This window comes from Gymnodraco acuticeps, unplaced genomic scaffold (assembly GCF_902827175.1).
Source record: "Gymnodraco acuticeps unplaced genomic scaffold, fGymAcu1.1, whole genome shotgun sequence".
In the NCBI taxonomy this organism is placed as follows: Eukaryota; Metazoa; Chordata; class Actinopteri; order Perciformes; family Bathydraconidae; genus Gymnodraco; species Gymnodraco acuticeps.
This window is the reverse complement of record NW_022990526.1, coordinates 759870-831958: the sequence shown is the minus strand read 5'-3', so window position 1 is coordinate 831958 and position 72089 is coordinate 759870. Positions and strand designations below refer to the sequence as shown.

General features: G+C 40.1%; 2 protein-coding genes across 4 annotated transcripts; one reads left to right on the top strand and one right to left on the bottom strand.

The window, feature by feature from the left end:
- Positions 1-28960: 28960 nt before the first annotated feature.
- LOC117553365 (carboxypeptidase O-like) lies at positions 28961-45678 on the bottom strand. Of its 3 annotated transcripts, XM_034227255.1 has the most exons (10): positions 45628-45678; positions 39424-39525; positions 38670-38780; positions 38477-38593; positions 31716-31809; positions 31151-31243; positions 30832-30941; positions 30482-30566; positions 29553-29633; positions 28961-29448 (listed from the first exon to the last, which is right to left on the bottom strand). In XM_034227255.1, the coding sequence occupies exons 1-10, from the start codon at positions 45667-45669 to the stop codon at positions 29246-29248; spliced, it is 1038 nt and encodes a 345-aa protein (XP_034083146.1). In that variant the 5' UTR covers positions 45670-45678; the 3' UTR covers positions 28961-29245. The 3 variants fall into 3 exon arrangements, with proteins under 3 accessions (XP_034083146.1, XP_034083145.1, XP_034083147.1); XM_034227254.1 differs by lacking the exon at positions 45628-45678 and having other exon boundaries at positions 39424-39752; XM_034227256.1 differs by lacking the exons at positions 30482-30566; positions 45628-45678 and having other exon boundaries at positions 39424-39752.
- LOC117553366 (melanoregulin-like) lies at positions 40931-52061 on the top strand. The gene is made up of 5 exons (XM_034227257.1): positions 40931-41107; positions 41210-41465; positions 50774-50864; positions 50954-51120; positions 51201-52061. The coding sequence occupies exons 1-5, from the start codon at positions 41031-41033 to the stop codon at positions 51273-51275; spliced, it is 666 nt and encodes a 221-aa protein (XP_034083148.1). The 5' UTR covers positions 40931-41030; the 3' UTR covers positions 51276-52061.
- The last annotated feature ends 20028 nt before the right edge of the window (positions 52062-72089 follow it).

The window sequence follows — 72089 nt, the reverse complement described above, 5'->3', positions numbered from 1 at the left end:
GTAATTCCAACATTACCTCTCCCTGGCCAGTGCACTCAATGATCCTTTCAGCCAACATGGCTTCATACAGCCTGTGACCAAAACCCTAAGACAACATAGACAAGCACATAGACAAACAGGGGAAAGTACTTCCATATGCCCCTCTGTGTGAAGGCGTGTGTGGGGTCTGATAAAATCAACGTATTCACAAACAGTAGAATGAGTGTCAGACCCATAAAAGGCATCTGTCAGATAACTCTACACTGTGCATGGTTTTCTCATATGAGAGAGGGGGGTATCTGTAGTATAAACAGCAGCAGTATCCTGTGACCTATAACTCAGACTCAGTGTTATGTTAACAGTAGCGGATGAGTGAGAGGTGTGTGAGAAGGATCATTTGAATTAACAGTTGTATAAAGAAGAAATCACACTGCCACCCTTTCTTTCATCCATGACATTCCTCTCTATTCCCCTCTATCCAAAACACATAGGCAATGAGATCTTCCATGTGTTCCCAGCCCAGTGTTTTTCACGGTGGCGTGCTAAGATTCAGCACATTTTATATAAAACACATTCAGCATGGCTACTTTACCAAGTAATACCATATCTAACATTTTAATACTAATATTGATCATATTTAAGGCTTTTGTCTACAAAAGAAAGGGAACTCTTATATTGCAAAATTCCTATGGATATGCTTGACTTTCCTTGCACGGCAGAGGGATTGTAACGATATCAGAAGATTACAGGAAAATGGATCTCGGTCCAGCTTCAACAAAGATGCCAAAAACATTACAAGCAGCGCCAATTGTTCTGAGGGACCCAATCTAATGTATTTGATTATTTGCTAACATTAGATATTTACAGTTCATAGCTAGCAAACATAATTAGCATTATGAAAATGTGTTAGCTACGGATATTGTAAATGTATGTTAGCGTTAGCTTCAAAATGTGACAATGTTACCAGATCTCGCAGAAGAGTGTTGCAAAAACAGAAAATGTTCTCCTCGTTTGTAAATTTGAAAAATGCAATTTTTTGTGGGGAAGTTCAAAAGATATGTTGCTTGTGAATAAATGGGTTGAATAGTAACTTTGATGACGATGGTTTGAAAACATTGGTCGTAATCTGAGCTCATGTTCACCTCTCCATTAGAGTAAATAGTCTTGAGACCTGCCAAAGGGTGTCCTAAAGGGGTGTGGCATTGGCTAATCCTACGTAAAAGAAAATTGACTTGAGTGCGCCTTATCCTTTCTACACTGGACCAATCAGAGCACTTCATGCCTGTGAGGAGCCACAGTGTGTGGGGCGACACAGAGAAGTAACTATTTGTTCCAAACAACAATGGCCGCTTCACATGAGATACATTTGCTGTGCTGATGCTATAATAGCATCAGTTATAAAATAACTTGGAAGTATTTTTTTCTTTGAAAGAGCTCCACTGAAGGCTTTTCTCAATGGAAAATATGGCTTTGGTATTCTCTACAATATTTTAAGTGATACAACCACCTGACCTGACAAGTATTTAAAAAAAAGTGCCTTCCTTTTTCTAAACTATTTCAAAGGACTGCTTCTCAGATGGTTTTGTATAAACAAAGCATCTGGCGCTGAAAGATTACATATGACAGATATTCATAAAGCTCCATATTACAATAGATCATCTTCAAAGGCTAGACTCCCTCATGTGTGTTCTTTTCAGCAGCTGTTGTAAAGCTTATGTTAGTTCGTCTGACAAATGATTTATGTTTACACCTTTATAGCACCATTGTTCACACCAAGTAATGTCAATGGAAATGATGGGTTGGATGGGTTGGGTTGGGAAATGGATTCAGATTAGTTCATTCTGAGCTGGGTCGGCGTCATGGGGGGTCATTCGCGGGCCATGCCCCCCCAAATGAGTCACTGTGCCCCCCCAACGCAGGGTGGGCAAGCCTTGCCACTTTGCCGTTTTTTTTCTTTTTTTAATCATATAAGTGAAAACGTTTCCACTAAAGGTTTTTTGTGTGAAATACATCAGAAATAAAGAATACAAATATAAAACACAGCCTGAGGAGTGCTCACTGCTGCTCTCTGATTGGTGTGTTGCTTGACCAATGACCCCCGACTTTTTTTTGTTATCATTACGTGGCTGTGTGTTTAGATGAGAGCCCAGTGGCGATCGGTTCATCTGTTACACTGATTATACAGTAAAGCCATCGAAAATAATATGATATACAGTACAGTACAAGTACATGGGTCTCTGTGTTTCATTCAAGCTCGGCTCTGTGTGTGTGTGGCACGAGCGCATTTTGTGAGTGCGCGAGCGGTAACGTGGAATGTTGTTAGCATCTGGTTAGCTAGCTATGCTAACGGATATAAAGGGCTGTTTCTACACCAAGGTGGAGGAGAGTCCTCTCCTGTCAGACTGTGAGGATCTTATAACCTCAGCTCAGTGAGGTAAGGACTCTCTCAGTGTTTAGATAGTTCACTTTAGTGTAAGTTATCTCAGTGGGTCTCAGACGGTTTGGTCACCATTTATGTAAGTATTTTCGAGGAATACCTTTATATGATCATTATAGTTATTAAAGAGAGAATAAATGAAAAAGGGGAATGATTAGTAAAATATCCATAAAGAAAAAGTAAATCTGTGTACAGTTCTGTTCCATATGGATGCTGAGAGATGTATCCATAGATCTCTTCACTTTGCTCTCAAAGTGCACCAGATTGATGCATTTAACTTCAATATTTTAAAAATAATCTTCCCGGGGGAGCATGCCCCCAGACCCCCCTAGAGGAGGTGAGGTCCACCCCCACCTAAAACATCTTCACATGGATAGGATACTAAATACATTTGCACACTTTTTATATGGTGGCCTATGTCCATATCAAATCAAATCAAGTTTTATTTATATAGCACATTTTTCAACGATTTTTGGTCGAGCCAAAGTGCTGTATATACAGTATAATACAAAATAACCTACAGTAAAGACACTTTACAGCAAATACAACAGCACAGTTTGTGCAGAATATCAGTATGAGAAAACGACATCCTCTGTCCTTATATGTTTCTGTTTTGGTGGTCGTGCCACAACCGTGCATGTATGTACAGGTCATAGGTGCGCTATACAATAGCACTACACCCCTGCAATGTGTGTGAAAGACAACAGACTTTACAGCATGTTTTTTGAAATTGAAGTTGCGTTGGTGTTTGTGTGTTGGTTGTTGACGGCAGGGTGTGCCCCCCCTTGATAAATGATTGCCCCCCCATTCGATTTGTTCTAGAGCCGACCCTGATTCTGAGATATTGCATGTTGAGAAGTTATCTGTACTACTTCACTTATCCCTATGAAGAAGATTCAACTCAAATGAAAGGACATAATAGTGTTCGGTAAATTGCAAACGCTATCAGTCATTTTCAACCTTTTGTTATGATTTTCGTTCATTATAATGACATTGTTAAGCAACAGGTAGATTTTTGTGTGTGTGTTTATCCATGTGAAATGTGCAACAGTGCATGTATCTGTGTGTGTGAGAGTCAGTTTATGGCCAGTCAGCACTAATACAGGCACTCAACGATAATGAGTAATGAAGGGGCATCAATAACAGCCATGAGCGACATATCTGACAGGACAGCTTTTAATAATGGCCACCGTCAGCAGAGACAGACAGACAGAGGGACAGAGACAGAAAGGAATTGATGCAAAGTAGAGATTGAGAAAGAGATGAAGTGCTAGAGGAAGGGAGCAGATAAGAGGGTAGACGAGTGTTGATAGAGACAGATGGATGAAGAGTAGGGAAGAGCAAAGGAGGGAGAGGTAGGGTAACAAATAGAGACAGAGATGGAGGTATCAAGGGTAATACTTCCATCCATTTGTCCATTATCATACCCACTTATCCTTAGAGAGGGTGAGGGGCTGGATCCTATCCTCTAATATACGTTTGGTACACCCTACACTGATTTTTCAGAGGGATTTTGGCTTACATTGCAATTTCCATTATTCACTATTGGTCTTGCAACTATTTAGTCTCTGGGGGGAGCGGCCAATGTTTCTGGGGTTTTTGTGTAGCCAGCGGATAGATAACTGATATCTGGGCCAAGACTTCCTCTGTGCCCTGGTCATTGTTTACAGTCCGATTAGTAACTTCAGATGCAAGAACCTGTTCGAATAGAGAGACAATGTCTATAGCTTGACTATTGAACAGATATCTGCAGGTAAATTAAGATAGATTTACATAAAGCGAAACAGTAATCAAAAGGTAGCCAATGGATTCCGAGATTGCTTTTTTTAGAGTATTTACTTGCATTCTGTACATCCAAAGCCCACTCAAATGGGATTGGTCATTGTTGCTCGGACCGCAAACAGAAACAAGAACCAGAACTCTTCTGATACCAACATCTTGTGTACAAAACCAGCATTCATCTGTAGATATTTGTCAATAGAGATTGTGCAGAATCAAACGTAGAACGCTTTTTGTGGAAACAGTGCAATACTGCATCACTTCCACTATATCGATCGTATTACTGTTAAAATATTTTATCTGCAGTACGCATCGGCAGCTTCAAAACCACCTGTGTTTGGTTCTACATGTGATGAGGATCATTCACTTAAAAAGAAGACAAAAACGTGTCACTTTATATGCAATGCTTGTTAGCAAGACTTGTGTAAGTGACCCACAACTTTTGTCCAACAATTCTTAGTTAGCTTAGCACAGAAGAAAGCAGTAAAAAAATCCCAATTTACAGTTAGAGGCGTAACCTCTGTTCTACGCCCTGTCTTGTCTTTAAATGCATGCATCACACTAATTCGCATGGCATATAAAAATGTATTATTGCATTGGGAATTAGATTTACATTGATCTAGTTAAGGTGCTGTGGCATGTTTATAATTATGTTGTAAATATTGAAGGTAGAAAGACCGTTCCAATTTCCTTCACAGACTGTAGGAAATGACTCAGCTTTATAGTAAGCAAAACCAAAAGCAATTAAGACCTATTGCAGTTATTCACTGAAATTGAATTATGTGAAAAACGACCCACTCATTATCAGCTGGCTGCTGTGCTGTCGCCAGACATTGAGAATGAGATATATGTATATTTTCTACAAATAATTGCGAAAAAGTAAAAGAAAATGGATAGCACCATTTTAATTAGGCTAGAGCCGTAATAATAAAGAATACCCAAGCAGGGATAAAGCGTCTAATTAATGGTATGTCCTTTATTATCAAAATAATTTCCCACAATTCTGCCTGAGAGATATTATTCAGTGGAAAAAATAATACGCAGTTGCGGGAGGTTATGTCTCTTTTCTCAGTGTTTGGTTTCAGGGTTTTAATGAAAGACAAAGTGTCTTTGCATCGATTTCTTTCGTCTGTCACCACCACAGCTTGTCTTGGGACATGAATATGTATTTAATACATAATGTGTTCGTGTAAGTGTTGATAGATGGACAGAGAACGAAATAAACCGATCCAGACAGATTGACAGACAGACAGGAACACGGGCAGATAAAAGCTCAATCGTCCGTCTTACTTAAAATGTAAATGGTTGTATTGGGATTGGTTACGACTTAGCTGCTAACGAGGCACATTGTGGTGATAGATGGAGCTTTAATTCAGAATAGGAATTGAACTACAGGCCTGGGAAACATTAGTTAAGCTGCATGACACTCTGCCCATCCATCTGTGCCTCACCACCCGCCCTCACAGCTCCTCTCTCCGTCCATCCTGCCACCTTGGTTTACCATTAGTCAGAGAGCGTGTCCTGCCACGGCCATCTATCAATCTTTTGTTTCCACCCTCTTTACCTCCAGCCAGCATTTTCTCATTTACAAACTCTTTCCTCTGACTATCATTCTTCTTCTCTGTTTAATCCTCCAACAGTTTATTACAACTGTGCTAACAACACAATTAAATGTTAGCCATGCAAGGAGCATGGCTGATGGGGCATCAAAGGGTCTGACTGCCCACCACTTTGTCCAGTAGGAGATATCTCAACTGGTGGCTGGAATCCTATTGAAATAACAATGGTGGAAAGTAACTAAGTATATTTACTTGAGTGCTGAAAACAATTTTGAGGCATGCTACAATTCCTTAACTAAGTATTTGCATTTTATATTATAATGAAAAGGCCGTTATCAGCAGTTATCTTTCTCGATATAACTCTGGATAAGTAGGTCCATTAGGATTGACAGTTTAAACAAATGCAGGAATTTTACCCAGGAAACCGGAGTTTGCATTTGTATTTGTCTCTCAGTTTGAGTTTTTTAAGTTAATGTATGTCAATGACAAAAGTCAAGTTACATTTGAAAGATTTTGAACGATTTCAACCCCAGCGATACGCATAGGGGCCGAGCCTATGGGCCACCTAGCTCTACCAAATGAACTATATGGCACTTATTTTAACCTAATCCATTATTTTTTGTCTACCCCTAACCCTGAACTGTTGCCGCCTAATCCTAATTTAACTGAAAGTGAAACTCCAAACAACTGTGACCCTTCAAAATGTTGGAAAGGCCCATGTTTATATGTTGGATGCAGTTTGTCTGATAACCTTTAAAATGGCTGTTACACTTATACTCCAATACATTTTCAAAGGAATGATTTTTTTTTTTGGATTTAGATGTTTAACGTAAAATACATCTGTTTATAAAACATGATCCATTGTTACAGGTTCAACTAACAAACGCATAACATGTAGTTAAACTAACTGACAGCAGCTAGAGTACTTTTAGTTGCTTCTATATATTACCAAGTGAACATTTTCTAAAGCAGGAATTTTTTTAGACTGCGTAATTGCAACTTTTACATAAGTGAATCATATAAGATGATAAGGTAATATGATTTCAGTGAGAGGTTAACCTTGCATCAGTATTCCTTTCATCATTCCTTTCCTCATCCCTCCTTCCCCTCATCTAGCTTTCCTTACCACGCTCCCGCCCACAGCGTTCCCCATTCATCACCCTGTGTCGGACACCGTTTCATTCTCCTGTGTGCTCACCTTCTCTCCCTCTTCCCCTGCTGCACATTATCCCTCACACCAGCCATCCGTCCGGCCGGTTTGATCCCTCCCACTCTTCCACTTTATCATGCCTCTCTATCTCATCCTTACATATTTCTCTCTCCTGACTGTCCGCAGTGCCACACCCTGCCACCATGCCTCTATTTAACATATTCCTCCATTTATCATGTCTCCTGCTTTAAATCAAAAACACTTGTCCCCTCACCTGTCCTCCTTTACATCCCAATCTCGCAGTTCATCCATTCATCCTCTTACTTTGCTTCAAATAGAACAACACATCCTCACTCCCAGGTCCAACCCGGTATCACGGTGAGACGTGAACATGTGACGCTTTACCATTGCTGGGAGACGTGAAGATGTCACGGTTTCGTCTTTTCAAAACGTGAAAAGCGTGACAGCTACACGGTATTGTTAACCCATGTTAACCAGTGGAGAAATAACCGGAAATACCAAGCAAATGCTACCCCGACGTAATGATTTATTTGTTAATAGTCACACTCGATTACAGCGATTTTCTTGTTGCCCCAGCTGGTCGACACCTCTTTTAGCATAAACAAAGGCTACATTAATGTATTAAATCGATGTTAATCCATGCGTGTGGATGTGGAATTAACGGACGTGACGTTGTGCGATTGAGTTGCCAAGCAACAGCTTCGGTTCATGTTAATTTACAAACTATTCAACTACAACCGTAGTTATATTTAAAAACATGTTAGAAGGCCTCACAAAATACTTTAATGCACATTAAAATGTAAATGTGAAGGAATGTGTGTATAACAAAATACATCGGTCATTAAACGAAACCGGAAACAGACGTAGGCAAGATCCTCAGCTCGATGATTGGATGGTTATCCGCAATGCATGCTGGGATTTGGTGTTTATGTGATGTGAAATCTGAAAACGTTTTTAAAAAATACAATAATACTTTATTCCGAGTGTGCTTGCTTTTCTCTTTGAAAGTCATCACATAACGGCATTGTAATACACGGTTCGGCTGCATTAAATATTACATATCTGCCGTAATTCTCTATTTATAGAGCCCTGATGAGAAGACTTCTAGACAAACATGAGGCACTGAAAACGTGACGTGGATCATAAATATATAAGCAATTAAACAGGATCTTACATTTATTTTCACACAATACGTCTCCTTGCAGTATCAACACTAATTCGGCTGACTTTTATATTTGATCCAATTGGTAGATAGGCTGTATTTACACCATAACCGTGCAGAGCTGATAGAAAGAGACACCTGGTGGTCAAAGCACGTTATTGAATTGTATTATTTTATTATTCATTTTCAGCTTTCCGGGATGTCCATATGCTTCTATGGACGCTCATGGAAGCACGGCATTCGTTTGTGTCGGCTGCCCTTAAAGGCAATGTGAGCGTCCATTCTCATTGGATAACGGAGAATTGTACACCCGGAAGTAAGTATTTCCCTTACTGTCGATTGATTTTACAGTGATATCTGCACTACTCATCGACTAAAAAACACCAGATTATCCTTGTTAATTACACAACATTGATTGGTTTAAATTGTGTGCAATGCTTTTGTATTTTTCCCCTTCGATTTGGAGAAACAAATATTTTTTCGGAGTAAAGGATGGCAGAAGACACTACACTACCCAGAATCCCCAGCTATCGTTTGGACTACACCATGTGCTCTGTTTGACGTCACGTGATCTTCAAATTTCTCCCTGCAGAAAAAAAAAACATGGCCGAACTTCGTTTTATTCTCGGTGGAAAATGCCTATTTTAAATTTAGTTTGGCCATTAAAATGCGTTTTGATGTCATTTGATGCGAGAAATATGAGTTGTTATTTCAGATTATGTGTGCAGTGGATGTACATTATCTTTAGTTTGCTAGTTATTATGAAGATTACTTCAGGAAATTGCGTCCATAACGTTTTCATTGTTACCAAGGTGGTTGCTAGGGACGCTGCTATCGATATTATTTCTGTTATGTTGTGTAACTGTTTAATGGTGTTATCTTTATTGCTACCCCCTTCCCCGTCAATGTATAGTGTTGGTCCACAGCGAAAACATATTAGTTTAACAAAATCCGCATCTAAAGATAGCCTACGTTATTTTCCCCTGTGCAATTCCAGTCTCACATCTCACAGCACATCGTCATTAACAAATACCGGAAACAGACCGAAAACATTAAAAAAAATAATAATAATACTTTATTCCGAGTGTGCTTGCTTTTCTCTTTGAAAGTCATCACATACCGGCATTGTAATACACGGTTCGGCTGCATTAAATATTACATATCTGCCGTAGTTCTGTATTTATAGAGCCCGGATGAGAAGACTTCTAGACAAACATGAGGAACTGAAAACGTGACGTGGATCATAAATATATCAGCCATTAAACAACATCTTACATTTCTTTTCACACAATGCGTCTCCTTGCAGTATCAACACTAATTCGGCTGAATTTTATATTTGATCCAATTGGTAGATAGGCTGTATTTACACCATAAAGGTGCACAGCTGATATAAAGGGACACCTAGTGGTTAAAGCATGTTATTGAATTTCATTATTTTTATTATTAGATATTAATAGGATCCCTAGGAAGTATATTCATTACTCGTTATTCTCTACTAATAGTTAATTAAAGACTGTATATAATGACTATTTTGCACATCCCTTTCAAGATTTTCTAAGGTTTATTGACATATCATATAGGCCTACACAACTATGGTGTAGTTATGCATTGAATGAACAACTTGGGTCGCAGGTTCCTCAATAGTGCATTACAAGACATCTATCAATATTTGTGTATACCTCCAGCAATGTTAACTATGTTGAAGCACTTATTTTAACTGATATTATACATAATGTATTATACTCTTATAAGATGTATGTAGATATTTCATCTCCGGCCTTGTCAGGTATTGAGCAATCAATAAATAAAGAACACAGAATTGTTGAATATAAAACACAGAATTTGTGTGATTATACTAAATGATTTACAAATAAACACCACTGCATATTTAACTGTTACACATGCTGATGTAACGCAAATGTTCCAACTTGGGATCAATAAAGTATATCTTATCTTAAGCTGATCGATGGCTACTGCCATATTTGCAACATTTGCCTCTGAACCTTGACAAGTGCATGTTTCAGGCTTATTAATTAATGTCATGTAATGTGCCATAGATAGAGAACATGTTGCGAAACAGAATAGCCAGCATGTGTAGTTCTGGGGAGGGGGGGACGCGGTGGACCCGTTCAAATCCAGTTTTGGACAGTGCTGTTCGAGGCTCAGCGTAACCCTCGGAGCACACTCTCCAATCACAGAGCTTAAGGACTATCACGGGGTTTGTCAAACAGAGCACATGGTGTAGTCCAAACGATAGCTGGGGATTCTGGGTAGTGTAGTGTCTTCTGCCATCCTTTACTCCGAAAAAATATTTGTTTCTCCGAAAAATACAAAAGCATTGCACACAATTTAAACCAATCAATGTTGTGTAATTAACATGGATAATCTGGTGTTTTTTAGTCGATGAGTAGTGCAGATATCACTGTAAAATCAATCGACAGTAAGGGGAATACTTACTTCCGGGTGTACAATTCTCCGTTATCCAATGAGAATGGACGCTCACATTGCCTTTAAGGGCAGTCGACACAAACAAATGCCGTGCTTCCATGAGCGTCCATAGAAGCATATGGACATCCCGGAAAGCTGAAAATGGACGCTAAGGGCCCCCCCCTTGCGTTGAAAATGGACGCTAAGGGCCCCCCTTGCGTTGGAAAAAGCCGACACAGGGGACTGACATAACGTCAACATAGGCCGACCTGGGAGTGAGGATGTGTTGAATAGAACCATCCCTCTGTTTGGTAGTTAAATCCACTTTTCTCCATGCACCTCTCTTGTTATCCTTATTTCTTGAGATCTGTTTACAACAAAGCTTTCCTTAAAGTGGAGTACTGTATTATGATTAAATCTTGGTATTGCAACAATCTGTTCCTCTCTGCTCAATCAATTTCCCCCCTTTCCCCTCCCTCTATTGCTTTTCTCCAACCATCCGTCTACCATCCCCTCGTCTCCTTAGAGTTACACATGAGCCAGAGGCGATGTAATGATTGGTTTAAACAGGTAGTCTGTATGCATGGACTCTCACTAAACTATACTAATGTGTGTTTGTGAATAGCTACTCTCTGCTGTCTTCTGCTTTTATGTGTGTGTGTGTGTGTGTGTGTGTGTGTGTGTGTGTGAGGCTCTTTATCACATTATCAAGTACCATTATGTGTTGGTGCTGCCAGGAATTCAAAGCCAAGTGTGTGTGGTTATTTGTTGGTCCTTTTGTATTCTAAAATGCTTTATTAGGACTTTAAATCAGGCGCTATGGCTGATGGGGACACAGTGTGTGTCCGTGCATTGAGTTATTCTTTTGTCTGACACACATTATGTAAATGTAAAAGTAATAGTGACTTTGTATGTGCGCATATGTGCGCTTTGCATCCTTAGCAATCCATTTGGGTATAATCTGATTGATTTTCCTTTTGAAAAAGCATGGTAATGTAACCAACAGGCTCTTTGTGTGGGCAGGAAATTTGAATGGTTGATTTTTGAAAAGTTTGTTATTACTTTACTGGTCGTATTTTGTAATCACGCAGTCGTTTTTTAGGAAGTTGGACCCAACAGACTACATTACATTTCATTTAGCTGATGCTTTTATCCAAAGCAACTTACAATAAGTGTACCTCACAGAACATGAAAGTGTAATATAACACTATCTTGATCGTTCGGTTTGTTTGTGTTTTATGTGACTGCAGTGTTCTAAAGTTAGGGTTCAGATCCACAGTAACATAAACAAGCTTACTTCTTCAAAAGACTGTTTTTGTCAATGGAGTCAGGAATGGCTTTCCCACAGCAAGGTAAAGCTATGCAAATATATATTTTTTAAATATGTTTTTGGGTGCCTAACATACATTTTTCTGCTGCCCCTGCCCAAACTGGTGGCGTACCTATGTCATTTTAATGCTAATCTTTGGACTATGGGCAAGTACTTCATTCAACCCCACTTGAAACATCTGAACTATCCCTTTAAGTAGTACTCAAGTAATTAGTTAGTTAAATTCCACCAGTGTTGTTTGGCAGAGGAGAGCAAAGAAAGAGATTAGCATAGAGAAAAGTATTCTTTAAAAGGGCACGTGCTTAAATGGAAACAAAAGGGCAAACCCTCCCTGACTGCTCTCATACTGAGAACACAAAATCCCCATGTTACATTCCTTGAACGAAGGGAAATTAAGGTTAATTCTTGTTTGGTGCCTTAATGTTTTCTCTCCTTTTGGAAAAAAATGATCTTTGGATGGAAAGCCATGTGTTGTTCACACCATGTTCTGACCCTGATTGTCCGCCACCAACAGCTCATGACGCCAAAACAACATCAGCATGAGGAATGATGCCACCGGGACACATGCAGGCATAAAAGTCTGCTTCTTATGTAGGCTAAAGGGCAGTCTCTCCTCAGAGGACCGTCGGGCAGGGGGCCAACACGAGTCAGCTCCTGTGTGTGCACATCCATGCCTGATTACTCCAGAGCATTATCCATCTTCTACTGTGGGTGTGTAGTTGTGTTTGTATTCAGCAGTGTGCCGACGTGTTCATTTTGACATTACCAACCACATCCAAAGTGAGAGAGAAAAGGGAAGAAGAAGAAAAGGCAATATAAAAAGGGGTAAAAAGATGAACAGGACTGAGACTCAGCCCACTTTTTATTTTAGAAAACCGAGAGAAAACTGCCTTTTGTTGAACTTGCTGGTAAACCAAATCAAGCTCCAGTTGTATGCTCATTTGTGCGAACCACCGCCTACGCACGCCTACACAAACATAGTCACAAAGACTGAGTGAGAAAAGAGTCAGACTAAGAAAAGACCTATGATATTTAGCTTTCATCATTTGGGAAACTTCTGCTGTATCTAAAAATCTAAATTGGAAAAAGCACTGTGTTTTAAGCCTGACACGAACAATCTCAATTTACATTTGAATTTTTGTTGTGAAGATTGTGTACATTGTGTACAATGAGAGGATATTGGGATATATTTCAACCTAAATTGAAGGTAAACTAATATGTTTAAATGAAAATATGTAAACATTGATGTCAATTACATCAGAGTGTGTGTTAGCTAGCATATAGAACTCCTTAAGTGCAAAATATCACACAATAATAACTACACTAGACATGCCACCTCACTTGATGTTTGTCTGCTGTTTGCTGTTTAACAGTGCCACCTAGAGGTACAGGATAATATAACAACATTCAACCAGTGTTAGAAGGGGCTGGAATACCCTCTGTTTAACAAATCAACATACCTTAGTGTTAGATCTCTTTTCTTGCTTCAAAACACCCAAAGAGAAAGATTAGAACTTGCAAAGCTGTTCCACTGCAAGTGTTTCTGGAATGGGAGGAACATCATTGTGATGTATTAGGGCTAGGTTTAATACCTCAGAAATATAGCTACATATCCATACAAAATACATGGTAGGAGAACGGTATAGTGTCAAAAGGGATATAGAAGGCAGTTGGACCTAAATGCAGAAAGGAAATGTAACACAGGTATACAAAATAAAAAAGACAGCTGTATTAAAGCAAAGCTAATACAAAACACAAACTTAAGGGAGCTGGCAAGATAATACAAAAGGCAGTGAAAAGGAAACAGGGCACAAACCGGGATGGCACGAGCAAAAGAGGACAAGAAGAATACTCCAGGGAACATAAACGGGAAGCTGAAGGGACAACCACACCACAGGAAACACTGGAGACTAAAAGATAACCCTGGAAAAGAGAAGCACAGAAACTAATCACATTGACAAGACACAGCCGGAGAGGGCAGGCAAAAACAAAAAGACAGTAGGGTGATTACACACAGGTGAAAAGGATGAGGGTGGGCCAACAATCAGAAAAGGCGGGAAAACACAAAGACAGGAAGTACAACCAGACAAGACACAAGGACAGTGTTCTACAAAATAAAAAAGGAAATACATAAACCAAGATCATGACATGACATTTAAACCTTTAATTTGGAAATCAACCACACTACCTTTTTACTACCATACTCTCATTGACTAGAGTGCATGCGAAAAACTAAAGGAATTAATCGAGAAGCAATTACGCCGTAGCTCCACATCGTTGAATGTCAAGTCTGTTTAATTTCGAGAAATGAGAAACCCTAACCCAACCCAAAAATTCATGCTCTTGTTTTTTCTGAAGTGGTATACAACAGCTTCAAACCTAAACTTAAAACGTATTTAGGTAAGTATGTCTTCAAAACAATGTTATTTTTTATAATGGCTATCCTATTTCTTTAAGACTTGGTTTGAGTTATTATTTTGTCATGCTTTTTTCTGTTCTTAGTTTCAGTTTTAGTTTATAATAATAATCCTGGTGTGTCAATTTGTTGTTGATCACGTCCGAGCTTACACAGTGGTGAAGGATCTGTGCAGTAATCGATTACCATCATTATTCACGATAAACAGTCATGGCACCCACACATACAGAAACACACACACACGTTCATTATTCAATCCAGCGGTGTCATAAATCAACATGTAGATCTATAAAGCCACAGACTCAATCTATCATGAATGTATTACACACACCCAAACTCCAACACACTGTTTCCTCAGTGTGCACAATAACATTAAATAAAGTCCCAAGCTTATATCTTCAGTATTTCCAACTCCTTTAAGTCCTTTGAGTCATTCTTTATGATAGTGGGTTAATTATTCTGTATTTTATTTTAGAATTAGTTTTGATCAACTCTTTCTGTGTTCTTGAATATCTAGCCAGTTCCACTTTGAAGTTGGAGCCCACTTTAGACTACATATATTCAAATCAAAGGTCATAAAAGGACGCTACATGAGTAGGGTAACAGTTTTACCTAATGGATAACTTCATGGAACTTTGCCCCAATTATTTCAATATAACACGTTTTTTTAAATGTTATGTGCAAATGAGGCATTATCTTATCAGAAACAAAATCAGACACTTTATTTATCCTGGGTTAATTGAGTTTGTGATGGTTGCTCCATTTTAAAATGAAATATAATTAATACAATTGAATACAATTGTTTTTTAAGAAGTTCAAGTAAGTAAATAAGATAAAAGATAAAGACATTTATAAATGCTTACCTTTAGGGAATGTAGGACAGATCTACAGACAAACCAAGACACAGTGTAGTAAAACAAACACGTGAAATGTGAACTTTCAATGTTTCCGTAGACTAGTCTAAAAGAAGAAATTCTCTTAAAGCAAAATAGCCCAAACTCCGAAAAACCCATGTTTTCACCAGTTGAATCTTGCCTTAAGATGCATTCAAATGCATTCACAGACACAATCACAAACACATTCAAGCACACAAGTAGTGTCAGAATAGAGATCCGGGCACTCTGTGTGTTGGCTCAGTGTATTACTGCGATATTGGCTATTTCCTGTTTAGATGGCAAGTCATTTATCCGCAGACAGAGACACATATGGCTCGGTCACCTCTTGGTGATGGTCTGTGACTGACATGATTGCTGTGTGGTCTCAGTTAGTTTGTCTTCCTCTTTCTATTCCACTGCAAACAGCCCTCTGTGTCTGAAAGTGTCTACTTGTCTGTTGCTCTATCTCTTGGAACGTCAAGAAAGGATGTGAAATATTTTCATAGTGTCTCGTGTAGAGAACTTTGGGTCAACGGTTGGAGTGAGTGTGTAAAGCAGGAAGTAGATGGAAAAAGTTTTGCCTTGTTTTTAAGGATCAACGAGATGCAATTGTACATAGATGAAAAGAGCTGTCAGTTGCAAAGGTTAAAATAACAACGTTGAGAAGCTTGTTGGCTATATGACACTGGCTTTGAGAAGCTTGTTGGCTATATGACACTGGCTTTGAGAAGCTTGTTGGCTATATGACACTGGGGAAATGTTTTGTTTTCTCTAATAAAACATCTAACAAAAATAAGATACTAAATACTAATGAGAACAATGATTTCTCAGAACATTTCTGCACTTATAAAACTCCCGAGAGCAAGCCGGCCACGATTGGAAAGTTCATCCTGGTTAAGTAAATAGAATAAATCACTCTTGTGCTCAGTCACTGGTGAACTCAGACAAGAGAAACAGTAAATTGTTCTTGTTTTTAAAGGAACACGACACCTATAACATGTCTGCACATCCGCTTTTCCGGATTCACTCTGCTTTTGAAATAGTAGCATCAGTACTTGCAAAGGAAACATTAGTTATTATGTGATCTACCGCTGTCAAAAACACTGTGGACTTTCTAATAATTTGTGATTATGTTGTGGGGGAAAGGCTGATACAATTGCTTGCTCATGCAAAAGATTATTCACACTCAAGGAGACAGAGATAGAAAAAAACTGAAGACTTTATAAGGCGCATTCAATCTTGGTTTGTGCTCTTTTTAAATAATCCCTAATAAGAGTTTAACAATCAGCTAATATGCTTCTTTAGGACTATGTGTCACATTTATCAACAGTGATGTCTTCGTGAAAACTGTACGCAATATCCAAGGTTGATAGTTTTATAAAACTATCAAGTAGTACACTTCCCAGTATTTTGTCAAAGTTTCCTTTTAAGGGATCTCTTTATATTTAACAGGAATGAAATAACCACCATAAATGCAAAAAGTGTTGCTCATAGTGACATTTTCGATGTTACAGTCAACTGAAGTCGACCCAAAAAGCCAAAAATAGCGGACTTTTAGATTACTAACATTTTTAGCACAAGTCAATAGAGTTTAACATAGCGGAAATTAGCATCGCGGCTATCGGACTGCAAGATGATGAATGGAAATATTTTCTGTTGCTGTAGCTAGCTACTTAAGTAACGTAACCACAGTTAGTCTATGTCTTCTGATGTTAGTAACTATGTAGGCTAACATTAGCTAGGCTATGTGTTGTGGACTAATGCATTCAAGTTATTTCACATTTAGTTGTTATTGCCCTTGCTGACAATTGTGTGTATAATATGTAGCCTACAGTCAATGGAATTTCACATTTTGCTCTCCAATGTATGTTATTTGAATGTTGACACATAATAATAATAATAATAATAAGCATTGTTGAAATTCCAACAAGTCCTCCAACTCATACGACCAAATAGGTTGATTGTTCAAGCCTTTATTATGACCAAATAGGTCGATTGTTCAAGCGAAGATATATTACGAAGATTATTTGAGGTCTCGCCTCGAGAACGTGTAACGGCAGCGTCCATGTAAAGTTAGCGTCAACCCTCACGGGGTGAAAACAGTATTTCCGGTCTCGAAGTTTTCATAATAAAACCGTATTCCCCTCACTGTCAAATGATTTTAAATCTATATCTGCAGTACTCATCCACTAAAAAACATCAGTTTATCCTTGTTAATTACACAACATTAATTGGTTTAAATTGTGTACCCTGCTTTTGTGTTTTCCCCATAGGTTTTTCCCTTTCGATTCTGAGAGACACATTTCTTTTTTCAGAGGTTTTGATAAAACATCGAACTACCCATAATCCTCAGCTATCGTTGAAGCTCGGTGATTGGATGTTTTAGCCACAATGCACGTTGGTATATGGTGTTTATGCGATGTGAAATCCGTAAACATTTATAAAATAAATAAATAATACTTTATTCCGAGTGTGCTTGCTTTTCTCTTTGGAAGTCATCACATAACAGCATTGTAATACACGGTTTGGCTGCATTAAATATTACACATCTGCCGTAGTTCTCTATTTATAGAGCCCTGATGAGAAGACTTCTAGACAAACTGGAAGAACTGCCACGGAAACTGAATACGTGACGTGGATCATAAATATATCAGCAATTAAACAACATCTTCAATTTCTCTTCACACAATACGTCTCCTTGAAGTATCAACACTAATTCGGCTGACTTTTATATTTGATCCAATTGGTAAATAGGCTGTATTTACACCATAACGTTGCACAGCTGATAGAAAAGGATTTGTAGTTTTAAAAAATATTCTGATTTTCTTTGAATTAACGAATGTAAATACTGAGTTAAGAGAATATTCAGGGGTTTTGGGTGATGGGAGACACATCTATGGATTCAGAATTGCAATAGCTTACCATTAAATGATGGATATACCTTTCTGTCTGTGATGTTTTACAAATCAGATATTAATGTGTAGTACTACAATATGTGAAATATTATAGCAATATCCTGTAAAATTATGTGAAAACATGAATAACACGACACATCTTCAGATGTTATACATACACAAGTGTCCTACACTAATAATACAAAGTTATTATGGCATTGTATGCTGTGTGTTATTTGTAACATCTTCAGAAACTACCTTTCCAACTCCTCATGCAGTTGACTGTTACAGGTCTATACAGGTTCATGGTACAATGCACAAGCTTCAAATCGAGAGACTGAAACTGTATTTTTCTTTACCGTTCTGTTATAATTTCACAATAAAGTTAATAGTAATATTATGTTTGATATTATTACGTTTTATTAACTAGATCACTGGGTCATGTTTGGTGTTACAAATATCAAAACAATATATGTGTGGATAACAAAATAAATCCGTCATAAACTAAACTGGAAATTATGGTGTTACAAAAACAAGATTGTTAAATAGGATAACAGACTGCTCTTTTTGGCCCTGTATGAAATAACAACGCAGAATATGTGTTTTGACTTTCACAATCAAGAAGGACCTCATGGCACACAGTAAAACACTGATAAGGAGGAACAGGATTTACAGTGCCTATAACACACACATCATTAACCATGTCTTCAATGACCCACTGAAGGCCCCACTGTGAGCACCTATAGACAGTTAGTAAGGAAGGAAGGAAGGAAGGGAGGGAGGGAGGTTATGTTGTCTACTGTATGGTGTGTTGATAACCTTGGCAGAATGATGGTTTGAAATATGGCCGCTCCACTTCCCGAGCTTTGTGTCTCTCTAGTGTCAAATTCTTTCCAGCCACCTTTGTCCATGTTTTTTATTTTAACAAGTTCCCTCCCTGTGTACATTTGCCATTCAGCCCCTTCACACATTTCCTGTCCTCTCACATCACACATGCACACACATCTACCTATCATCATGTACTCCGGTATGATGAACACAAGTCATCCCTCAGCAAGCTTTGTTATTGATCACCAGATGTAATGATCAGGAGATGCATATGATGGCGCCACCTTCATTGATTACCAGTGACAGATAAAAAGCATGGCATAATTCCCATTGATCGCCTGTGACAGTGTGTAAAAAATTGTGTCATCTACATTGATTAGCAATAAAAATATGTGGCAAAGATGTGTCACGGGTCCACAGCAGAGGAGCCCTCTCACACTCACTTCTATTCATCATTTGAATGTGTGTGGCACACGTGCAAAGACACGTTTGAAGAAGCAAAATAGCCCCATGAAAGTCGAAGCTTAAAATATGAAACAGGATCAGTTGTGAAATGTACTGACATACCACGGAAATCAACTCATAGTCACACTCTGTGGAAAAGAGTAAAGTACTAAGGCTTTTCCCTCTGGTATCTCGGTAAAGAAGAGTGGAGTCGACAGATGAGAGGTTGAGTACTCACATTAGTCCCAACACAGAGAAATAAAAACATGATTTCTCCTCTTTTAACCTCACAAGTCTGGAAAGTGAACCCTGATCAGCACCTGGGGGTTTCGTAGAGAGTTTGTGAAAGTTTAAACGTATTCTCTCACCCAAAAAATACATATTTAAGCCTGAATAAACATGTTGTTACCATTTCCTTTAACTGGATGTAATTAACATTTCAACAGGGTTGCCATTGTTGAAACATTACAGGAAATGTCAAATCATCAAAATGTCTTTCAATAAATGAAATTGGATTATGTGAAAGTCTCTCCACTGTCTTTGTTTTTCTAAACGTTTCCACCCAAGTCACCATTTGACTAAGAGGTAGAGCAGTCAACTTCATATACGTCCTTTGGTAACTGGTTCCGTATTGATCAGATAACAAAATAGTCAGTGTAACACTTGCTTGAGGGTCCCAACAAAATCACTATACCAATGTGATTTAATGAGCTCCCGCTACACTGTAAACAGTGGTGAAGTTCCGATGGTGAAGTCAACAAAACTCAAATTTTGTATGTAATTTACTTGCCCTAAATTAGTTTTCTTTTCAATGTGCGTTTAAATAAGTAACACTAAAGCAACAATGAGAACTTGTTTTAAGAACTCATTAATTTGCAAATTAATATCATATTTTCTGAACTTTCTTTAAAAATACGTTTTGGAAAACTTAATAAAAATGCTTTTGTCAACGCCACGGTCATGCCACGCCCTCAAACGATAATACCGCGGTGTGAGACTTCCTGGTCCTCTTTGCAGCGGTTCTTCAGTTGGACACGTGTTTGCGTTGGATCCTCTTCAAATCATCGTAAAACAAGTAAGCATACCTCCTGAGTTATTAATTACTGCTTTTAACTAGCAAGTGTTATTTACTTTTCTTGTATTCACTGTTTTGAACGAAACATCGACATTTTAATGCATGCCAGCGCCATTACTGCTGTTAAAGTTAGACTCAGCCCTGTCGTGCTCATGTAGTCTATTTCTTCGCGCAACGTTGTTGGGCAATGTTTGCATCAAGTGCTTACCGACGCAATTCTGTTAAAAGTGGTTAAGTTAAGAGTACGTATTAAGAATCAACTCCGCAAACTGTTCCCCTATGCCACTCTAAACGTTGGCCGGGCACCGTGATGCGGCCGCGGAGCTCAGAGACTCTCCTGCCGTGCATGTTTTGCGGTAAAATACCTCCGTTAAAACTATTCCCTACTACTTTATAACCCAGCGGTTATGTAAGAGTACGTTACTAATGCGCTTATTTGATATTAATTCCTCTTAGTCCATGGGCCAGACCAAATATCGGTACCACCCGAGGTGGCAAAACATTTGTGGTACCATTTTGTTCATAGGGTCCATATAAGTACATTAAGCCATGATAGACTTTCCAACTGAGTAGCTTAGCGGAGTTACATGCTACCCCATTATTGATCAAATAACGCATTTTGTCACTTACAAAGTTTGACGGTATTTTCTGTGTTTGTCCCTGCTATGTGGAAAATGGTAATGATACTTGCCGGAATGAATATTATATAAGCTTTGTATGTTCTATTTGGAATATATTTTCAGATTTTTGGGGAAGAAGCTAATTTTGTTGCTTTTCAGATAATGTTATTGGAGCCGCATGTTATTGCCATTTTACATGTTATTGCCATTTTACATGTTATTGCCATTTTACATGTTATCGGACACTGCGTCTGATGTACCGGTATGTAGACATACATTTATAGTTAAGATGTATAGTTAAGATTAAGTTAATATTTCAAAGTGATGAAACTTTCTGCCTTCTTATAGAGCAAGAATGCAGACTCGTGCTCCGGAGTGATCACATGAGAAATGAATCATGTAATGAAACTATTAGTACAGAGTAGGGATGCACGATATTGGTTTTTTGAAACCGATACCGATACCGATAACTTCCTGCTTCTCAAGACCGATACCGATAATACACATTTTTTTACGCCACTAATTATTTTAACGCATGTGTATTTTTTAGCTCATCGAGTTTAAAATACCATCTACAAGCTGATGCTGACAGCCCCGCTCCTGTCGCCCGCTTGTGGCAGACCACACTTCCACGCTCACCGGCAGGCACTGACTGGCCATCTGGAGGACCGGGAGGGTGTGTGTATGTGGCCCGAGCGAGAGAGAGAGACCTTACGTGGATTGTTGTTGTTAGCATCTGGTGCTAGCTAGCTGCGCTAACGGATATACGGAGCTGTTTAAATGAAAACAGAAGAGCGACATTTCGCCACAACTGCGCCGAGCACTTGACTTTATGCAGGAAGCCAGACAGTGGGACATTGTACGAAAAGTCAGCACACTCAGCACGGGCAACATGATTGCAGCGTCCAGGCAGCTCCGGTTCGAGCATATGCCTTGAGTTGCACATAGCTCCAACGCCCATACCACCGACGACATGTTTGTTTACTGTCCTGGCTTCACGGCCGCACACCATTTACGTCACAGCCAGGCATGAGTTAGGGAGCGCTGGATTTGTGAAAAACTCCCCTCTTCCTAAACCACTAATACCACAGTACTGGCAAAACGGGAGGAGCCGAGTGAAAAACAAGCGCCGCTCATCCCAATCCACCCACACCGCAGTATTTTTTTCTTTTTTTTTACCCCAAAAATATATTGTATATTATCGGGGCTATTAATACTGGTATCGGGTTTATCGGGATGACGTCATCATTCCTAATATCGGACCGATAATTATCGGGCCGATAATTATCGTGCATCCCTAGTACAGAGACGTACTACATACAGAATGTATATTTTATTGCATTACTTAAGTGTAAAGACTCTATATATATAAGATAATACATGAACAATCATAACCTCCCCACGTTGCTTTGGTGTATTTGCAAGTTCCATACACTGCTACTGTCACTAGCAACTAACTGAAAATGGACTCAGTCCCAGAGGCAGGAACCAGCGGCACGGCACCAAAGCGGCCACGCCTGGAGTGCCTCATCCATTGCACATCTCAAGATGAAGACTCAACCCTGGTATCACCAAAATACATTGGTTCCTGGAAAGCCCTGCTGAGAGCAGCAGAAATCAGACAGCATGCACCGATCTTAGACATCGCAAAGGACTTGCCAGATGATGTCATACCACCTGTCACCTACCATAGGAAGTGCAGAAGCATCTTTACTATGAAAAAGGACCTTGATGCTATTATCACCAAGAAAGACAATAACCCTACATCAGAAGGTTCAAGAAAGTCAGCCAGACAAACGCCACACCAATCAAGGGTATATAAGAAAGAATGCATCTTCTGTGAGAAAACCAACAAGTATTTGAAAGGCCTAAAGACAAGAGAGTCTTTGACCCAGTGTACTGAGCTCCGTGCAGATGATGCAATCAGGACAGCTGCAACGAGGAAACTGGACAACAGAATCCTTGCCATTGTCAGCAGAGAACTGGTGGCTGCTGAAGGCCACTACCACAGGTCTTGCTACCGCCTGTACACCAAGGATGCAGCTCCTGTAGCAGCAAGCAGTGCGCCAGATGGAGAGGACATTAACGAGACCAATGATGATGGTGTGCAGTATGATGCCGCAGAGAAACAGTCATACAGTGAACTATTCTCATTTATCAGAGAGGAACTGTTTCTCAACCCTGCTGTGGTCCCACTGATTGACTTCACAGCTAGACTGGTCTCACGTATGAATGGTGTCGGTATAACCAAGGTGAAACCATCCACAAAGAAACATATCCGCCGGAAGCTGGAGAGTGAATTTGGAGAAGCACTCTACATCATTCAGAACAATAAGGGCAAAGTACTCCTTTATCCAGACAACCTCTCCTTGTCTAAGCTTGCGAAAGCACATCAAACACTCCAGGCTAAGTCACTGTCGATGAGTATAAACTGATGTATACTCAAGTACTGGGTAAATATGTAAGTAAATCAAACTAGACTTGCCCCCATGAATATGTCTTGACCTTGTGAAGGAATTCTACATGTAAAACTGGTAGTATAGTTGACTTTGTCTAGTTGGCTGGTCAAAGCTAGACACTACAGACATGTACATGTAACTATGTTATGCAGTTCCATGTTTTATGTTTTTTTTTTTTTCAAGTAATAATAATTTTATTTGGCTAAAATATTGTCCAAGTTACTTTAGAATGACCTGTCTAACTAAACAACACCATAAGAACAATGCATTAGCCATTAAATGGTTGACTTCATGTTGGTATTTGAGTTATATGTACATTCAAGCCACATTTTACGCCTTCGAATTTGGCACTTCGGGTCATTGTATTCAATAGCTGAGTTATATGACTAAGCTACCACTCTGGAATGTCTATCATACCAAAATATCATCTATAGATATATGCCACTTGAAAACACTTCACTAAAATTTGCCACCTTGGGTGGTACCGATAAGTGGAAATCCAGGTATGGGCCCATGGACTATCTGTATGTATTTCGCCGTTTGTTTTACTGTGAGCAATGAATTATCTTTCTAGAATCTTAGTGTACCCAATTTAAACTCATAGTCTGCAGCATCGAGTTGTTATTATACAAAATTAAGTGCAAACTATATTTTTCATGCTTATGCAACGCTATAGATGCACATCCATGTTGGAATCTGCAGGAGAGTTAACGTTAGCTCTCAGTAGCCAGTGACGGAGGTGACTTCAGTTAAGGTGCATTCAGGCGCAATTCAGTGAAAGTGTGTATTTGGCAAAGATGCATTTATAACGTCAGCAAGATGTGTTCAATGTAGTACAGTAAAATGCCGTCTTTAGCGAGAAATATCAATAAATACAGTTTTATTAAGGAGTTGTTTTACTACAACATAAAGTAGATATTAGACAGTATGCAAACGAGATAAAGGAGTGTATATTGAAGTAATTAGGATCTGCTGTGTAGAGAATCATGGAATTGTACTGGTATCTAACAATACCATCCTTAATAAATGCCATCCTTATAAATGTATATAAATACAATACCGTTTTAAATGTTACTTGTGTTTTAATGTTTGATTCCATTAGTTGAATTAAATATGTTTTAATGAATTCTACTAAAATGATTGTTACATTGTCATCATGTAACTATTTTGTTCTTTTATTTGCCTCACCAGAAAACAGTCACACCTCCTCTTGAAGACATTTTGCCTCCTGCTATGGACTTCAGGTTCACATTAGGTAAGCCCTTGAGTGTCAGACTAGTTGTTGTTTCAGAGGTTAATTCAAGACGTGTTATGTTTACATACTAATGTAATGAGCATCGGATAAACGTACCCATTTCTATTTTTTGAATCACAGATGGGATGGAGGTGTAAACTATGCAGCACTAATGTCACCACTCAAAGTGATATTTTAAAACATTATCGACTCCGTCATGGAACCTTTGGACAGAAACGTGCCTTGCCCTGCATTCATGTAGACTGGCCTGCGCTCTCACTTATCAAGATAAAAGTTGAAATAATCGCCTGTTCTTTTTATTCTAGGACCCATGTGCCACTTTATATACATCTCTGAGCATGAGGTGGGGTTACAAATAAGTAGTTGGACATTTTATGAACTATATCAATATCATGACTATTTGGTTCATTTTCTTGCAAACCAGCCTTTTTTTGATGGCTTAAACCCCTTGTAATGCATGTGAATAGCACCTCTGTTACCGTCTGTTAACAGCTAATGTAAACTGGCTCGTTATGTTTTCAAGACGGATTTGATTTTTGTTTTGAGGAAAACACATGGTGTGTCCTGGTTTGTACTCAATTTAGTGTTTTGTTTGTATTTACAGGGAACAGCAGAGGTTGAAGTGCAACAAGCTCGTGATGCACAGCATGAAGTTATACATTGCCCAAGAGCCAGATGGAGTTATAACCATCAAGTAATAACCATGTGTCTCCATGTATGTTAATGTGTTGTGCTTTTAAACAAACTTGTTACTCTTTTATGACAACTGTTTTTGAAATAATCACATTTTAATAAAATGTATTAACATGTCCATAACGTTCCCTTTTTTAATTTATTTGTTTAATCTGCAATGTTTCAATGCTATCAAATATTTAAAGGGTTGGATTGAAATCAGGAAGAGTTTGTCGTATATAGGTTCCGGCAATTCAATTGTGTTTTCTAATTTACTTTATTCTCGTGTGGTTCTTAGCAGATTGTTATTTGCATTGGTTACACTTAATATCTGGGCTTTTAATTGTAGGCTCATCTCATCTTTTCATATGCAGAAAGAATCACATTAGTGAGTTTAGCCAACTCCTATAATTGCTTGGAACCACTTGACACATATTTTTTAAGTTTTAGCAAAGTAACACATTCTTGAGTAGAGGAAAACAAAAAAAAGTGCATTTCACCAACTCAAAAAATGCAAAATTTGACTAAACTCTTAAAATGGCTTGGAACCGCTTGACACACATTTGTTAAGTTTTAGCAAAGCAACAGTTTTTACAGTGTAGGACAAAGGGGAAATGAGAATAGGAAATCCCCAAAATATCTGAGCGCTTTTGAATCATCTGTCGAAAATCGGGTATTACGTTTTTTTCGTTTGTTCTTTTACTTAATCAATATTTGTTCTATTACTTAGCTTGGTGAACTGGAATAGCACTGAGATTATATCTCTTAAAACTGCTGCAAGTTCCTGATCATGACACAGATATTTTATTGTATCTAAAGGTAATGGGTAAACATACGACCGTGTGGGATTAAGGGGGATTCTTTGGCAAACATGGAAAAAACTAATAAATCATAACACATGTTTCCATTTGTGTATATTCACCTGAAACTAATAAGTGTTGTTTTTTCGTTACCTTACAATGAGCCTTTCATATCTATGGGAAACAAGTCCAAACGTATATAGAATAGTGGCTAATGGACACCTGCTGTTGTACAATGAAGTAAGTGACCAGAAATACATTAGCAAAGCGGTGCCTCAATGATAGGGATCTGGATGGTGCAAAGACATAATCAGGTATATACAGTTATGTTAATATGTTTACCTCCACCAAGGAGGTAATTTATTTGGTTTGTTTTACTTGTTTGTCAGCAGGATTACGGAAAGATGGTCTGATTCATTGTGTGGGCCAAGGAAAACAGCTATAATTTTGGAATGGAAAATAATCAGTGTGGATACAATTATTGTTTTAACCTTCATTATTGCGAGACAGGGTCTGGCCTTTGGGGAAGGTACATACTCTCCGAGGGCCCTTCTAGTTTTATTGTAGAATCATGTTTTTTTCCTTTGGTAGAGGACTTGAATCATTACTGTTTACTTTAACTAAATCCATTTTGTTTGTAGAAGTCACACACTTTGCTATAACCCCCACATTACCACCACCCCCCCTTTTTATTGTATTCTACTCTTTGTTCCTTCCATCCATTTTTCAATCACTTTTTCCTTGATGTGTAGACTTGATTTCTCCCTCCTCTCTTCCCCTATCTCTGTGATTTATACGTCCACAGTGTGTTTTCACCCGCTACCTTGATGAGTGCTCAACCACACATGCACACCCAAATAGATGGATGAGCTGCTGATAGCTAAACCAGCCAGACTTCACTGTGAATTATAATCACCTTCAATCTGTGTCTCTGAATCCCTGCCCAGTTCTTGTGTGTTTGTGTGTGTGTGTGTCACTGTTCCTGCTTATTCTCTCGGTCCCCTGGTGTTTGACCCATCTTTCTGTTCTATCGAGGTTTCATGTGAGCTGGAATATAATTATATTTCCATTGCTGTCACATCGTCAATGGCAAAGTGTGTGTCTCTTTATGTGAATAACGGGTGGTCTAGCAGACACTGAGGTAGCAGGGGAGCACTCTGGAAATATAAATCTCAGAAAGAAAGCAAGGCAGAGAGAGGACATTTGAGGGACTATATCTTCAATTCTTACCAGAAACCTATTCTTATACACCGAAAATATGCTCTCTAGAGCTTAACTAACTTTGAACTTTTTTAAATTCCCTAAATATTCAAATCCAATGAGAACATCTCAGAGATAAGCCAAAGCACTCTTTTGTGGTAATTTCAAGCAATCTGTTGGATATAGTAAGACTTAAACCTTGAGTTAAAGCCCTATTATGCACATTTCAAGACAATTCAGGTTCAGATTTGTATTTTGTGCAACATGTTTACATACTTTAATGTTCAAAAAGATCTTTATTTTTCTCATACTGCCTGTGCTGCAGCACCTCTTGCTCTTTTCACCCTCTGTCTGAAACCAGAGCCCAGTCTGCTCTGATTGGTAAGCTGGCTGGCTCTGTTATGATTGGTCAACCGCTTAGAGATGTGCCACACCTTAGCCTATCGTACAATGTATTGGAGTGCAAGTGTTACATGTCACTATGTTATGGAAAAGCACTAAACAAAGGAGTCCAAGTGGGAGGGAACTTTGAGATTTGTTGTCTTTGCAGACCCTTTACATGCACAACAACCTATATAACACTACAGGAAAGGGAAAATCCCCCAAAAAGTAATAGGGCCTCTTTAAAGACATTCAGACTCAAGGCAAAAATGACATGAATGACCACAAAAAATGCTTTCCAAATAGCATTTTGAGGGCTACTGCGGAAAACACACCTTCTATTGCAACCTGACACTTAATTATTCAGATGAAATAATTGAAATAAGGAACCCAAAATGTAGTCCTTTTCTAGATTAAAAAGGTAATTAACATTTTAAAATACAGGCGATGAGAGGGCAACTGCAATCTAGGTCAGTGCATTGCAATGAAGAATATTAATAGAACAAATCTATCAGTTGCACATGATATTGAACCTTTACTGCTCTAATAACCACATATGTTCATTGGCTGTTTACGTTTCAGTAGATGAATTTGTCTTAAAACCCACTTTTTCTAGTATTTGTCCCAATTCATAACTGTTAGTAAACACTGAAATGACTAGGATATCTCTGATGTTAAAAATTTACATTTTTATGGAAATCTTTCAAAAACTAACCCCAAAGTGCCTCCAACTTATTATTCATATATCCCATACTGTACATCCTCATTAAGGTGTATTACCATGAAGTCATATGGGGAGAAGCTGATGACAGATCCCTTTGTGTTACCAAACTCCAGCCTTTTCACTCACATCAATTCAATGTTGTCATCAAATGCATGCATGATGAATGCTATAATTAAGGACTATAAGGACAGAATGAACAGGAGCTATGCAGAAAGGTAAATATCTGTATGATGGCTCGTCCAACTTGGTGTAATCAGATTTGACAAAAACTGGATTCTCAGACAAGGAGGTAACTACGCTGTACGAAAAGACCTCCAGCCATATGACCCAGCTAAAGAAAGAATGAAGTTATAACATGTGTCTGGACCTGAGAACCCTGCATGGTTTAGAAATACGCTGGTCTATTAAATGGTTCAATACTGCCCCCTGCTGCAGAAAGCCTCATCATCATCCTTTTTTTAAATGCTTTTTATTTATTCTAGTCTTGAATATGAATATAGAACATGTTTAGTCTACAGGCTCTTTTAGGCCTGGGAGCAATATACAACCACAATACAAGCCAGAATGCATACATTTATAGCCAGTGCAAGTACATAATACACATATTAATGAATGAGAATCATACTGTATATGGATAGTGCAATTATTTTTGCTGTTTTAGCATCTAGCTTAATTAGCCACATTAATAGAATTTGGGTGAATGCCTCAGTAAGTAAAATATAAAATGAGTTCAAGTTTATCTACTATTGTATGATTGACTACAACAACACCCCTGTGGTGAGAAACACAACCATGAAGGAGCTCAACATCACCATAGCGACCCCAAAGAAAGCAGCACTAGGGATAGCGCCACTGTTAAAGGTTTTGTCGTGGACATATGTGATGATGGACAGCGCTCCTGCGTACGCCTCCTCGCAGGCCGGCTTGATCTGATCCTCTGGCAGCAAGTGGCTGAACTCACCTGGAGGGTCATTAAGAAACATGCAGAGTAGTACCAAGTAGAATACAGTGCATTATGTGTGGCTGATGATTATGTAAAACACACGTTGGTCAAGCCAAGCTCACCTTTGTCTCGCAGCTCAAAGGTGTAAGAGAAGGGGATGCCGACGAGACGAGCCCAGTCGCGGCTTGAGCCTGAGTTTGGATCTAAAGGTTAAAGTTAAAATTGTGATCAATCATGAGTTAATCCATCAGGAAGACTACTACACATTTTTCAGAATTGTCTACTCTTTTACACCACATCCTATAGTTTTACGCTTTCCTATCAAGTTAGAATACTCCCTTTTAGTTTGAATCATCCAGTCAATAAAGGTAGTTGTTTCCTTTCTTTTTCAACAAACTGAAATCCACACTTTCAATAATGTGTATTCATCTGTGCTGTTTCTCAATGTGGATGATTTCCTTGGTACACTGCCTTGTGGTGCACAGTGAACATTTGCTCAGTGTGTGAATTTAGACCGGAGTGTTGACTCAAATAGCTGCATTGATTGGCTGCGTTGCTATCACAGGAAGTGACAGTCGCCATTGTTAGCTAGCTAGTTAGCGTTATTGTTAGCAAATAACTACAGGATACTAAATTAATCTGATATAACTAACAGTGGCTTATTTTTGAAAATAGAATAGTGCTAGGTGTACTAAATATAGAAAACACGTACATGTATAACTTTTATTTGTATAATGCTGTGTTCACGGGAGCTGGATGCACCACTAACATTATGTAGTAAAAATGGCTAACTAATAGCTAAACAATGCTATCTATTCAATGCAAAAAATACATTATTCAAACCCACAGCATCTTAAGAAATTATGCATTATATCCCATTGATTCATATTGACAGCTAGGGTGATGTGAATTTATATCTCACATATTCCTCTTTCTTTTTATATTTTGGCAAAGGATAAGTCAGAAAAACTTGTCAGAGCAAGCGCAGATCATGTGTTAAAAACAGCTATTCATGACAGGAGAGAAAGGGGGATGGCATAAGAAGTCTTACAGAGGATTTGTGGAGATGTTCCTACAGTGTAGCCCATTCCATGTAGCTTCTTCATTTCTGCTGCTGCTGCCTTCCCCACTGACACCTTTACAACCCACAAAATATTATTTTTAGTAAACCAAGTACCCATAGTCTCTTTCCAATCAAATCTTAAAGGGTAAAATAGGTAAAAAGTGATCATAACAATCTAACACAAATCTAAAGGAATTTTTTGATCAGTGCAGTATGTCGCACGAAGACAAAGTAAAGCGTTTTGTTCCATAAACCATTAACTTTTCTGGTTTTGAACGTTGTGTATATTTCATTTAGGTTTACCGTTTAAATCTCTGTAATACAAAGCACACACTTACCAGTTCATCATAGTTGGGTGCAGAGATCTGAGGGTGGCCATATGGTAAGAGTATAAGTTGCCCCGCGGAGTGGATGGTGAGAAAACACAGAGTCTGTTTAACCATCTTACCTAGATACAGACAAAATGAACAAGTGATTAAAATCAAGATGGCATTAAGACATTGATTTCTTAATGGTCCAAGTAAATGTTGAAAAGAGTGTAGCACAGCCTCAGTAATGATAGTCAAGTAATGCTTATTTTAAAATTTGATTGTATTAATGTTGTCGAGATTTCATGATAAGCTCAGGGACAATGACATTTCAATGATAGATGATTACCAACAAAGTCCATCACAGCTGTAGCCTCTGGCTCTGACCCGGCTTCTTTCCCACAGTATGTGTTTGCACAACTGTCAAATGACACACCAACCGCTGAGGAAAGACACAACATCAAGTACATCAACATTAACTTGTGATAATATATGGCAGATTTTACAAAGCGCTGTCAGCTTTATGATTCAAACATACTTTATTATGTCAAAACAAAATTATAAAATGTGAGTTCCTAGGGAAACGCTTGTGAAAACCAACAATTAAATTGCATGAGCCATGTCACAACAATATTTCATTTAACTCTGTGGCCTTCTAATATCCCATACACATGTAGCTGTTCATGTCAGTAGCAATACATTTATCTGGGGGTGTTAATTTTTTGACACATTTTTGACTACAGTATAGATGTTTTGTTTCCACCACATCCTTTCTTTTTAGGTTTATGACATTTCGTATATGATTTAAATAAGTTTTGCAAGTAATATTTGTTTAATTTCTGGAAGCTTTGAGTCACTATCAGCTTGAGGCAAATGAGGCATACTGTTGTAATTCTTGAAAGCATGCGACTCACTTCCCCAGTTGGCGTTAAAATTTCTGTTGAGGTCAACACCAAGGCAGCTATTGCCCGAAGGAGGGGTGGAACGAGACTTCCTCCAAATTCGAGTCTACAAAGAAACAACACACAGACGCAGTTGAAGACAGTTTTAAGTATAAGGTTGTGATGAATGATGAAACAGGGGGTTACGTATTGTAACCCTAGTTATATAAGCACAGGCGGAGCCCTCTACTGGACTCTATGGGTACTACTCTCTATCATGCTGTGCGTGCTTTCACCTACTGAGTTTACGTAAACGTAGCCGGCCAATCGGGGCGAGCCTACCTGAATGCGCGTGCAGGCCCACAGTATATAAAGGCGGCTACACCCGCCGCCCACTATCCTATACACTCTTCAGCGAGCGGACTAGGAAAGACAGGGCCCCCAGGTAGAGGGCTCCGCCTGTGCTTATATAACTTGGGTTACAATACGTAACCCCCTGTTATATTTCATACAGCCCCGATGTATACACGCCCTACCATCCAACAACATCGACCCACCACACCGTCCCTGACCGGCTTTTGGCTAACATCCATTGCATCCCCACTTCCTCCCATCCGGTTGTAACCGTAGAGAAGTTGGGGCCGCAATTTGGATAAGGCACACTCACACACGCTTACCTCCTGTAGAGTGTGCATGGAAAAGATCTGTGCGGAGACTCCGTCTGGAGCCTACCGCGCACCATGTTCCCCAAGTCCCTCAGGAGCATGGGAAAACATAAGTGCACCACGTCCCCCACACTCACACACGCTCCGTGTAGAGTGGGCATGGACAATAGTGAGGAAGGCTCTCCCAGCCTGCCTCCAGCCCTGTATGGGGCTGATTGCGCACCATGTCTCCCGAGTCCCTCAGGAGCATGGGAAAACACAAGTGCTTTATGTCCAGGGGGGGGGGGGGGGTCAGACACCTGCTGACCCACAGCCACCCCCCCCCCCCTCTCACCAGTCATGCATTGCCTCGGCAAGCACAGACGACGAGAAGGAGCCAGACATGTCCAGGAGATAACATTTTATGAAGGAGCCTGGCGTAGACCAAGACGCAGACGTGCATATATCTTCTACACTCACGCTGCTGAATAAGGCTGTTTGACACAGCCACAGCCCGTGTAGAATGCGCACGGACCCCAGTGGGGAGGGCTCTCCCCGCCCGTCCATAGGCATGTATAATGCACCCGCATAGCCATCCTGTTGTTAGGCGCTTCTTGGAGAGAGCTTTTCTAGCCACACCATTCCCAAAGCACACAAACAGCTGTTCAGTGTGTCTAATGGCAGCCGTGCGCTCTACTTAACATGCTAGCGCACGCACTGGGCAGAGGAGGTGCAATTTAGCCTCCCTGGCCTCAATATGGGGTGGAAGATTAAAGCTACCTAACTGAGTAGCCCTTGACCTGAACGAACTCCTTAGGCTCTTAGGAGTAAAGGAGGGGTTCGGTCTGAGTGTCGCCCCGCTACGGTCACCCCGGATCAAAAGGCAGCTTGGGTGCACCGACAGAGCGGTCAGCTCGGACACTCTCTTGGCCGAAGTCAAGGCAAGTAGCAATGCTGTCTTCCATGACAGTGCTTTCAGAGGAGAGCTCCAGGGGCTCAAATGGTTCTGTGACCAGAGCCTCGAGCACCAACGGCAGGTCCCACTGCGGGGCGGAGGCATGCTCTACTGGCCGCTGCCTCCTGACCCCCTGCAAAAACCGCGACATAAGCGGCTGACTGAAAGCTGACCTGCCTCCAAATCCCTCATGGCAGGACGAAATGGCTGCTGCATACACTTTAATTGTGGAATGAGCCAGCCCCCTGTCCACCAGTATCTGTAAGTAGGTAAGAATAGAGCCCAGCGTGCATGACAGAGGCTCTAGACTCCTTCCTTCACACCATCGCCGGAATCCCGCCCACTTTGGCCTGTAACAGGCTGTGGTGGATTCTGCTCCTGCTGCTTGGATAGTCTGAATAACATTGTCAGACAGCCCCACCTGTCTCAGCCTGTCCCTCTCAGGAACCAAGCCTGGAGAGGTTGGCCCAGAGTGGGTAACGCCCCTATTGCCCCTGCTTCCTGAGACAGCGCTCCCCAGACCTGAGGAATAGCCCAGACCTGGCCCCCCATCATCTGTGTTACCCCGCGTACCACGGCGCCAGGCGGCGATCTGGGGCCACTAGGATGACTGACAGCTGCTCCCGCCTCACCCTATCCAGAAGGGGGGGGATAAGGTGCAGCGGTGGAAAGGCGTAAAGCAGCTTCCTTGGCCATGGCTCGTGTGCAAATGCGTCGACCCCCAAGGGCGGATTGTCCCACCGGGCCAGGGAGAACCACAGGGCACAGTGGCTGTTGCGCCGATTGGCGAACAGGTCCACCTCTGCTCTCCCGAACTGAGTCCAGAACTGCTTCACCACCTCCAGGTGAAGCCTCCACTCGTCTGGCAGGGGTCCGCCTCTTGACATGAGGTCGGCCCCCCCGTTCTCCCGTCCCGGGATGTGGAGGGCCCTTAGAGACAACACAATCTGTGAAACCCACAACCATAGGTTCTCTGCCGCGGTCAACAAGGCTATTGAGCGGACTCCGCCTTTGCTGTTGATGTACGCCACTGTGGTGCGGTTGTCGCTCCTCACTAGCACATGTTTGCCCTGTATTAAGGGTTTGAAGTGCTGTAGGACCAGCATCACTACTTGCAGCTCCAGGAGGTTGCTGTGCCGAGCCTCTGTCAGAGGCCAGCAACCACCTACAGCTCTCTCTAGGCACGTCCCCCCCCCCATCCTGTCACTGAAGCGTCTGTAAAGACTGTGATATAGGAGGTCACTTGTCCCAGTGGAGCTCCCCTCCGCAGATTCTCTGGGGACCCCCAGAATCGGAGGTTGCTCTCTACTGAGGGGGGGATGATCACCAGACGTCGTTTGTGTCTTGAGATCTAAACGAAGGCCGGTAAGCCACCTCTGTATGCGACGTGCATGCAGAAGTCCGAGTGGCACTACGGAGTGAGCAGCCGTCATGAGACCCAAAGTCTGCATGATGATCAAAGCCGTCACCGTCGCCCCCTGACACAGCCTGCAGACTGCCCACAGCAGGGATGCCTGTCTGCTTTCTGTCAGGGTGGCACGCAGTCTGCCTGCATCGAGCATCACCCCCAGATATTCTACCTGCTGGTGAGGTATGGGGGAGCTCTTCTTCCAATTGACCGCAACTCTTTTTCAACCCAACTTGGTTAGGTGTAGGATCAATTGGGCTGTGTGAAACATTGCCCATTCCCTGGACCTGGCCATGACTATGAGGTCGCTCAGATAAAAGAACACCCTCATGTCATGGTCCCGCAGCGGTTGCAGCGCCGTAGCGTGCGTGGGGATAGGGAGTAGCCGAACGTCAGTCTGTTGTACTCGTAGGCTAATCCCTGGAAGGCAAAATGCAAATACTTTCTATGTTTTGGAGCAATTTCGCCATGAAATTAAGCGTTCTTCAGGTCGATGGTTGTGAACCAATCGCCTGGCTGCACCAGTCCCAGTAACTGTTTCATAGTTAACATATGGAACTTCTTGCATGCAATGTGCTGGTGCAGGCATTTGAAGATCCAGAATGGGCCTGAATTCTCCTGTCTTCTTGGGAACCAGGAAGTACAGGGAATAGTGCCCCTTCTCTCTGACTTGAGAGTGCACATGCCGAGAGGAAACCTATCTCCTCCTGGGATGACAGATTTGCCTCTCTCATGCCTCTGAACGGAGGAGGGATGCTGCAAAACTGGAGTGAATAACCCAGTCTCAGTGTCCTGTCCGTCCGCCCTGTTAATACACCACTGATTTTCCATTCCCCATAACATTGTGTTAGGGGATGTGCAATCAGCTGCGGAGCCGCAGCTATGAGGCTGTGGTACTCTCTGGTGGCCCACTCCGCCGTCAAACCCTCCATAAAAGGAAGTTTGACCCATGGGGGGCTGACACAGAAAGGGCCGTTTTTCTATAATGCAGTTTCCACTCAGAGAACAAACCGGCCGATTTTTCACTAAGGTCCCTAAACACACCACGGCAGCACCGTGAGAGCGCGCGCTCCGCCATAATGCTGTTTTCTCTCAGAGAGAAAGAGCCATTAATCTTCTTCTGTTCATGAACGCACCGCGGCCCGCTCTCGGGAGGTCGTCATAATGCCGTCTCTTTGAAACGGACATTATGGGAAAATGTGGAATTGTGGAGAGATGACTCTTAATCTGGGATAAATGCCATAGTCTTTACTAAATGCATTTTTCACACACACACACATCACTCTAGAACTAGGGTTACAATATGTAACCCACCGTTCATGCAACAGGGCCTCTTTTCGACTTCCTGTTGAAAGGAAACCTATCTCCTCCCAGGATGATATATTTGACTCTATTGCCCCTGAATGGAGGAGGGACGCTGCAAAGCTTGAGTGAGTAACCCAGTCTCAGTGTCCTGCCCCTCTACTCTGTCAGTACACAGCTTTTGTGGGGCTTCCATTCCCCACAAAACTGTGTTCAGGGGACATGCCAGCAGCTGTGGAGCCAAAGCTAAGAAGCTGTAGTATTCTCTGGTGGCCTACTCCGCTGCCAAACCTTTCCATATGAAGGGAGTTTTGGCATAGGGGCTGACACAGAAAAGGGCCGACACAGAAAAGGGCCGGTTTTCTACTGAGGTCCTTGAACGCGGGGCCGCGGCTCTGTCCTAATGCCGTTTCTTTGAAACGGACATTATGGTGAAAAGTGGAAATGTGGAGAGAGATGACTCTTACTCTGGGATAAATGCAATCGTTTTCACTGAATGCGTTTCTCACACACACATCACTCTCTCTTGAACCCGCACAGTGTTTTGACAGCACTTCGGTTTATTCCACTCACGTGCACGCGCCCACCTGCTGGCTCCTATACTGGAGTTTACAGAGGGGGCGGGGAGTGTGGGACAGTGTTATTTCCTCTGGGGATGAGCAAGAAGCAGCCACGCTGCGACTACTCCACACCCACGTGACCAAGGAGATCGATCCAAAGAGCCCTTCCGTAAACACGGGGGCTCCCGGCCCGGGAGATCAACAACACGGTCCTTTTGGAAAGTGCCATGCGGCGTGATCCCTCACCGGGATATCACACGGCAGACAACGGCGGCAGCCACGATCAAGCTACAAATAATCGCTCTGATCTGGTGAGGTGGGGGCATCTCCAGCAATGAGCGAGATGCCCAACACACCCGTGTTTATTTGCAGACGCATTGTCACGCGATAGCGTGGCAGAGCTGTTTTCAGCTCCCTGCCAAGCCTGCTGCCCGATGGGAGCAGCTGCGCTCCGCCGCCATGGTCATCACCTAGGGCGGTGGACCTCCATGGACCGGACCCAGAAGTGCCCGACAACGGCAAACGGAGCAATCCGCCCCGCTGGAATGGCGACGTGAATGGCACCGCCTCGACCATATCCTGGTCCCCCAAATAGTGATGGCAGTTTGACACTGAAGCTTCGAACGGAGCTTCAACCCTGGACTTCCTATTCCATAGAAGCAGTGCTTCGAAGCTTGCTTCAAATCACGTGACATATGACGTCCGCAGCAGCAACTGCTTCAAATCACGTGACATGTGACGTCCGAAGCAGCAACTGCTTCATTTCCTGAATGAATCACTTGACTGGTTCACGGTCCATTCACGCGATTCAATGCACTGCCTTGTCTCGATTCTGACAGGTGACAGGTTGAAACAGTTTCAAACTTGAGTGCTTCAACACTTTATGACCGCTCTAAACAATGCGCAATGTGTGGGTTGTTGTCGTAGTTTGCGTTGTTGCTGTTGAGTTGTTGTTGTTATTGCATTTGATATCATTATAGAGCAAGCCAGGAAGTAAGATAGGTCGTTCTGGCTCGGGAAACACTTCGAAATGTGGAGAAGTTGTGAACAAAAGGACAATTATCAGTAATATGAAAACAGTTAAATATTTCAAGGAATAGATAGCCCAGTGGATAGAGCCGGCGGCCCGAATGCGGCGATGTCCTCCGCGCAGCGATGTCCTCCGCGCAGCGATGTCCTCCGCGCAGCGATGTCCTCCGCGCAGCTTGTTCAAATCCCGGAATGGACGTATTTTAATCATTGCTTTTCAACTTTAATAACTGATAAAAGGCCCTCTCCGCCCAAAAACATGTCCAGCACTCTCTAGTCTCTTCTCAATAACCCAATACACACAATTATCAATATTTAATTGCAAATAGAACATGATATTCAGTCTTTGTGTGTGTGTGTGCATCGAATATTTTTCAAGGCAAAGATACGTTAAACCCACTGCAGCCTTGCACTTCGCCAGGAGAGGTCGCTGTAACTGAAGCTTCGAGAAATGAACCTATTTCCGACACAATTGTCCAAGTGGTTCGACGCTTCATTCAAAGCTTCATTTTGCCATCACTACCCCCAAACACTCTAAGCAGAGGTGGTGGAGACCGGCGCCCGCGATCAAACCAGGGCAGGTGCATGGCCGAGCTTCCAGTAATGGTGAGTCCATTTTTCCTTCTAATCTTCGTTCGTTTAACTTTTCGGTTGTCAGCTCGTCTGAAGAGAAAAAGGATAGTGGGCGGCGGGTGTAGCCGCCTTTATATACGGTGGGCCTGCGCGCGCATTCAGGTAGGCTCGCCCCGATTGGCCGGCTACGTTTACGTAAATTCAGTAGGTGAAAGCACGCACAGCATGACAGAGAGTAGTACCCATATAGTCCAGTAGAGGGCGGAGCCTGTGTGAAATATAACAAATAACAATCCTTGACTGTATTCAAATGATGAACTCACGGTGGTATTGACCCAGGTGTACATGTATCCGTCCACATTGATCACAGGAGTAACGTAGACGTCCAGGTTCTGCAGCATCTGCTCCAGCTTCTTATTGGTTTTATACGAGGTCACAATCTGAACAAACGCTCACATGTCAGAATAAACCACCGTGAATATGTTCGTCTTTTAAATGATGTCTGAGTGTACACACCTCTTTGACAAACCACTGGCAGAAGGCGGGGGCGATCCACTCTCGAGCATGGATACCACAGTCCATCCATATTACCTTCTTCTCTTTGCCCTCTGGGTTTTGTAGTCCAAACTGGAGACGGACAACACGAGTCAATTTAAAAGTAAGATGTGTGCTATATTTAGTAAGACAATTAGTTTAATATTTTTGGTTCAATATACATATTTACCACCTTATCACTTAGAAGGTGTTCTCAATCATAAATAGTGAGATTGTGATGAATAGCAGCATTTTGCTTAAGATGCAAACATCGACTACCGTTGATATTCAGTTCAGACAAGTGGCGAGAGGCAAGTGAGGAAAAACATTTGGTGATCAAGCCTGATTTAACATGTTTTCTCTCCTGTGTTTATAGTTAAGACATAGGTAAAAAAGAGAGGTTTTTCCAAAATAATCTTTTTTAAGTTTCTTTCCCACAAGAGGATGAGCTGCAACACTACCCTATGTTTGAAATAGGAGTAAATGCATTAAGTTGTGAATGTCAGCCTCTTGTGTTCAATATAGGTATTACTACAACAGATCCCAGGTGAAAGTAAAAGTTTTGGTAGTCTTTCTTTTCCGTCTCATAAGTGAAAACTACTTAATCAAACTTAGAAAATGGCTCAGCAGAACTTTTTTCTTACACTTGCCTCTCAGGGCTTTCGTAAATTCAACATAGCATTATGTGAAAAATGAAGCAGATAATGTACAGTATGTTACAGTGAATGTGTTGTACCTTCAGCAGTGCGATATTTTTTCCTTCAAAAGTGTGACCGTAGACAGCAGAGGAGACCAGCTCTGGGTTCTCTCGCTCCACATCTTCCATCCACTTGTATATCTGTGTTAAAATTTCATCCGTGTTATAATTCATTCTTGTAATGTACATATATTACACAAGCTCCCTTTGTTCAAATCCATCCGTAATCTACAATCTTTATAGTGTCTAATGGAAGAAACACAACTGTGAGACAACAAAAGGAGGGAAGATGTATTACTAATAAAATATCATCTGGTTATAAAGGGCTATGGATAGATAGACTTTGACCTCATCCATGGGGTGATATTTGGTGTAGTCATACATCCGTGTTGATTCCAAGCCCTCAAATAAACTGTGGATTAAAAACATGAATAGGGTTATATATCATCTTTATCTGCCTTGTGGCACAAAAAAACATAGTAAACAGGTGAACGGTGTTACAAAACAAAACACTTCATCTAGCAGTTCATCACATTATTTCCCTGACAAAACTATTTTTTTAAAGCTGTTCTCAAGTCATAAAATCAGGAGAAATAACAATTTAGATCAGACTTAGAAAACAGTCAACAAAATATTTTATTCCCCTCACTTGTCTCTCTGGGGCTTCCGTAGAAGTAGAACTTTTTGCGCCACATGTTTTAGGAATTCGTTGTGTCGCACTTTTGTACCATAAATATTTCACGAACTACACTGCTATACCGAAAAACCTTTTCTCACACTAACATGCTAAGTTTGAACACTTACAAAAACAGATTCCCTAAAACCAACACATAACAACACAACTCACCTGTTGGAAGTCTGTACAATGGTTAACACCAGCACGAAGAAACCAAGTGTGCTTTTCTCCATTTTCTTATTTTTTCTTACTCTTACTGCTCATGAAGCTGTCATACTATCTGCTCCTGCAGCACTAACTAATGCTGCAGTTCCAGTAGCAGAGTTTCTTTACAGCCAGATGACCTTAGACCAGGTATATTGGTGAGAAAACATTTCAATTTTATTACAGCAGTAGTAAATACATGTCACCTATGAGAGAAAAAAAATCATAAATAAGTTATCTATTAACCTTTATGAAGCGCCACTAAAATTATATAACAGCTGATAGACATACTGCTCTCTTTTTGTTTGTTAATCCTAAATAAATACTCATTGTGCTTTTCTAGAAACACAAAACATGACCATATTAAAAAGCAGTCAGTACATTATACAGTACAGGTCGTGCAGTGAGCCTGTGTTTTGTAGCGATAGAGCTAGAAAGCTATGCCTCTCCTGCTGCATTCTGCACCATCAGGAGTTGCTGAATAAATGCGCCATTCATCCCTGAACTGGTGTGTGTGTGTGTGTGTGTAGCTGTTGTTTTGGTTGTCCCTTGTTTGGATTCACGTGGATAATGTAATTGACAGCAGGCTCTCATTCAGGTCAGGATAGGCACAGTGAAAGGGGGACGGACACAGGAGAGTTAAGATAGCGCCTGGATTTGTAGTCGTCGACATTTGTAAATGTTTCAGGTTGGACATTGTTTAATTTGGTGAGAATTCAAGCGAAGGAGGTGTTTGTTGTGGGATTTTATCTATTGGAAAGGGCCAATGGGTGCCAAGTATACCATCTGTTGCTGTCAGTACTATCTGAAACACAACAGGGAGGAGAAGAATGCTATTTTGCGGTAAGACAAACACCTGATACACTTGATGACAACCCAAAAGCCTCTAACCCTAAACCCTCTTTAAACCAGCTCTTTCCTCTAATTCTCCTTCTTTCTCACCAGTATGCGCACCACTACAGCTCCAAAACAACCAGTGCTGTTATCCAGTGACACCAGTGACAGTGACACAGAAGAAGAGAGCCTTTTCGGGCCACGGCCTTCGAGAAGGAAGCCTGGGAAAAAGCAGCCGAGCCAGAGGAGCAGTGTGAACCCGTTGGCCGACACAAACAAACCCTGTGAGCCTCAAATCAGGAGAGGATCAGACCGAGAGCTGCAGGCCTTTATTAGCATGAGAGACCAGGCAGACACAGCTACAGAGGTGAGAGACAGCGTGTCGTTGCATATTAAATGTGCAATGTCAAAGGGAAATAACACACATAAACACATAGAAAAAAACAGCATAATAACTGTCTCAATCTGTATCTAAATAAAGAGAAGAATCAGATATTTATGGTTTTTTTTAAAACAGTGACAAATCCCAGAAAATATTAATTCTTCGCCTTGGTATGCAACAAATAACCATGGAGCAGGAGACGCAATGTATTCACCACCACATGATTAATTGCTAAAAGATCTTGAGATAAAGTCTGGGGTTTATTATAAAAAATGTAAATATAATGATTAGGTAAAAGCTTAAAATATGAAAAAACACTTCAAAGATCTATCTATCAAAGATATAACATATATGTACGTATTACTGTAAAAATTACTGTTTTTGGGTGATATGGTTTTTAAATAAATGCTAAAAAAGTTTTTATATTATATCTTTATTGAGCTTTTAAAATAACAGTTTATATATATATTTATAAAACGGACAAGTCAAATCAAGCAATCTGGTTCTTGTGACGAAGGTAACTTCGTCACTATGGACTGACGGCTTCGAGCTGGGTAATCATGCACATGTGGGTTTGCACAGGACAAATGTAGCACTTTAGTGAACAGTTTGCACTATATTAGCGGGATTTGCACAGTACAGTACAGTTACAGTGGGGGGGCAGCTGCCCCCCCACTGTAGAGCCTTGCCCCCCCAGCTGCCCCCCTAACTTTTGTTTCCCTAAAACTGTACTAAAACAAACCTACACTATTTCCACAAGCTTCTCAAGCAACAAAACAAGCATTACATTAGTTAAAAGTGAATCATTTTAAATATCATTTTAGGCCCGATAAAAACGCAGCTACGGCGCTGCATTAAACTGCGGAGCGGCGTTCACACAGACCACGGCTCACACCGCTGCAGAGAGGGAGCGAGCTGTCCCAGCACCTATGGATCAGCTTCCCCTGGGAGCATTTCCCTTTCCACTAGTTTTGTTTTTACTAAGGACGAGAGCTTGAATCTAAATATTAATAAAACGCTGCCGTTTGAATCGATAGCGTTTAACAGACGGGCGCTGTTTGGGGCGTTACGTCACAAAATACTACGCAGACAGCGTTAGCTGGGAGATCGATCACATTGCTAAACTACGCGGTAGCCTACTATTAAATCCACGTAGACTCTTGCAGGCCAGAGTATAGGAGTGATTCAACAACAACAAAATACATATGAGAAGTGATCAGGACGAACAGAAAAAGAAAAAGATAGATGAAGAGACCAGGAGGGTCAGAGCAGGAGGAAGAGGAGGAGATGAAGAGACCAGGAGGGTCAGATTAGGAGGAAGAGGAGGAGATGAAGACATTAGTGAAGAAGAAGAAATATATGTGAGGAATAAAGATGAAGTATCAGAAAGAGGGCCAGAGGCAGGGATCAGGAGGCAGATGAAACTCCAGCTGGACCACATGGTATGTTCTTATTCTCCTTACATATTCCATCACAGCAGCACAATCTAGCAGCTCTTAGTATTGACAAATATTGATTGAAATGTGTTGCTGCACAGGTCACCTTCAGCTCTCTGAAGAGATGGGTCATGTCATTTGTGTACTTAATTATAACTAAGTACTTACAGTATGCAGAATTAGAGTATTCTCTGAATCGGGTGCCTTTTGGGTCTTTATATCTTTGAAAAATGAAACCAAAATGTTTGGTCATAACATCTGGTAGTGGACTACTTACATTTTCCCACCTCAGGCACAAATTATAAATAATTACTAGGAATTTCCTTGAAAAAAATGTAACATGGTTGAAGTTTTTGACAAAAAGTAGCCATGAGACCATGTTTAGCTAAGATATGGCACCACATGGAAGTCAAGGACATTACAAAATTGTAATATTTTGCAAAACTATTGTTTATTTTTGTAATAAACAATTATTTACTATTATTAATTCATACAACATAGTTGAAATGTTGAGTTTGTCAATCTTAATCTGAAAATACAAAAACTGAAATATAGGTAAGAGAAGAAACTGACACTTTTGTGATGTAATTCCCTCAATGCAGATCACACATGGACTGATCCATTATTTGAGGTAAGCTTGGGGGACTCAAAGGGCACCCGATTGTTTGTCTAAACACCTTGTTTCTCTTGTGCATTAAGAACACTTGTGTTAGGGCATGAATTAACAATAAATAGGTTATATACAGTATAAAATACCACGTACTGTCCGCCCTCCTATGCCACCCTGGCATGACCTCTTGCCTCCCGTTTGCCCCCCCATGTAAAATGTTTTAGAACCGCCACTGATGGAGCATATGTGTGGGCTGGACCTGTATTTTACAGGAAAGGAGTGAGCAGAGGTTCGAGTTGTCGATTCTTGTTCTGTGACTATCTGCCTCACCCTCTTTAGACTTTCAGTTGCGCGCTACTAAAGAGACACGCTACCATGGAAACCAAACAATGGTTGTCAAGTCCTTCAGGGTTTTGGCCTGTATCAGTGATTTAGCCTGACTTGAGAGGCTGGAGGGCAACAGAGGACGCTTGGACAACTCGAATTGTGTTCTTTTTGTCTTTATTTATTTAAGACAGCTCCAAGAATTCATCAGGTTGAAAACCTTCAAAACACAACGTACAAACAAATGTTAGCTCATATGCAAACACAAATTACAAACATTTTGCAGGCCTCACTGCATTCTCAATAATAATAATACAAACCATGTTTTAATTAAAAGGATAACTTGTTATTTTTAAAACCACATCATTAATTTAAATGAATTAATAAGAGTGTTTGTCACTCTCTCCTTGGAGACAAGCACCAGAGAAAACCTCATCTGAACACCTGCGCTGTCTAAATTACACAGCAAACAAACGGAGCACAGGCAGACCACGCTGAGTAAAATGCAGTCGATTGCGCAACAGCACTCTTGCAAAGTGAGGCAACAGATCAAGTAGCCTACATAAACCACAATAAACACCGGAGAATCATACCAACGGCATCTCCGGAGCCTCACACACACTGTCGCCTGGTTCTCCCTCCGTGGCTTTGAGAACAAGAGACCGGCCATCACAAACTACGCCCCTTATGTTGCCGTGTTACCGGAAGTGGCATTCATATTTTTCCAATACAGCTCACTTATGAAAGGTAGCCTTGGTCCAAAATAAAACGAATACCCTCTCTTGGTATTGAACAATACAATAATAATAATAATAATACTCTAAACGAAAACACATAATTATTTCTCAGTCCGTTTTTCACCGATATTATTACATATTGACTTTCGTCTCGACAATGGTGTAGCTGTAAAGTCAGAGTGGAAACAGTCGTGAGTAAATCTGATTTTGTCAGAAATCGGGAGAAATGCGGGAGAAATATGACCCCGGGAGGAAACCGGGAGAGGGCTATGAAATCGGGAGTCTCCCGCGAAAATCGCGAGGGTTTGCAAGTATCCAGGGTTGCGTTCCGATAATCCAAAAATCAGCTGCTAAATTCTAACCCTATCTCCTATTCCTTGACCTCTGAGTAAAACGTCACGGGGTTAAGGGATAGTGGATAGGAGAATTCAAAAGGATTTAGGAGAAGAGACCGCGGTACTTTAGAGAATCCGAATGCACTTTCACTATCCGACGTGTTTATGATGTGCCAGCGGACGTCATTTTGTGCGTCTGCTGCTGTGGGGAAACTATGGAAACTACAGTTTGCTATACAGCGGACTACAACATGGATGTTTAATAAGAACGAGGGACTACTGTAAACTCATCTAGAGACTCTGCACCGTGCTCTGATGCTGTTGCTTTATGCTTTATGAACGTGGACAACAGAGAAACATATTCTTCATGACCAAAGTTGGAATTGAAATAAAAAAGGAAAGTGAAACTTATGCTCGTCACCCTCTCCCTCCGGTCCACATTAATACAAATGATCCAAATACGTATGATTGTATGAAAATATCTTAAAATCATAAATGTATTTATTATAAACGTTAGTCCTTAACATCTATCACTGTGTATATCACCATTCAAACATCTTTTAAAAGTTGAACAAACCACACAGCTCAGTAAAGACTGTGAGATGTTGACTTTATTTGATCATTTCAGTAAAAACTAACGTTCATATTTCTCTTTTTGATTATAATACTGATGAACGTTCAGAAAAAAGCACTTTGGCAACTTACCACATACGTTTTAAAATGCTTAATAAGCACCGTAACTTTCATGATATAATTTCTCGGTCATAATCGGTTGTTTCCGTGAACGGCCGACTGTTGTGATGGCAAATGCTGCTGCTGCAATGCATTGTGGGGCAGCATTTTCTCCTCTCCTTTCGGTTAGGGAGGTCCAGTGGTTCCTAAGCTAAAGGAGGTTATAAAGGAAGTTTGAAACCTCCTTTCCTTTCATTTGGAGAATTGGAACGGCACTTATCATGGCTGCCAGGGACGTACTTCCGGGTCATTTCACTCCGTTAGGAAGGTTCCTAAGCTAAATGGACTATTGGAATGCAACCCTGCTCTCCCGTCTCCGGTCCCAAGGTCCGTCATCGTAAAGGGTCCCCGGGGAAACAGCGGATCATTTTTATCGTTCCGGATGGGGTTAAAGGAGCAGGTTGGAGGCAGGGGTGATTTGTTATCATGTACATTTGGCTTGTTAGTTTATAACGGTTTTTCTTTTCATACAGTAATTAAATATAATGTAAGTAAAGGAGGTTTGTCATTCTCCACTAAATGTTTATTGTGAATAACTACGGTCCTTATCTGAGCTGACCACATCTCTGCACATGCCACCCCTTTTGGATGGTACGGTCCAATTGGTGGGTCTATAAAGGGTGGCATGTTGGGCTCATTGGGAGAGGGAATAGTGTGGGAGACAGTCATTGGGGGATATTGATGTGGTCAACCATAAATCCCCACACCGGGTTGTATCAAGACGTTCTGCCTCTGTCTCCTTACTTGGTCGGGCCGCTCACTTGTCAGCCTCACAGTTCTTAGCCGTGATATAGTGAGCGTATACCACGGGTAGAATTGTAGTTACTTTTCACAACAAGTCAGTATCTCTCTGCGTCTGAGAAAAACTGTATACAGTTGGGCTGAAAAGCAAACTGCCTGGGGGCCGAACCACGCCCCTTAGCTGTGATATACTGAGCATATACCACGGCCTGTTGTGAGCTATTGCTTTAAAAAATATATATATATATATGTATATATGTTCGCATACTGTACACAAACTCGAATACATACGAGTACATAACAGTGGAATGCTGTAAATATTAGCAGAAATTGTAAAATGTTTGTATCAGTTCAATTGTTTGTGTCTAATATCATATTGGCAACACAAATTACATAGAACTGTAAAGACCTTGTAGCTATATCTAAAATATGTATATAATATATAAGGCCTTTAAAACTGTAGTCCTTAAAATAAGTTTTAAAATAATCAGACAAATACTACCAAACACTTCTGTGATCATTTTTTGACTGGGATTTAGTAGATCCGTACATCTATTTTTCCATCCACTGATCATTGGATTATAAGCGTTTATCTGGATAAAGATGTACTGTTCTTTCTTGGCTAAATGCTTCTAAAAACTCCACACATGTACTATTACCAGGAGGTACTAACAGTAATGTGTTAATTCGGTCAACATCTTCTTATCTGTTTTACTGTTCCAGCTCTCTAATGTAATTAAACAATAAGGGGAGAGGAGACAAGGCTTTCAAAGAAACCTTTTAGACTCACTTCTATGAACTCAAGCTAGATTCCTAAATAACTTAATGTTCAGAATATCAAGGAAGAAATTAACTTGATGTTCCCAGTACCAGGAGGGGAAAGAAAGTGTACTGCACACTGTCACACAGTTCCCAAAATAGAGACATGATACTTTATTCACTCATTCAATCAGTGACCCAAGACTTCTTACATAGGCACTAAATGTAGGTTGTTTACAGGGATGGGAATGTTACTTAAAGGGGCCCTATTATGCTCATATTCAGGTTCATATTTGTATTCTGTGCCTCTACTCTGACATGTTATCATGGTTTAATGCTCAAAAAGGTCTTCATTTGTTCATACTGCCTGTGCTGCAGCACCTCTTTTCACCCTCTGTCTGAAACCAGAGCACAGTCTGTTGTGATTGGTTAACTGGCTAAATCTTTTGGTCATTGTTCAACCGCTAAGAGATGTCCCGCCCCTTAGCCTATCGCATACAATGTGTTGGATGGCTAGCCAGTACAATCCTGTTACATGTATTCGGATACTCCCCAAGCCTGGTTGTTTATTACAGAGTGAATGGGTTAAACACACTGTGACTTTGTATGTGTGTGTGTGTGTGTGCAATAAGTTCTCCACAGGATAAGGGTTAGGACAGGGTTATGGTTAAGTCAGGGTTAAGGTTAGGTCTACAGTAAACCTTCGTGACTGCAGTCTCTGAGCAGGCAGTTTGAATTTGATGAACATGTGACCGTCAGACTTCATGTAGAGAATGGGCCGGCTGCGGGACACATTGGGCACATTGTGTTTAATAAATGAAATTCCTTAATGGAGATGTGGGCCAACAGCTTGGCAGTCAATTCAAAGAGAATATTCACTGAACCATTACAATTATGTCTGCAGATTGTTTTTCAAATGAGGACAAACAAACTGAGAATCGGGCCAGTTGTATTAAAGGGAATTCAGCAATAGGGGAAAATAAAGCCCTGTCAATAAAGTGGAACATGCTGCTCTGTAAACTCGTTGCTTTGTGTGATATAAAATCATTATGCAAGTTATTCCTACTTACATTTACATGTATACATATACAATAATTTCTCATCTTCAATCACCTCTCTTCATTCTCATAGTTTTCCAAAAAAGTGTTTCTGTACATCCTTTTAACTCTTTAACTAGAGGTAGAGCACATTTTGTGTCTTGATGTCTTGTTGAAAAAAATAAAGTTGAACTCCATCTGATTCAGCCAGCTCTACCCTTTGGTTGACATGTTATGCACAAAACAACCTCTAGATGTCACTGTGGTTCAAACAGAAAGCCCTTCAGCTCGCTTCAAAAGAGAAAGTTGGCAATGCTAAAAATCACTGCTGAAGAAATCACTCTTTTTGGTCAACTTTTGTAAGGTAACCATATCCTTTTTGACATATTTTAGTGTCAGGGCACTGACTGAACATAATTAGATAACTTGATGCACAAAAAAAGTTTTAACAAGGGTGTAATTATTTTTTTGAAAATATGCTCAACCAATCGGTCGAATTGGCCTTTTATGGTAAGCTAGCAATATGACTTTTTCAGAGTTTCAGAGAAGTTTTCCAATAAAATATGGTAAATAAATGGCTAGATTCATGGTAATATTACTAAATCTAGTACTGCCTTATGAGTCTCAGAGTGAAAGAGTGATAATCATTTATATAGCACCTTTCATGCATGGCATTCAGCCCAAAGTTGCACACAGATGAGGCCAACACAGGATATAGACATTTGCTGTTAGGCCAGTGGTTTATTCTTAGGCCAATTCAGCATATACAGTAAGATGAGCAAGTATTTTTTTTATCATGAAAAACACTTTACATTACTTTTTTCCATTTTTATTTTATTTTTTTATTTTACAATTATAATTTATTATCTTTTATGAATATATCTGGTTGTATATATTGCTCATTTTCCATAAAATAAACAAATGTATTTGAGTTTGTGTTTTATTTGAGTTTGATGCATACAAATACTGTACTGTATATGATGATTGTTGAAAATGTACTTTTACCAAGGCCAGCTCGACCAGTTGGTAGAGGGTAGAGGCTCAAAAAAACAAAACTGTGTGGTCAGTCAAAAAATGGTTTGTGCTTATTTGTGGCCCATTTGATAAGAAAATGCAAAAAAATAATTTTTCCATAGCTTTTTTCTTGGTCCGGTAATTACTGAATTATGCTTGTGCTTTGTTTGAACTCCTGCTCCAAACCATTCCATAAAATCACCCCACAGATTGTTAAACTCATACTTCTCAGAGTTGTTCTGACCTTGAGTTGTTTAAAATGTAGATTTCCTCTCAAATTATACCCACCCTCTCTGTCTATGAACAGTGTTTTTAATTTCCTAGGAAGTAGATTATGTCTGGCTCTGTACATGATTTGTGCCGTTTTAAATTTAACCAGATCAATGAACTTCAATATGTGTGACTTCAAAAATAATACATTAGTGTGTTCAAGATATCCAACATTATTGATAACTCTTATAGCCCTTTTTTGTAATATGTAGGTTGGTTTTGTACATGTTTCCCCAAATCTCCACACAGTAAATCAGATATGGCAATATTAGTGTGTATTTAGTTTGTTTGTTTCAAGTGTGCAGTTTCTAATGCCATACAGGGTCATTTTCACAGTAGATTTCTTGACATGCCATAGTCAGAAAAGCACAGGTGCTTCTCACATTAATAAATGCTCTGCTCTATTCAAGTATCCAAAATTGAGTGACAGTTAGATAGCATGCACATTACCAGGACCTTAAAAATAAAACTGCTAAATGGAATTCAGCCCGTCGTTTATTATTAACACCTGTCATTTTCCGACTGTGACATGTAAAAATGTTTCCTGTGAAAAAAGGCCTTGAGTCTTAAATTGACAAAGTGGTATTAATTTGATACTTAAAAGGGCCTTATTATGCTCATTTACAGGTTCATATTTGTATTTTGTGCCTCTACTTGACATGTTTCCATGCTTTAATGTTCAAAAAGCTCTTTATATTTCTCATACTGCCTGTGCTGCAGCACCTCTTTTCACCCTCGGTTTGAAACCAGAGCCCAGTCTGCTCCGATTGGTTAACTGGCCGGCTCTGTCTTGATTGGTCAACGCTTAGAGATGTCCCGCCCCCTACCCTATCACGTTCAATGTGTTAGATCGCTAGCCAATAGAAGTGCAAGTGTTATATATTGATGTCACACTGTGCAATGGAAGTAAACGAAGGAGTCCAATGGAGGCTTTTAAGCAAGGGGAATGTGTGGGAGAGAAACTTCCTCCGGAAGGAACTTTGGGATTTTAGCCTTTGCATAACATTTACATGCACACAAACCTATATAACAGACTAGAGGAAAGGGTAAACCCCTAACAGAAAAATAGGGCCCCTGTAAAGGTCAAACGAACCTAACAGCAGGGCCAGATTTATGCGGTCTAATCCAGGAGATCTCCTAAGGCAACATAAGTGAAAACACCTGTGTAAGTGTACTGTATGACTTAAGCAGCAGGTAACCATCAGTTATACACACAATGATTCAACATCATTGCTCTATCCACCCAATTTCCAGATAAGATAACAAATAATGTATCATATGCTTTTGTGTGTGTTTAGGAATGGGAGAAGCTGAATTATGACATACACAGTTTACGCTATACCAGACGAGAAGTAAGATCACGGTGGAAGAAAATCCTGCTATTGCTAGGTGAGAAACTATTTTATTTGGTTCATTTGTGAACTCTACTCACCTTATTTTGTTGTCCTCGGTTGTATCTCCTCTTCATCTTCCCTCAGGTTATCAGTGCGAGGTGGACGCCTTGCTGTGTGTGAACAAACAGAACCGCTTCAGTCGAGATCAGGAGCATCTCAACAAAACCACAGAAATGCTGAAACAGCTGCTGGACCACACCTCCCTGTTTCCTCCTGAAACTGAACACCAGAACACATACCTCTGTATCATGGTAAACACACAAACATACACACTCATTCTCTCTTCCTCACCTATTTTTTTATGATTACGCTCCTCCATCTTTTCCTTCAGGACCGCCTGGTGTCGCTGGACAGCGCAGAGGACTTTGTCAGACTGGCCAAAGAGAAATATCCCAAGAAATTATAAGAGAAAGTGTGAGAAAAAAGAAGACACAAAGGCTGGAAGAGAGGGTAAAGAAAAATATTAGAATGTTTAATTCAGTACAATTAAAGAAATTTGACCAGAATCTAACATTCATTTCATTTTAGAGCAAACTGTAATTGTAAAGGGCAAATTAAAATACTTTCTGTTCGACATGTCCTGTTGACTTAATGAATGTAATTCCTCTGTGTTTGTACATTTAAAAAACAAATTGTTCCACTGGTAAATGCTGCTTGGACTATAAAAACAATATTCTTTCAGATTATGAAGTCATACATTCGTGTGAAAATTCTCAGAGATTGATATTACGATTTTCAAGAATCACATCACTTCACTTTGCAAGGTTTGATCCACCTCATAGTGTAACACAGGCTGCTTCCTACCGTTTGTTATGCCTGCAGTGGATGAACTGATCAAATTATATACTTCCCAATCACATTTTAAGCCGGAATTGCCATATCTCAGAAGAATACAGACTTAGAAGAGACATTATTCAGAAGAAAACAACTGATCAGGTCAGGATGATTTGATTACTTTTGTATACCAGGAACTACATAACAATGGACATCGCCATGTTCCCTATTGCACCTCCTCACTGTGGCACTTCCTGTTTACTGGTGGTGTGGTTTGATGAGGTTGATCCAGCCTTGCAAAGTAATTTCTCGTGAACAGATTTTCTTTAAAAAAACTTTTTTTAAACCTATGACCCTCATACCCCATCCTCCAAAGTGGTATTAAATACCAGACAATTTATATTTCGTTAAACATCTTTAACACATGCTAATAACTGGCAATACTGATGATATCACTGTATTTTCTGGGTTGTTTTTTGCTCACCATGTCACTAATAAAGTATATTTGTCCAGTTAAAACAATTAGTAGTCTTATTCAATCTCACTGTTTTTGGTTGAGTAACACTGTGTTAGCCGCTTTCTCCAACAGGTGGCAGCATATCCTCTCTTCATGCTTCAGTGGGTCAAAATGGATGAGAGAAAAAAATAATTGACTTAGCTGGAAACTTCTGTATCACAGATGGGGTGTAGCTTGATCAAATGATTTAACTTGTGAAGTTCTTTATTTTCTTCTTTCAGTGAGGAATATGGTCCAGTTACTCCTAAAAAAGACAAAAAACTATGCAGCCTACTAACTGGAATACTAAACGTCTTCATTTCCTGAAATGTTTGCAGGATGCAGATAATAATGTCTGGTTCTATCTTTTGCAAAATAGTTTGATACTCTTCAGTCTTTGTATCTTCAGTTTCTTTTGTCTTCTTCATGTAGTTTATGATTGTGGTATGCTGTACACACATTAAGGCTTGCACACACACACATGGACAGAGAAAGAGAGAGTTCACGTCTGACCCAGATATTGTTCTCTCCAAGGCTCCTTCGCCAAGTTAGGGAAACAGATGTGGAATTGAAAGAGGGGTGCGTTGGGGGAGGGGAGCACTTTGGGAAGAGGACCAATGATCTTGGACCACTGAACGGCATTGTGCAGCCTGCACCTTTTTCTCATTATACCGTTGTGTGTCTGTATGTGTGTGATTTCAAAAATTGAGTAATGCTGACATCATTCTTCTGACTTTCAGAATTTTCTAAATTCTGTTGGATTTCCAAAAGAAAGTAGGCGAGACAGATCAGGGTTCTAACTTTAGTTTTACAGAAATATGAAGGAAGAAAGAAGGGAATTATTAAGAGGGTGATTATGTATGAAGTTGGAATACAAAAGTTAATGAAAAGCAAACTTGATTGTCAAATTCTGTCATGTGTATTTGTGTTCAAGGGTCAAAATGTTATCATGGAAATCACTGCTCATCCCCCTGTGTGTGTGGATGTGTGTGGATGTGTCTGTGCGACATACTTCCAAAGGCTAGTCAGTGGTCCGGGCGTACAGTGCTTTATGGTTGCACACACTCATGGAGACTATGCTCATTCAGACTGTGGCTCCTTCTGCTTATGGTCATTTATTATATCATTCACGCACGCGCACCCACAACCGCACAAACACACACATGCATACAGGAGTGAGCCATGGTTTTCTCTTCATAGCTTTGGGAATTCACATAACTTTATGTATGAATAAACCATAAGTCAATATTGTATTTATTCTCTCTTCCCATTTAGATTTAGTTAAACATTTTGGAAATAAAGTAATTCTGCTTTCTTGCTGAGATAGGAAGCTCGAAGCCAATGTCATAACTGTTTGTTAATGTGACACTAAAGCCAGGAGACAGTTAGCTAAGCTTAGCATAACAACTGGAAACGGGGAAAGAGCAACCCTGAATCTATTGCTAAAACCCTCTTAAACTAAACCTTTAAACCATTGTTGAAATCTCACATCTCAGGCAGTTTATAATGTAGACCAAGTCCAGGGCTTCATGTTTATGTCCGAACACCAAACACTTTACCGCACTGACTAATGGTTTACTTGGTTAAATATCAAAGTCTGAGGCCGCCGATTGGATTAACACATTTCCGATAAACATAGGTCATGATGGTGACTAAATACTTCGACCCACTCATCCCCGTAGAGACTGAACATGGTAATAATCATTATACTCATTACTTCCAATGACGTTTCTTGAGTTTGCACAAACAACTCCTCATTATGCACCCATTAAGACATGTGTTTTACTGTTGAGACATACAAATTATACAGTTTACAACTCTATAACTCAGCATTTGAGCATAACACGTCTTTGGGCCTGCTAGCAGTGTGGCTCAATGAATTGCCATGTTGGTTGGTTGGTGCATCATGCTGGTCCAGACTAAAATAGCTTGAGAATGAAGATGTTGCTTTGTTTAGAACCAGGGTTTATGACCAAATACTTGCAGAACAAATGGCAATATCATTAGCATTAGCTGTGCTTTGTATGTAGTCCTTATAAAGAGATGCTAGGACATAAGAGAGTATGCTATCATTAGCATTTTGCTCAAAGTGTTTCTGTGCCTGCTGAAATAAGCTGCTAGCATGGCTGTAGACTCTAATACTGTAGTATTGTGTCAGGAATGGCTTAAGTCAAAACACTGATAATATTTTGAGTTGTTTTGGTTTTATCAAATGCAAAATTAAAACTAGAACAGCACTTGGAGAATGCAGAGCTCCAGAAAGGCATGCCCTAACTCGCTAACAAAAGTCAATAATAAACCGTGTCTTCCTTGATCTGGACCCGTATTGAAATGTTTTAGATTACTCCTTGGCCCAAGCTACACCCTTCCACAATCCTGTTGACAGGCAAATAAACCACTCTGAAGACGTATCCTCTATGTCAATAGCATTAACAAATCATGTACATGTTTACCCATGAAATCAATATAGTTAAGGTATACTGATGAAGGATGTCATACTTAGTTTTACTTATAGTCAGACAAAATGCTTTTGCGGAAGCCTTTTTTTAAACCTTTTTTCTGAAAACCACCACTGTTTATCCAATAGTTATTTATGATTAGACAGTGTTGACAGCAGTGTTATACCCATACACACAAACATTAACACACATGTAAATACATGCACACCATAGCGCTCACACACTCAGTATAATTTGCAACGGATGTTTAGAATACAAGGAAAACAAACCAGGCATGGTGTGCTGACCTCTGTGACTCCCAACGGAGGGTCAGAGGTCAAGAGTCTGCTCAGGAAAGGTATGATTACTATGTTGCTTTCAAGTCAAACCCTACTAACCGCAGTTGTAATATTGTTTGCTGTAAGAACAGATTTAAAGATACAGTTTAAAACATTGTAATGGCATAACTATAAAGTAAACATAATGGAAAGCTAATTTTACAAATGTCTTTACAATGACAGTAATTATAATTTAAATGAATGAACTTTTCTTAAGGCTGCTTTTATCTTTTTAGGGGTAAAATTCTACATTGTTTTAGCAGTTTCACTCATAACACAGTCATGGAAAGCATGCGGTTCACAACATCACTTTCATTCTTAGCTTCATAGCTCAAGCAGATTTAATAAAGAACCCACACATCTGCTCACCCACACACACACACACACACACACCACAGATGGGTTGAGCAAGCCTTTGGGCAGGGCAGGGTGTGTTCTACAGCATGGCTGTGGTCATCGTTGGTGGATCAGTAATTACACAAATACACTGATGCTCTTGAAATATCTTGATTTATTTCCCTTAAATCAAACATGATTAAAGGAGTCTCCTCAATGTAACAGTGCATGAACACATATTGTCACTGTAATTGTTATTCTTAAAACCTATTGGTCTTTGGACCCATCAAACAAAAGGAAAATAACTGCAACGTGTGTCAGCTTCTGAAAATAGCACATTGTAGATATTGTATGTTTTGATTTTACTTCTATAAAACTGAGCTGAATATACAACACTTCTCACTCCCAACCCAGCAGATATGGCAGCTGGCCCTGTGCTTCAAACTAAAGCTTTACATACCCAAATAGCATCAGTTTATGCACGTCATTTACCGCTTGTTACATTCACACAGCGTCTTTTCAAAATAAACGTTATTCTTCACGAACAACTTGGTTAGGTAATGCATCAAAACTTCTTGTAAGGATTGTGGTTTGGGTTATGGAGTTAAGTCAAGAACGTATGTCACACTTAGGCGCTGTTTACACGAGAACTAAACGGGTTGTATCCGCTACTTTTCTGTCGCGTATAGCCCGTGCATTCACACAAGGCCGTAACGGAAACGGAACCCGCAAACGATAACGGGTCCCAAGGTGGATAGATCTGCAAACGGAACACTCTGGGGGGCCAAACGGCTCAGTGTGTACGCCCTGTACGATCATTTTCCTGATAACGATGACACCATAGCCCCGCCTCTCCCCACCTCTGCTGCTCACTGCTGTAGTATGGTCAGTAGCTACTGCTACTGCTACTGACCATGCTACAGTTGTTAGTGCAAAATCTACAGCTCCTCTACCACAACCATCAGCAACAAGTGGACATGGAGAACTACATGAACTACATGTTGCTAAACCTTGGAGAATAAACAGAAGGGCAGCCAGGCAACCATGGCAATCATGCTCGGGGGGTCTTCTTCGCTGCTTTTGGTGTATTTTGTGGCGGAAGTACAGCGCCACTTACAGGCCCGGCATATGTGTGAAGGGACACGTTTATTGAGCCGTATCCGTGTGAACAGAATACTTTTTTGATAATGAATTCGGTTCGTTTGCGTTCTCATGTAAATGGGGTCTTAATGTGACACGTTGGGCACACAAAGATCAATGTGAATTTCAGTAGGTTGCGTAATTGAACTGACGTACGTAACTTAAAAATAATAAGTCAACGTTGCTTTTCACACAGGACACAACCGCAAGTCTCCTGGGTGACAGTCATCTGACTTCCTCCTTTACTCTATGACATATTTGATGACTTAGGAGTATGCCCTTGGGTTTATTAAAAGGCACTTTCTACATTTAAAGGTCACCTATTATGCAAAACCCACTTTTTCATGTCTTATATACATAAACATGTGTCCCCTCTGTGTAAAGAGATTCTGAAAGTTTCAGGAAAAAAGATTTGCTCACTTTTTGTCCAGATCCATTTAAATAAAAACCTGACTGAAAATGAGCTGATCAGATTTAGTCCACTTTATGATGTCATAACGTACAGTGTATGCGCGCCACAGTTAATACAATTCTCAAGTGGTGGCTCACACAACAACCCCAGAGCCACCACTTGAGCCGGGGAAACAAGGTATGTAAATGTCAGTAAACTTCCAAAGTTATGCAAACATGTAAGCAAAGCATAAATTACAGCGACGTTGACGTTACTTTGCATCGCGGGGGTAAGCTAAGCCGTTAGTAAGTAGCTATAGCCAGCCAGATATATTAAATAAACACTTTGTCATAAAATCTAAATGTAATGTTTTTTAGCGTTACCTGGTGATTTCAAAGAAAGCTCTGGAAAATGTTGACTTACTGTTCGACATGAAGCTAGAAGCTACCTTACAGTTGATCCGGAGTCCTGTCAGTTAAAGTGTTTCATAGTTAGCTTAGCTAAGCATCAACCTAGCACTGAAATATATGGATGTTATGTGACAGTATTTCTGAGAAAAAGTTAGCTGAAATGGTGGCATAGTTGCCACTGCTTTACGTGTCGACAGCATGTTTCAACATATTTGCAGCAGTACATGTGGCTGTTTGGCCACTGACGTTGCCATAACAACACCTGCATTTAAATGTACAACCTCTTTTTGAGACAGATTTTTGCATGAAATTATAATTCTTCTGAATGATATTCCCCCACTCATAAAAAATAGCACTTTACCCCTGCTTACACCTATATGCCCTGAGCTGATTATCGAGCCTTCATTGTAAGAGTTGTGGGTGTACTGTGTGTGTGCGTGTGGGGAGTGTTGCAGAAAATTCCACTGTAGCGCCGCGGCCGCCGCCACTGTGGGCTCAGCCCCGAATGTTTCCAGGTCCAGGCGACGCCCCACCCCCCCCCCATCTTATCACCTGAATCTCCTCCTAGAGCACCATTGTGTTCTTTTTTACCAAATATCTCTGAGGGGCGTGGGGAGGGGCTCCTTATTTTCATCTAAAGTAACAGACAGAGAATCAGCACATAGACCTTTAAGTTATCATTTTTAATATTAATATTATTACAAAGTCAATTGACTATAATAATTATCACAAGGCTAGGCAGCTCTTAGTTTAAACCAATAATCAGCATTACAATTTAAGTAAAGGATACATCTAGATGCAGCGTATGTATACATGTGTTTCAGTTCTCACTCATGTAGTTTTTGATGTTTTAGATGTCTCACACAGCTGTTGAGCCCCACCTGGCAAAAACTCCCTTCCATATGTACGTATATATTTTCAATGCTTCCAGTTCCAAATGCTGTTACTAAATAAAAGCATAGATTTAATGTGTCCGTCAAAAAAGTGATTGTGGATATCAAGTCATATGGCAGCAAAAATAACATGGATTATGGATTAAAGTTGCTTAAAAAAATCATCCTATATGAGGATAGTTTGGAGAGGACACTCTTTTCCTAAGACCATGTTATAGAGCTGACAAAAAGGAAGTATTCTATGCAACCAAATCTAAATGTTAACACAATACATTTCCTATTAAAAAAAGAAAGGAAAAAGAAAGACAGCAGGAGAGACAAAAAGAAAGGGAAGTGTTGGAGAAACATCCTTGGTAAGTGTTGACGTCAAAAATGGTAGGGCGAGCAAAGATAAAGCTAAACAGGTCAAGCTCAGAAAACAATTGGATACAAAAAAGATTTGAGTAAAGAAGAAAGATGAAAATGGTAAAGATTATTTTCATCTTCCTCATCTCCCCCTGGGTGCTCTTTCTAGGGTAAAGTCAGACAGTGATTCACTTTTCAATATAATCACCTGGCTGGGTTTTCTCATCCTATCACTCAAACTACCTGACCTGCAGCCGTAACAACACTCAACCCCAATCATGTCCCCCGTTCCTTTGACATGAGTCAGAGGCTGAATCGGCACCTTTTACTGACGACATAAACACTGAATCTATACTGACACACAAAGAGAAGAGGCTCCTTTTGATGCTTCAGACTCCCTAACTCCAGATGATGTCATGTAATGATGGTGTGTAGATGGAAGAGTGGCTCTGCTTTTAATATACAAAGAAAGAAAAAAACTGAAACACACACACACACACACACACACACACACACACACACACAGCATAAACATATGGTGTTCAAACCTTAAAATAGTCAGTCCAGTGTTTAAGACATCAGGCCTTCGTGTGTGTGTGTGTGTGTGTGTGTGTGTGTGTGTGTGTGTGTGTGTGTGTGTGTGTGTGTGTGAGTGTGTGTGTGTATGTCACCACATCTGGGAGGTCAATCGTAGAAAGCAAAGAGAGTCCACTCATAGAAATAGAAACGGTTCTGGAATACCAATAGAATTCTAATTCTGAATCCATGATTCGATCGGTCAGACCAGAACAGTGACTTCATATTCTAGGTCTGTCTCTTTAGCTTGGTTTCCATCAAGCAATTATTTTCTAATGATGATGTGACGATTTAAAAAACTTAAATTACGCCGAGGAAAGTACAGTTATGTAAAAACAATTTGTACTGGGTTTAGATTCCGAAGCAACTTTATACAACTTGCTTTGATGAAATGATCAAATGTAACACTTGGTTAAAGACTTTCTAGGCAGCGAATCCTAAGAGAAAAACGTTACCAGCAAATGAGTTCATCTGTCAGTGTATTCTGCAGGCACTACTTTATCTTTGGCACAGGGGCCTGATCCCATGTGATCCCTCCAAAGTCCTACATCTTAAAAGGTTGGCATGGAAGAATTTGATAGCCTACAGACATGTAACGTTGGCAGCTAGCTAATAAAAACGTTTGCATCTAGAAGAGTTCAAGAGTCCTAACTCTGTTTTGTGTCTTCTACATGGACAAGTAGACAACTGTTTGCCAACGCATTGTTATAGTTAAGTCCCTTTCGGATGGCATAAAAATGTTTTCCTGACCCAATCTCGTCATCATGCTTCATTCGCAAATGTACGGATAACAATTTTAACGATTATATTTGTTTTAATCGTTTAATACGTTTGGAAAAAGCTCCCAGACACACATACCTTGTTCTTCTGTTTAGGCTCACACATTCTCATGATAGACATTACCCAAGAACATCACTGTAAAATAACCAATCAGCTGTTTGTCCAGTCGCAGTGTCTGCTGTCATCACTAATAGCAATTATGTAATCCGTTTTGAAAAAAACTAAAGACACATATTGCTACTCTGAATTTTCTACAACTTGCTAGGCCTTCAGTCATTTTAATATCCATAAACTGTATCTACGGTACAAACTATTTACTGGCACTTGACGAAACCTTTCTGCTGGCTGGCAAAGGTGAAGTCTCAACTTGATTTATTTAGATGAATATCTTTGGTGAACCTCAATGCTCATAATGTCTGCTGTTAAAAGCTGCCAGACATCTCGAATGATTCATCAACCATGTCTGATCAAAGGCCCAATCACCTTTCTATCCATCCATCATTTATTTGATGTCATTGGGCAAGATACAGCAACAATACAATGACGAATAAATGTACCTTCAAAGAAAAAATATTTTGTTATCGTTAGTCAATATTTTGTAGAGGCTTTCATCTTTTATAACATGCAGGTATTTCAGTAGTTCATAAAATCAATCATTATTTTAAGTTATTTCAAAAGTATTTTAAGCACATATGGTTGCCTACAGTCCTGAGAAACTTGTATTTTGGAGCATAGAACAAGTAATAACTGGGCAAACAGTGTTCTGACAGTTTTATCTGCAAATATAGTAAGTGGAACATGTCTACACCTGTAGATACTGTTGAAGTATATCCCCAATTTGAGCATTTTGGCAAACAGCCACAGACCAAATGACGGACGTCTGGTGCGGAGGTGATTTCAAAATCTGTAGAGGTAGGGGTTGTATTTTTGCTTTGGGACACTGGGATATGTATCTGCCTGAGTCTGCAATCTCCACTTTCTGTGACTCAATGCCCAGAAATCCTAGATCTACACACACACACACACACACACACACACACACACACACACACACACACACACACACACACACACACACACACACACACACACACACACACACACACACACACACACACACACACACACACACACACACACACCACACACACACACACACAGGCAGGCAGGCAGAAATGACAAATACTGGGCTTCCACCAACATGAGCTCATTGAAAAACAGCTGCCTTTCGCTCACGAAAGGTCAGATGAGGGGGAAGCCTTGTATGTTAAACTGCCTGCCTGTCCCCTTATCTGACTTTTTTTGTTTACGTCTATGCAGCCTGTCTGTATCTCAGACTCAATCCCTTTTTCTGTCTGTCTATCTGACTTTAGTTATAGAATAATTAAGATTCACATTGAGATCTTACCTTTGTAGTTTTTTCTTTTTTGGACTCATTTACTGTGCAGTGTTGCTGCATTCACAGATTTTTGCAATTACCCTGGCAAGTACACTGTTATTATTATATGGAAAGGATGGCAACAAAATTAAAAGATGATTGTATATTAAACAAGGATTATAATATACAATCTCAACACCATATGGCTGTCAGACCAAGTTTATTGATTAGCCAGTGAACATAGTGAATCATTTGCAGCCCGATAGTCCTTTAATGAGTAAGTGTACACCAAAGTAGAACTAAAGTAGTGACCTTCTAGCAGTGTCTCACACCAATTGTGACACGAAACTGCCCAGGTTCCTAACCCTAATCAGTCGCCATTGCTTTGACCACGCCTTCTTCAAACTCGATTTCATGGTGTTCTTAACTACACACCTGTATCGTTTTTGAACGTATCTTTAACAGATAGAAATTGATACACCTGTCAAAGTACCTAAAACCTCATATATGTTGGTATAGTACAGTAGGTGTCACGTGGGAACAATACCAGCGTTACGGCTGTTAAAGAGAGAAACAAGATTCCAAGTTGCTGCTAATGGTCGCTCCATCTATGCTGCATCAGTAAATAAGCATCTGTCTGTTGCAACATATCAACTTTATGAAGTGATACTATGTCAGTATTGTGTTAGCAGCTTGTTGTAATGGCCCCAAAAGGCAATACAATCAACTAAGGTACGTTTAAGAGCCTTCTTCTGAAAAATACCTAAAGGCTATAGATATAATCTGAGCCAATATTGAATATTCATTAAGAAGCAAGATATTACTTCTTGTTCTTTTCTTTTTTTTAACGATACAACCACTTGCTTTGCCATCTTCAAAACACACTGTGACTGACTAATGTGCTGAATTTGCTAAACTACCAAACAAGTATAAATACGGTTTGGATACAGCTCAAGGGTACTGGCCACAAGTGAGTCAGTATCATTTTTTACTTTAAAAATACTATTGCTATAATCAGTTTATGTGCATGCCTGTGTGTGTGTTTACATGTTCCTTTGTAAGCATCCTGGCTCAAAACGTTGCTCCTTCCTTCCCTTTGGGAGGGACACATTAGACACACATACTCTACACATATAGAGGTAGACCCATCAAAAAGGAGGCTTTTCTCATTGTGGTATGGTTAAATGATAGAGTGCTATGTAGTGGTGGTTAAGCAGAGGAGCGAGGGCAAGGAGGAAAGTACAGTCAGCTGCTTCGACATGAAGGCAAAGAGGCAGCAATACTAAAACCACTCCTCGCAGACCATGAGGAGAACAAGTGATGAATAGATGCAGATGGAAAATAAGTTCTGAGGGGCTTTTATGAACTTCAGATTTATCTGAAAAACCTGCTGCTATCATGTGAACATCTTATGACTGCTAATTTTAGTGCTCAAAATCCAAAGTTTTCCTGAATCTGAAAGTTGAGGTCATTTATTTTGTGCAGAATGACAATTTAGTATTCAAGCCAGATGTGCGATTTCCAAAGGATAGATTCATTGAAGTGTTATTTATTTAAATTCTTGAAAATCTGACCTTTTGTCCACCATTTTCTGATACCATTGCTGTGTCTTATTTCTCGTTCTTCTGTAGGCCTACATGTTTTGTTTTTTTTTGTTCACAAGGAAAAGTAAGGCAACATGCAAAACACTTTGAGTACCCTGATGGTGCGCTTACACTAAAAAGGTGAGCATTACATAATGTACGAAACGGGACCAGTCACAAATGTTGTTGCTCCTGTGAACACAGCACTATGAAATAAGAACTTAAATATAAACGATTTTATCTAATCCCTGTGCTATTTATATCGGAAATAAGCCACCAGAAATGTTCTTTTTAATTGAACAGTCTGACATTTGATAACGATAAAGTTGCTAGCTAGCTTACTTGCTAGCTAACGGCAGCTATCGTGACTTAAAGTCCATTCAAAATGCACATACTGTTCACATTGAAATACATGGCATTGTCAAAAGGGAAGAATCGAAAATGAAACAAAGAACAATGCTGGAGGCTTGGATGTGTGTGTGTTTGGGGGAGAAGCGAGTCATCTAAAATACCCTCTCAATTGTGAACGAACCCATCTTTTTCATAAATTATTTTTATTCCATCACTATGCACTCCCCTTCTATACCTAACTCCTTCTTCTGTCCACTCTGTGTGAACTCATCAGTGTTGATACAGGGCTTACGTATGTGAAACCCCCCTCTAATGACCCACATGGGATCTCAGTGTTTAAGACAACACAGCGAGGGAGTCTTCGGTTTGTTTTTTCTGGCTATGATTCATAAAGCCTTTAGCATCACAAGTGAACCACGACTGGCTCTGAGTCTCTCAAAAGACCCTCACATTCTCACTGACATCATGTTGGACCGAAGCTAAAAGGGGAGATTTAGTTTACACATGTAACTGTAAGTAGGATTAACAGACTGGTACAGTATATCACTGAGATAATAAAAAAAGGTAGTTCAAGGTATTCAAAACTTTACTGCCAGTTTGACAAATGTGTTTCTCTTCATCTCTTCGTTGCAGCTTCTTTATTTGTTATATGATCAAAGTGGTTTTATCTCAGCCATGATTATCAGTGTCACAGGAGCCTTCGGGCAGATTTTCCTTTGTACAAGATTGTGTGTTTTATTTTGTCCAAACAGCCTGTAGTTTTTAGATTTTGACATCTCTAAGGAAAGTAGGCAATGCTTAAAAGTGATACTAAAATAAAAACTGTTCTCTGAAAAACAGAGCATTTGTGAACACAATGAAAGCTTGCAGACCTCTCTTAACAGACTCCATATCTCTGTCCAAAGGACTGATATGAAGGAGGAGGAAGGGACAGGGGCAGGAAGGCGGACGATGAAATTAGAGAAGAAATGGAGGAGGAGGAGGTGAGTGCAGAGGAAGTGGCCGAGGATAAGGAGAGATATCTGCCAGGAGGTGAAGGACGAGTTACTGGGGGAAGAAGGAGGACTACGATATACAGATTGTGGATTGAAGGCTAGTCCTTCCTTCCCTGTGACAAGGGGAGAAAGCCAAGCTTGGTCTCATGATCTTTTCTTTTCCCACTCAATCAGAAAAGTTGCTAGGTTCAACTGTACTTACATGCTCCAACGATTTTCTTTTGCTCCCCTGGTATTCATCTGTATTTTTTCTGTACCTGCGTCATCTGAAAACAGAGTCTCGTGACATAATCATTTTAGGTCAGTGCAATTATACTCATTATGGGCGGTTACACTTCCATCTACTGTCTGTGCATGAGCTATGTTATCTGCTGGGTAAAAATCTCTAATAGTAAAGACTTGTTGGCTTTTCCTAAAACAACATTATATTAATATAAAATGTAGACACATGCTGCAATGACCATGACTAATGATGTGAATTCCCAGAAAACAGATTAAAACTAGAAAAGGGCACTCAGTTAAAGGCAGATTCCAACAAAGGAAAAGATGAACCCAATTCCACTCTATCCCATTTTTCTTCCTGGATCCATTACAGTAAAAATGGCGGCAAAAGAAGACAAAAACAAAGCTATATTTATCTTGTATCAAGTCTAGCTTTAGTATAATTAATCTGCAGAAGCTTGAGTTAAAAATGAGACCAAACTTTTCTTTGGTTTTCACTTTTCAAGCCACGACATTAACGAAATTAACGGAAATGTGTTTCGCAACTATTGAGCACCTTTAGATGCTACATAATAAATATTGGACTCTGGTTATTAGAATATTCCTATGTGGTGAGCATCATGTACTTCTTTTTTATCATATTTCATTGACATGAGAGCCCGCAACTCTCCTTATTTAAACCAAACAGTATGTCTACCTGGAATAAAAATAAATAAATGTAAAAGTAAATCTGTGAATGAAATGTATCCATTAACCTGAATGTGTTTCAGATAACAGGGGATGTTGCTTTTTAGATTCGGCTAAACATAAATGTTGTGAAGCGGAAGCGGTTTGTCTTTGTTTGTTTACCGAGGAGAGGATGAAGCAACAAAGGGAAACAGGGGAAAGGGTTTGTGAGGGAAAGAGAAATGAAGAGCTAAGGGGAGGAGACAAGTAGATTATAAGGGAGACAGAAGATGAAACGTGACAAATGAGTGCAGCATCTGTTTCTCTTTGATGTGAGGAAACTCTCACATCTATTCTCTGCCTAGCAACCCCATTAGAAGGCTAATTAAGTCTTTATCTCATTGGCTTACAGTATGGCCAACTCGCAAAAGTATGGCACACGCACTAAGACACACTTTCTGGAACTCCATTATGACCTTCGATTATTTAGTTATTATCAACTGGGTGTGGCACACAAAGTTACAGAAGACACACATTCAAAAGCACATACCCATGCACACATACTGTACAGACATCCATAATGAACATATTTCGACTGCAGGGCAGATAGTGATTAGAGGTTTGTACTTTAGGATGAATAAAAACATGGCGGTTCTAAGATCATCTCGGGTCATCCAGACAGGGAGGATGAAACTGATTACAGACAAGCAGAGGAAGAGACAATGGATAAAGGACAAGTGGGTGTGGCCAGTGATTGAGAAACCCAAAGAGAAGCATGAAAGAACTTCACAAAGGCCATAAACGAGCAAGAAGAAGGACTTTACTGTAGAACGCAGAAGAGAAAAACAGATGCTTGAGAGGGGAGAGATAGAAAGAAAAAGGACAAACTCCCTATCCAGATGACTTGGACATACTTCCAGTTTTTTTACTACTAAAATGTCACTGCAATCCTCGTGTGAGGCTGTATGGATGATTGTAAAAGTGTGTAGTGTTGTGGTTGGCAGTGGTGGCAGTTGCTTTTAAATGTGAGCACAGAGGCAAAATTGGACAAGTTGAAACACATATCAGGGGCTGAGAAACCAGATGTGCATCTCTACTTATAAAACACTATAAGTATACATAATAACATCATAATAATAAGTAATATCAGAGCCAAACCGGATTGAAATGTTTCTGAAAGCCTACTACTTTTTGTAATACCTACATTTATATTATAACCTCATTGGATTTCTCCGGCTTTAGGAGACGCATGTTATAAATCAATTTAGATACGAAAGCGGTGGGGAAATAAAAATGACGTATACCAAATATTATTGAACATATCAGATGATATGTAAGAATACAAATATGAGCTTAATAGAGTAAAATCTCTTTTATGAACATCGTGAAGAGGCCCAAGAATGGAAAAAGATAGAATCCGGATGTATGATAGAAAGTTCTTCCGTAAATACCAGTGCGTATTATATAATGAATAGCTGTTACTGCATGCCTTCATCTAGTCTGAGGAAGTGTGTCTACTGCATGTCTATTCGACTCCGTCCTCTTACCTTCATCATGGCATAGAGTCACAGCCTGTCTCTCCCATGTTCTCTACCTCTTGTGGTTCCCACACATTATCTACTGGTGTGATCGATATGGACAATGATACGTTGGCCTGGCTCGCCTCAACAGAGCTGCAGGTCTAAAGGAAAATAATTCAAATCAAATCAAGTTTTATTTATAAAGCACATTTCAAAGCGATTTTTGGTCGAGCCAAAGTGCTGTACAGTACATGTAATAAAAACACATTACTACAATCACAAACAGATATAAAAAACACAGGGAAAAGTCAGGAGTCGCGCTCCGCTCTGACTAGAAGGCCAGGGAGAAGAAGTGTGTCTTAAGAGTAGATTTAAAAACCTCTAGGGTCTGGGCCGACCTCACATGGAGGGGCAGAGTGTTCCAGAGCCTAGGGCCAGCTGCTGCGAAGGCTCGGTGCCCTCGGGTTTTGAGCCTGGTCTTGGGCACTATCAGCAGCAGCTGGTCAGCAGACCTTAAAGCTCTGGCTGGGGTGTAGCGCTGGAGGAGTTTGGCTATATAGGCCGGAGCCAGCCCATTTAGTGCTTTAAAAACAAATAAAAGGATTTTAAAATCAATTCGGAACCGAATTGGAAGCCAGAATTGGGGTGATGTGGTCACGTTTTTTGTGGCCAGTCAGAAGACGTGCTGCTGCGTTTTGGACTAGCTGCAGGCGTTTAATTGAGGCCTGGTCCATACCCACGTATAGAGCGTTGCAGTAATCCAGTCTTGAGGTTACGAAGGCATTAATAACCCTTTCTAAGTCTTTAAAAGATAAAGACGACTTGGTTTTGGCCAATAGTCTCATTTAAAAAAAGCAGGATTTGACTACGGTGTTGACCTGCTTGTCGAATTTAAAAGTGCTAGTGAAGGTCACTCCAAGGTTCATGACAGAAGGGAGGATGTTTTTATTGAGAGTGCCCAGAATATCAACCGGAGAGGCTGGAGGTTGGGGTCCAAAAAAGATGACCTCAGTCTTCCTCTTGTTGAGGTTGAGAACGTTTTTGCTCAGCCAGGATTTTATCTCTGTTAAGGAGTCCATCAACTGCTGTAGTAAGTGTTTGAAGGGAAATAATCTACTTGTTAGTAGACCATTCCTGTTAGATTTAATATACTTTTTCTGTGAATGTGTGTGCATGTGGGCAAAGAGCTGAGCGATACCTGTAGTATAGGGGGTGTTTTCTGCTAGTGTAACTGCACTACAGAAGACAACATGTCAGGCGTGTGGTCAAACCATTGGTGCACCTATTTAATGCACCGGGTACCTCTTTTCAATTTGCAGGATAGACTTCAATACTGTGTTGACCTTACTGCGTACGGCGAGAGTTAAATACATGATGTAAGTGAAGAATGTTGCGTTACCACTTAGTTATGTTTAGGAAAAATCACGATTTGGGTTCAGATTATATTGTTTTTACTTAAACATTATATAAGTAGTATGTGACATACGTTTACGTACGCAGGTTAGCATTAAGTCGTCAACATTGACATCAATAGGTGTCTCTTGGGTAAAAGTCCTTTGGTTTGACTCGTCCATCCACCCTGAACTCCTACCTAAGCAGACTTTGTCACCTCCTTTACTACAGCCACTAGGGTAAGTCTTTCACATGAAAAACTGACGCTACAGTTGTACGTGGAGCATCACAATTTGCTGCTAAGAGCCACTGATACAACTTTTGTAATTGGCGAAGCTTGCCAGGGCCTTGACAGAAGTGTTACAGGATTCATGGTGTCATGTGGGCCAAGTATATCAGCATAACATCAATTCTAACAGCCGCCTGCACCAACACTGTCAGATTGGTTTTCTCTCTTACCTGGAATCATTTCCCAGTATCTCAGACTGAATAAGCAACCATGCAGCCAAACTGTTTGTACTGCCACTCTATTTTAAGCCCATACAATTACACATCCGAGTAGATCATGTTTCGATAATCCCCTAGTATTCAAGGGTTACTTGAGACATAAAATATATATATATTTTGACCAATGCAGAGGTTGAGTGTGTTCGGTTTTCTTTTTTGTTGGTGAAATTATTTGGATATACGGCAGTGTCATTTTAAACTGTGTCAAATGAACTGTGTTGTTTCAAAAAACAAAGATATAATGTTGCAGCATTCTATGTCCATCTATGGTGAATCATTGTTATTTCCTTAAACTTAATATAAGAACTTAAACAATTGTTCTCTTTGTTGAATCCAAAATTGTGTCAGTTGTTAAGCTCTCTTACTTTGGAATATACAAATGAGCTAATTTCTTGTCCTTATTGATCTCATCTGTTCTTGTGTATCTATCTTTGATGTGATACAAAAGGTACTAGTTGGGTCTCATATGTATTTGAAAGCAAAAGACAATACAGCATAACTTTGTTCTGCATGGCCAAACCACTAAGAATGTGACACAAGATGGACGCAACAGGAAAATGAGTCAAAATAATCAGTTTTTGTTGCTCAAGAGGGGACTTCTGGAGTCTTACAAAACATCAGGAAACATATTTACAGATTTTTACTTGTCGGGGAACAATTGATCTGTAATTTTATGTAAAGGTAGGAAAATGTTAAGGCTGATCAAACAATGTTGTGTCAAAACAAATCTAAATGGTAGACCCATGACCCATGTTATTTCTAGCTTCACTTGGTCATTTAAGCTGAGTCATCCATAATGTGGCATTCGTCCCTTCTCATTGTCCTGTCTCTCTGCACCACACAGTATATCATCAGAACGATTAATAAAGAGTTTCAGTAGCGTGGGCTGCCTGCCCTAAGTCAAACAGTCGCTCTTCTGTTCTGATAGCAGAGCAGATATTTGGGGGCGTGTCACTGCCCAACATAAAAAGAACTGACCTGATTTATCTGTCCTGCTTCAGTGGACAGGTAGCCAAGGAACGGAGGCTCTTGTAATAATGTACCCTCTATAGGGACATGAAAGGAGCCCAAATCCTCTCTTCTATGTACATGCACACACACATATCCTTTTTAACTTTCACGGTGTAGGTTCAAATCCCTTTTCCTAAACAAAGATCTAAGCACATGGGAATACACACTGTTAAATCCTGCTTAAGCTCAATGAGGATGAAACCAGTTGTGATATGTATACGTACAAATCCTAGTCAAATATAAACTGATTTAAAGGGAACTAAAGACTTAAAACCATTGGTGATTTTTTAAGATAAAATCAATACAAATTAAACCTCACACATATGAATTAATATATGAAGTAACACATAACCACACACACTCTCTCTACCCCATCCCTCCTTCTCCGGTGCCCCTGTCTAACTGACCAGTTGATGTCTTTCCAATGCCACAGCATGAGAGTCTCGTTCAGTAATACAAAGCCATCTGGAAGTGTATGAATTCCCCAGTCTGTTTCCATTCATAGGTTTCCACTCAGACAGGTTATGATGTAACATCAAATCCAGAAAGAGGTAGAAGGGAAATAAAGCTGCAATTTCATTTTATACTCCTTTTATACAAAAGCCTCATGTGTGCCATAGGGTGTTTAACCAATACCATAATTCTAGACCATGATTTTTAATATGATTTAAGGATCAGTTCAATCCTATATTTTCTAACTTAATGTACCTGTATTTAAGTTTAAAGGCATCCGTTTCTGAGATTTCTGTCTCTGAGCAAATAGAATATGTGAATGAAGTTACTGTACATTTAAATAAATGCTGTTGACTTTTATTTTATAAGGACTCTATTATAAACAACTTTCTTCGACACAACATACAGTAGATCCCTAACCACATGGTACATGCAATTTCATGTACAAAAGTGAAAATATTATGCATTTTCTCACAGAATCTCACATTTCCATTTTAGATCTGTATCTAAAATACATTTCTAATTGAAGTCTGGTTAAATCCTTAGGGTGTTGGCGGTCGTTCGAACCAACATAGGACTCTCACCAAGGAGTCTGGTGTATGTGTCTCATGTAAAGCAAAAAGTCAAAGTTAACTTATTTTAATCTATGCTTTAAACATTTTAAACTTTCATTAAATAAGTTATTATTTTTAGGTCAGTCATTTTAAGACAAACAAACACAGGATTTTCCCCTATGAGGCCACCGTTGACGTATATACGCAAGTTACGTTAGCATCAAATGTAACTATTTTAAACCAAACCAAGATATTTTTCCCAAACCAGTCGTTTTGTTGTGTTTTTGTGATTCAATTCACAGCATTAAACATCTGTTTAAAATTGCAACTGTAATACATTAGAATATAAGCTTTATTTGAATCATTTTGAGAATGCAGTTTAGTTTTTTTAAGAGACAGGTTTGTTTAGATAGGAAAATCATTCGCAACCTCCGATTCCACATCACATTGTCCTCCAAACGATGTAGTCATGATACTTAACTCTGCCATAAAAGCACACATGCAGAAAGGTTGCCACACACACAAACACACACACACACACACACACACACACACACACACACACACACACACACACACACACACACACACACACACACACACACACACACACACACACACACACACACACACACACACACACACGCGCACACACACACACACACACACACACTTCTTCCCAAACATCTCCATCTGTAGCTATGTACCTCTAATTAGAACCTGACTGTGTATGACTCAGACGTTTGAGGGAAGTCATCATTTCCCAGCTCTCCCGGCGACTTTCCATGCCCTCTGCGCTCAGTTACTGTTTTTCTAGGATATAATAATGACTCAACCAAACACATTAATGCATGATGTCGCTGGAGCTCTGCTTCTATGATTCAGTATGAGTTTACCCCCTCCTTCCTTCTTTGAGCATTCTATTCTGCGATCCAGTTATGACTCTGGAATTCCTCACCAGTGTTATGGGGTAGCCATGGAAACCCCCATCTGATTCTCCCTTAGATTTCAGGAAAACAGTCAATACTGGCAACTGGGAAATCCACTTTATTCAAATTTAAATGACTTACATCTTACAATTTGTATATGTTATTTGATAACCTGTAAGCATAGAACTATTTCAAGAAATGCTTTTACAAGAATTAACTATGAATCACTATTCTCTTCCTGTTTTAGCAACATACACAATAAGGATGTTTAACGTTTCCGGGCCAGAGCGGGGACAACGGGGTCAGATGGGTCACTGTCTGGACTCATACATCTTTCTTAAGTAGACCAAAGAGCACTTTGTCCATTCAACCATGAATACTGGTAACATCTTTCAATCTGCCAAAAGGTTTACAAGACAAACCCCTTCTTTCATCAATGTCACAAATAATATATCATTGTCATACAAATATATTTAGCATTTTGTGGAAATGGACACTTGATCTGGGAACCAACAGTAAAACATAAACCAGATGTTGGTTTGTGTTCCCAAACCAGGACTCAGATGTCACACGGACCAGACATATGAAAACAAGAACTTCTGCCATATATAGTGGTGACGCTTCAGTGAGGCCTTTTAACTCATTTCCAGCCTGCGCACACAAGTTAGGAAAATGTTTTTCCAGAGTCTAGGTCTGAACTTAAGTTGGGTCATCCGCAAGATTAAAATTGGACCCCCAAGTT

Bases quoted from the DNA above. Each gene is read 5' to 3' on its own strand.
- LOC117553365 (XM_034227254.1), bottom strand. From the start codon at position 39,573: ATGTACATTACAAGAATGAATTATAACACGGATGAAATTTTAACACAG. The intron at 31,810-38,476 runs GTGAGTTCATCA...GTTTCTTTGTAG, and splicing joins ACACCTGGGTCAATACCACC to ACTCGAATTTGGAGGAAGTC. The intron at 30,942-31,150 runs GTAATCATCTAT...GTCTGTATCTAG, and splicing joins AGCTGTGATGGACTTTGTTG to GTAAGATGGTTAAACAGACT.
- LOC117553366 (XM_034227257.1), top strand. From the start codon at position 41,031: ATGGGTGCCAAGTATACCATCTGTTGCTGTCAGTACTATCTGAAACAC. The intron at 41,108-41,209 runs GTAAGACAAACA...CTTTCTCACCAG, and splicing joins GAGAAGAATGCTATTTTGCG to TATGCGCACCACTACAGCTC. The intron at 50,865-50,953 runs GTGAGAAACTAT...ATCTTCCCTCAG, and splicing joins GAAAATCCTGCTATTGCTAG to GTTATCAGTGCGAGGTGGAC.